The 72,089-nt window shown below is 37.7% G+C and overlaps 1 protein-coding gene and 1 non-coding gene across 2 annotated transcripts; both read left to right on the plus strand.

Annotated features, from left to right (window-relative positions):
* The first annotated feature begins 25,818 nt into the window (after positions 1 to 25,818).
* AMTN (amelotin) lies at positions 25,819 to 38,862 on the plus strand. Its single transcript, XM_063107448.1, has 7 exons — positions 25,819 to 25,872; positions 29,066 to 29,149; positions 30,286 to 30,351; positions 31,295 to 31,384; positions 35,024 to 35,059; positions 36,341 to 36,367; positions 38,533 to 38,862. Exons 1-7 carry the CDS (start codon positions 25,819 to 25,821, stop codon positions 38,860 to 38,862), a joined length of 687 nt encoding a protein of 228 aa, XP_062963518.1.
* Positions 37,731 to 37,833, plus strand: LOC134386724 (small nucleolar RNA U13). The gene has a single exon (XR_010024545.1). It is a non-coding gene; the product is annotated as a small nucleolar RNA U13 (small nucleolar RNA).
* Positions 38,863 to 72,089: the final 33,227 nt, after the last annotated feature.

Raw genomic sequence — 72,089 nt, forward strand, 5'->3', positions numbered from 1 at the left:
AGAACTAGAAAAACAAGAACAATCCAATCCTAAAGTTAGCAGACGGAAAGAAATCATTAAGATCAGAGCAGAACTGAATGAAATTGAAAACCAAAAAACAATTCAAAAGATCAACGAATCAAAAAGTTGGTTTTTTGAAAAGATAAATAAAATTGACAAACCATTAGCATGGCTAACAAAAAAAAGAAGAGAGAAGACTCAAATAACAAAAATTAGAAATGAAAAAGGCGATATTACAACTGATTCATCTGAAATACAAGGAATCATTCGAGACTACTATAAACAACTATACGCCAACAAATTTGAAAATCTGGAGGAAATGGATAAATTTCTGGACACACACAAGCTCCCAAAACTGAACCGTGAAGACGTAGAAAATTTGAACAGACCAATAACAATAAAGGAGATTGAAGCTGTTATCAGAAGGCTCCCAACAAAGAAAAGCCCAGGACCAAATGGATTCACAGCAGAATTTTACCAAACATTCAAAGAGGAATTGACACCGATTCTTTGCAAACTATTCCAAAAGATTGAAACGGACGCAAATCTCCCAAACTCATTCTATGAAGCAAACATCATCCTGATACCAAAACCAGGTAAAGATATAACCAAAAAAGAAAACTACAGGCCGATATCCTTGATGAATATAGATGCAAAAATCCTCACTAAAATACTAGCAAACAGAATACAGCAACACATACGAAAAATTATTCATCACGATCAAGTGGGATTCATCCCAGGGATGCAAGGTTGGTTCAACATACGCAAATCAATAAATGTGATACACCATATTAATAAACTCAAACACAAGGACCATATGATCATCTCTATAGATGCTGAAAAAGCATTTGATAAAGTTCAGCACTCATTCATGACAAAGACCCTCTATAAGTTAGGTATAGAGGGAAAGTATCTCAACATAATTAAAGCCATATATGACAAACCCACTGCCAATATCATCCTGAATGGGGAAAAGCTGAAAGCTTTTCCTTTAAGAACAGGCACTAGACAAGGATGCCCACTCTCACCACTCCTATTCAACATAGTGTTGGAAGTACTAGCCAGAGCAATCAGAGAAGAGAAGGAAATAAAGGGCATCCAGATTGGAAAAGATGAAGTCAAACTGTCCCTGTTTGCAGATGACATGATCCTATATATTGAACAGCCTAAAACCTCTACAAAAAATCTCTTGGAATTGATAAATGATTTCAGCACAGTAGCAGGATACAAAATCAACACACAAAAATCAGTAGCATTTCTTTTCTCCAATAGTGAACATGCAGAAGGAGAAATCAAGAAAGCCTGCCCATTTACAATAGCCACCAAAAAAATAAAATACTTAGGAATTGACTTAACCAAGGAGGTGAAAAATCTCTATAATGAGAACTACAAACCACTGCTGAGAGAAATTAGAGAGGATACAAGAAGATGGAAAGATATCCCATGCTCTTGGATTGGAAGAATCAACATAGTGAAAATGTCCATACTACCCAAAGTGATATACAAATTCAATGCAATCCCCATCAAAATTCCAAAGACATTTTTCTCAGAAATGGAAAAAACTATTCAGACATTTATATGGAACAATAAAAGACCACGAATAGCCAAAGCAATGCTCAGCAAAAAAAATAAAGCTGGAGGCATAACACTACCTGACTTTAAGCTATACTACAAAGCTATAATAACCAAAACAGTATGGTACTGGCATAAAAACAGACACACTGACCAATGGAATAGAATAGAGAATCCAGAAATCAACCCACACACTTACTGCCATCTGATCTTTGACAAAGGCACCAGGCCTATTCACTGGGGAAGGGACTGCCTCTTCAGCAAGTGGTGTTGGGATAACTGGATATCGATATGCAGGAGAATGAAACTAGATCCATACCTCTCACCGTATACTAAAATCAACTCAAAATGGATTAAGGATTTAAATATACACCCTGAGACAATAAAACTTCTTAAAGAAAACATAGGGGAAACACTTCAGGAAATAGGACTGGGCACAGACTTCATGAATACGACCCCAAAAGCACGGGCAACCAAAGGAAAAATAAACAAATGGGATTATATCAAACTAAAAAGCTTCTGCACAGCAAAAGAAACAATTAAAAGAGTTAAAAGACAACCAACAGAGTGGGAGAAAATATTTGCAAAATATACATCTGACAAAGGATTAATATCCAGAATATATAAGGAACTCAAACAACTTTACAAGAAGAAAACAAGCAACCCAATTAAAAAATGGGCAAAAGAGCTAAGTAGGCATTTCTCTAAGGAAGATATCCAAATGGCCAACAGACATATGAAAAAATGCTCAACATCACTCAGCATCCGGGAAATGCAAATCAAAACCACATTGAGATACCATCTAACCCCAGTTAGGATGGCTAAAATCCAAAAGACTATGAACGATAAATGCTGGCGAGGCTGCGGAGAAAAAGGAACTCTCATACATTGTTGGTGGGACTGCAAAATGGTGCAGCCTCTATGGAAAATGGTATGGAGGTTCCTTAAACAATTGCAAATAGATCTACCATACGACCCAGCCATCCCACTGTTGGGAATATACCCAGAGGAATGGAAATCATCAAGTCGAAGGTATACCTGTTCCCCAATGTTCATCGCAGCACTCTTTACAATAGCCAAGAGTTGGAACCAGCCCAAATGCCCATCATCATATGAGTGGATACGGAAAATGTGGTACATCTACACAATGGAATACTACTCAGCTATAAAAACGAATGAAATACTGCCATTTGCAACAACATGGATGGACCTTGAGAGAATTATATTAAGTGAAACAAGTCAGGCACAGAAAGAGAAATACCACATGTTCTCACTTATTGGAGGGAGCTAAACATTAATATATAAATTCACACACACACATACACACACACACACAAATCGGGGGGGGAGGGAAGAAGATATAACAACCACAATTACTTGAAGTTGATACAACAAGCAAACAGAAAGGACATTGTTGGGGGGGAGGGGGGGAGGGAGAAGGGAGGGAGGTTTTGGTGATGGGGAGCATTAATCAGCTACAATGTATATCGACAAAATGAAATTTTAAAAAAAAAAAAAAAAAAAAAAAAACAATTTGCTATAAACTGCTGTTATTTTCAAAAAAAAAATAAATAAATAAATAAATAAATAAATAAATAAATATACACCCTGAAACAATAAAACTTCTTAAAGAAAACATAGGAGAAACACTTCAGGAAATAGGACTGGGCACAGACTTCATGAATACGACCCCAAAAGCACGGGCAACCAAAGGAAATATAAACAAATGGGATTATATCAAACTAAAAAGCTTCTGCACAGCAAAAGAAACGATTAAAAGAGTTAAAAGACAACCAACAGAGTGGGAGAAAATATTTGCAAAATATACATCTGACAAAGGATTAATATCCAGAATATATAAGGAACTCAAACAACTTTACAAGAAGAAAACAAGCAACCCAATTTAAAAATGGGCAAAAGAGCTAAGTAGGCATTTCTCTAAGGAAGATATCCAAATGGACAACAGACATATGAAAAAATGCTCAACATCACTCAGCATCCGGGAAATGCAAATCAAAACCACATTGAGATACCATCTAACCCCAGTTAGGATGGCTAAAATCCAAAAGACTCTGAACGATAAATGCTGGCGAGGCTGCGGAGAAAAAGGAACTCTCATACATTGTTGGTGGGACTGCAAAATGGTGCCGCCTCTATGGAAAATGGTATGGAGGTTCCTTAAACAATTGCAAATAGATCTACCATACGACCCAGCCATCCCACTGTTGGGAATATACCCAGAGGAATGGAAATCATCAAGTCGAAGGTATACCTGTTCCCCAATGTTCATCGCAGCACTCTTTACAATAGCCAAGAGGTGGAACCAGCCCAAATGCCCATCATCAGATGAGTGGATACGGAAAATGTGGTACATCTACACAATGGAATACTACTCAGCTATAAAAACGAATGAAATACTACCATTTGCAACAACATGGATGGACCTTGAGAGAATTATATTAAGTGAAACAAGTCAGGCACAGAAAGAGAAATACCACATGTTCTCACTTATTGGAGGGAGCTAAAAATTAATATATAAATTCACACACACACATACACACACACACACACAAACCGGGGGGGGGGGGGAAGAAGATATAACAACCACAATTATTTGAAGTTGATACAACAAGCAAACAGAAAGGACATTGTTGGGGGGGGACGGGGGGAGGGAGAAGGGAGGGAGGTTTTGGTGATGGGGAGCAATAATCAGCTACAATGTATATCGACAAAATAAAATTTAAAAAGAAAAAAAAAAAAACTTAGAATGATGCTCCTATATTTATCTACTGTAGATTCTGTACCCAAAACTATATCATCTATAATCATAATTGTATAACTGCTTTCCAGAAAGCCAGATACAGTCCCTTGATGGAAGGCAATTGGGCTAAATTTCAAAAATAAAACTTCACTTCTGAGTCATGTCTTAGGAATGTCTGAGTCCACTTAGGAATGTGGGTAAGACCAAGCCAGAGTGGTCTCAGAAGAAACCAAAGCAGATACCAAACCTGCCCACACCTTGATCTTGGACTTCCAGTCTCCAGAACTATAAGACAATAAATCTCTGCTGTTTAAGCCACCAGTCTGTGGCATTTTGTTATGAAAGTTCTAGCAAACTAATACACATGGGACATTGTAAAAATTAGGAAAATGTGAAAATCCTGAGGCACAGAGATAATCACTGATAATATTTTGTTGACTGCGCTTTCAGTGCTTTTTCTGCGTGGACGTAAATATTTTAATAAAAGTGGGATTACAACAGCCTAGTCTGTAATTTGCTTCGTCCATATATCAATATGTAGTCAATAATTTCCCTGGCCATTATATTTTCTTTTACAACGTAATTTGTAATGGTTGCATTTTATTTTATTCATGTATACATTCAATGTATTAACTAGCTTCCTATCTAGAAGGCATCAAGTTGCTTGCTTTCATTTTTTTATACGAAGCAATGCTTCTATGAATATCCTTAATAAATCTTTTAACACATTATTACTGCGACAGGATAAAGTTCCAAAAGTGGAATTGCTGGGTTAAAAGCTTTGACACGTATTGTCAAATATCTCTCCAAGAAAATTGTAAATTTATACCCACACCCACCTGAGTGAGAACACTCCCTACCCCACACTCTCACTAACACCTGTTGTTATATCATCACCACTTTTTTATCTTTAACCATATGACAAAAGTAAATGCTATCATTATAGTTTAATGTGTACTGCTTTGGTTTCCAGTGATATTAAAATGTTTCTATACATTATTTGACTCTTTTTTGATTATAGTGTATAACTTCCAGTTATTTTCCCATTCCAGTATTTTTTTCTTACTGATTTGCAAGAGCTAGTTAAATGTACATTATGCCTTGTGACATACATAATAAATACTTTTCTTCATTTGTAATTTGCCTTTTAGTTTTATTTTAGCAGGTATTTTCTGTATGTTTACTTGCTCGTGTCTGTCTTCACCTGTCTATAACCTCTAAGAGAACAAGGAATGTGATTGTTTTTCTCGCCATAATATCCTCAGTGACTACACAGAGAGCCTGGAGCAACAGAATCTCAACAAAGATTTTGTAGATAGATGAAAGGATGAGGGGATGGACAGACGAATGGATAAATGAATAAAATAGGCTTTGTGGTTAATCCCCCCTTCAAAAAAAGTATTTAAGGTTTGAACTTTGCAATGAAAAATCAGCTTTGAAATGAATACCTACCTAACCTGACCATTCCTCCTTCTTAGTCTTCCCAGGGTAGGATGATTTATAAAATCTTCCATGAGGATACATTGAGACAGGACATTCTAGACCCCAGTGTAGGAAAAGAATGAATGGCACAGTTACTCCTTCTATTCCCCTATCATCTGAATCTCCATTTTCTTTGGTTATTCCCACAAATATTATATTTTCCTGCCTGAAGTCAAGGTTCTCTCTCCTCTAACAATTCTATTTTCTCCATCTCTATGTTATCAACCCAACAACCTGGTAGCTTCTGTGTTCTGGACACAGTGCCAGAACCTACCTCAAATAAGCAAGGCAACAGAGGTAGGTCAGCAACAGACCTACCTCAAATAAGCAAGGCAAAAAACCGAAAGCCTCATATTAAAGACAGACTCTTTGTGTGATCTTGGATCAACAGGCCTCACAGAATCACAGATTCCCAGGATTAAAGAACATTAAAATACGTATTTCAAATTACCCATATTTATTGTTGAATCTAGTTCAATTGCCAGTGTAATATTTGAATCTACTTTACAATTAAGACTGTTGTAAAAGCAAACAGAAAATGAAACATTTAAAGGTTTATATCAAGAATAAAGAAAATAGGATGATATATTCAAAACACTAAAAGAAAAAAACTGCCAGCCATGAATACCATACCCAGCAAGGCTATCCTTCAGAAATGAGGGGAAAATAGTGTATTTTCCAGACAGACAAAAAACTGCAGGAGTTCACTACCACACAACCATCCCTACAAGAAATCCTCAAGTGAGCCCTGCATCTAGAAATTGAAAAAGATAATTACTACCATGAATGCTCAAAAAAGAACAAAACCCACTGGTAAAACAAGAATGCAAATAAGAAAGAAAATAAATCTTACCACCACAAAAAACTATAATGACAATGTAATAATGCCCCTGCTTTATTTCTGATTTTAGTAATTTTAGTCTTCTCTCTTTTTTTGTTGGTCAATCTAGATAAAGATTTGCAAATTTTGTTGATCTTTTTAAAGAAAAAAATTTTTTTAAGTTTTTAAAAAATCAAGAACACGGGTTGCGATCCCCTTACCGGTCAAAAAAAAAAAGATAACTCAACTGCTACAGGCAAGGTCTGAAGAAAAACTGAGCAGCTGCCAGCAGAGTAAACATGCTCAATTTTTAGATGGGAGCCCTCTGCTCACCAGCCTGATTCACAAACTGAAGAACAGACAATAGCAATTAACTAGAAAGATACATGGGTTCACATGGGCACTAACTCCACCCACACAATTTGTTTACAAAGAATTAAAAATGTGCTGCTGGACCCCCAACCAGATCTGAGACCAGGGGACCTAACTAAATTATCCTATTTTCCCCACAATCATGAAATCTATATTTGTATATATCTTTACAGCTTTCAATTTGTAATTTGGGAGATCTGTCGTTAAGACATTTCAGAGAGACATCAGATTACTGTCATCAAATCAAATTAGTAACTGTAAATCTAACCTACACAGGGATTAGCAGCATACCATCTTGAATTTATCCCTTGATTAAGCAACTCGTAATGTCTTTAAATAAAAATGGTCTAAAATTTTTCTGAGTTATTAAATCAAGGCTTTCCTACTTTTAGTAAAGAAGAGTTCTCTTTTAATCCCCAAAGCTTTAACAAGGTGGAAGAAACACTAGTAAAGAAAAAAAAAAAAAAACCCTTAGTGAGTATGCGTAGTGGACCCTATCATCAGCTGTGTTCTCCCCAGTGAGAGTCTAAGCAAGCCATGGGAGGCAACATGATGGGATTTTGCGAAATGATATAGTCTCTAGCCTAGAAAACTTTAAAAGCTTTGAATGGATCATGATTTACTATTTTAAATACCTATTTAAACAAACCATATTTAAAATAAGCACTTAAATACTTAAAATAATACTTAAATACTTAATACTTAAGTTGCATGTATTTTTTATATGGCTATTTCCTTCTAATATTCATGTTTGCATATTAGCTAGCCACACATATTTCATAACAGAAAAATCGAAGTCTTTATGATCCCAAAGATCTGGGCTTGAATTGCCCACTAATTATTTAATTACTTTGACAAATTACTTGATTTCTTTGAACCAGTTTCTTTCTAGCAGAATAAAGGGAAAATAATATCTAAATAGTCTAGAACCGAAAATGTTCACTCAATTTTAGCTCCCTTTAGCTGTATAAAATTAAAGAGGTAATGCTATTATTATTAATGGACTTTAATATAAAATCAAAGAAAAGTCATACACATAAAATAATTTGAAAGTAACTCAGAAAAAATCAGGTACATAGTTATGTATTCAAATTGTCCAAAATGTTAAGTGGGGGAAAAAAAGTTTTAAAATAATATGTGTCCTACAATCTTATATTTTGCTAAAATGTTAATAATAAATGTTATCAAAGAATTTTGAAACATGTAGGAATATATACCACATTGTTAAAAATTATCCTGAGAAAAAGTGAAGTGTTTATAGGGGACTTTAATTTTCTACAACATTATGTACTGCTATAATATCTAGATTGTTTTAAAAATATTAATTATGAGCATGTGCTATTTTTATAATCAAAAAATTAATAATAAAAATGGATTTTAAAATAAAATCATCTGAAGGGGGCTTCTTTTTTGCTCATCTATGACTAAAAGGAATCATACATAGACTCACAAAAGCCAAGTCTCAAGCTTCACTTTTTCCAGAAAATCTATTCAACCTTTTACTTTCACTTTATCCCTCCCATGCAATTTTCTAGATCGTAAGTTCGTAATTAAAATTTGATAAAATGCTGTTTCTTACCTTTAACAAAGATCACTTCTTTCAGGACAAATTGAAAAATCAACTAACTGAGCCAGCCTGAGAGAAGAGACGAACACCTGCCCGAGAGCCACACTCTCAGAAGCTCTAGGATTCCTGTAACTTTTTATCTATCCTGTGCCTGACAGTATGAATTATCAATAAATATTTTTGATGATGAAAAGGAAATTGATAATAATGATAATGATGATTAAAATATCATAAAGAAACCCAGTAAATATTATTATTTATCTTTACTATTTTTACACTTTAACTACTCAATGGGCTTGTTATCGTGACTTTTGGACACATCAGAAAAACCAATCCTTGTTTTGATTCAATAGCAATTAAATTTAGAAATGTACTAGGATGAAGCAGTGTAATCTGAAAAGGATGAGGTGGGAAAATGAGAAGTTTAGTTATTTCTAAAGGTCTATGTATTATATTTTAGCAATCACATTGATTGATGCATATTTTAGAGTATGATGGTCTGTACTTGGTTTAGGTAAGGTGGTCGCCGACATTTATCCCCACTAGCTAAAAGTAGAACTATTCTAACATTATGTATGTGTATAAATCTGGGCCTAGTGAGAGATGATTAAGTTCCCAGAGTGAATATGATTTTCACTCACCAATATATTATCTGTACATTTTGGTCCTGTCATGAAGCTCTGGGTGGTGACCAACATGACCTTAACATATCTCTTCAGTTTGACTAAACATTAAATAGATTTCTTCCTATCAGCCATTGACCTCCCTTTTCTTAGAGCATTTCTTTACTTTAGAATCTTGTAAATCCTTTCTCTGCCCCTTTGAAATGTAAATAAATCTTCTTCCAGCCTCTTGCTAGCCTTACAACTGAAGGAATGTCTTGCTCGAAGGCCCAGGAGCCATCCTTTTGAAATGTAATCATCAAGAAAGATAGCACCCCTATCTCACAGTCTCTGTGCCAGCATAGAAGCCTAATTACCTAAGGAGGCTAACTAATTAGCAGACACAAATGGTCTAATCACATTGACTAAATTCCCCTCACCTCAAGGCTTAAAAACTCTCCTACCTTTTGTTTCTGTGGAGTTGTTCTGAATCTATCTCCCTTATCATGATAGTCTTTCTGGCCTCTTTAACTCTGCCCAGTGCAATTTTTCTTTGACAGTGGCCGGTAAGTTTATACTTTTAGCAAAAGTTGTTGCTCTTTCTGCTGATTATCCTTATGCCTGATAGGATGACTATTATCGAAAAGACAAGAAATATTAAGTGTTGATGAGGATGTGCAGAAAAGGGAAACTATACACTGTTGGTGGGAATGTAAATTAGTGCTGCCATTATGGAAAACAATATGGAGGTTCCTCCAAAAAATTAAAATGGAATTACCATATGATCCAACAATTCCACTTCTGGGTATATATATCCAAAGGAAATAAAATCAGTATGTTGAAGAGATACCTGCACTCCCATGTTCATTGCAGTATTTTTCACAATAGCCAAGAAATGGAATCAACCTAAGTGTCCACCAATGGATGAATGTATAAAGAAAACGTGGTACAGTAGTCACCCCTTATCCATGGAGGATACGTTCCAAGACCCCGAGTGGATGCCTGAAATCACAGATGGTACAAAACCTATATGTACTATGCTTTTTTCTATACATACATATCTATCACAAAGTTTAGTTTATAAATTAGGCACAATAAGAGACTAAGAACAATAAATAATAAAAATAGAACAATTATAACAATATGCTGTAATGAATGTTATGTGAATGTGTTCTCTCTCTCTCTCTCTTTCTCATTTACTCTCTAAAAATATCGTATTGTACTGTGCTCACCCTTCCTCTTCTACTTTTGATCTGGTGATCTGATAAACAAAACAGATACTACGTGTTTAATGGGCCAGATAATAGCAGATTGTAGTGAGTGCTTATAATTTTATGTTGCCTCAGCATCCATTTTTAAACATAAGTTTAACTTTCCCATACCAGAAGCAGGGCTTAGTCACCATGACACAGTTTCCAATACTATGCTCTGGCAGATAAGGAGGGACTACCATATGTATGCAAAATGGAATACTATTCAGCCTTAAAAAGAAGGAAATCCTGTCATTCGCAAAAACATAGATGAAACTGGAGGACATTATGTTACGTGAAATAAGCCAGGCACAGAAAGACAAATACTGAATGATCTCACTTACACACAGAATCTAAAAACTCAAACTCATAGAAGCAGAGAGTACAATGGTTGTTACTAGAGGCTAGGGTAGGGATTGGAGAGATATTGGTCAAAGGTCACAAAAATTCAGTTAGACAAGAGGAATAATTTCAGGAGATCTGTTATACAACATGGTGACCACAGTTAATAAAATGTATTGTATATGAGGAAATTGCTAAGAGAGATTTCAAATATTCTCACTACTTAAAAATGATGTCTGTGAGATAACTGATATGTTAATTAGCTTGATTTACTCATTCCACAATGTATACATATATCAAAACATCATGTGATATACCATAAATATGTACAATTTTTATCAATTTGAGGTAATTTAAAATAAAAATAAAATAAAACCCTCTAAAAGTCAATTTAAGCCCAACACTTATAAAAACATAAATTATAAGTGATGATATGCTTTGTGCTTCCAAATGTATTCCACAGATGAACAGTTGGATGAAAATAAGTTCTCCAATCAAATAAGTTTGAGGTGTGTTTTAGGAAACACATTCATTTATTCTAAGACTTCTATCTAGGAGCCTTGAACATACTCAGAAGCACTGTGAATCTCCAAGAAGCCTTACATTATGCAGCCTCTACCAAACTTGTTTGACTATGAAGCCATTTTTTTAGGTAACATCCCATGGTATTAGTAATTAATGGCTAAAAAGAGAAAGATATTACCATAGATTCATTGCACACTTTCCCATAGACTAGCATTATGATGGGCACCTAAGATGTATTTCCTACCCCCAAGGAGATTTGGCTCTGTATGGAAACTTTTTTTTATTTTTTATTGAACCATAATTGATTATACCTGTCTGTGGGATACAGAGTTGCATATCAGTACCTATGTGCAATATGTGATGCTCAAATCAGGATAATTCGTACATTCAATATTACACAATGTTATTATTTTTTGTGGCCCTTTATCGATTTTTTTGTATCATTTTGGAGATCTTTATCTCATTTAGTTCTGCTCTGATCATAATTATTTCTTTCCATCTACTAATTTTGTTTTGGATTGTTCTTGTTTTTCTAGTTCTTTGAAGTGTAGTGTTAGGTTACTTGAAATCTTTCTATTCTTTTGATGTGAGCATTTGCAATAAAATTCCATCATAGTACTGTTTTTGCATTATCCCACAGGTTTTAGTATGATTGTCTCTATTTTCATTAATTTCAAGAAATTTTCTGATTTCCTATTTAATTTCTTGGACCCAATAATCATTCAGGAGCATGTTGTTTAATTTCCATGTGTTTGTATAGTTTCTAGAGTTTCATTTGTTATTGAATTTGAGTTTTAATCCATTTTGATCTGAAAAGATACATGAAATAATTTCAATATTTTTATTTGTTGAGACTTGATTTGTGACCTAACATGTGATTTATCCTGGAGAATATTCCATGTGTTGATGAGAAGAATGTATATTCTGTGGTAGTTGTATGAAATGTACTGTAGATACCTGCCAACTCTAATTGGTCTAAAGTATAGTTTAAATCCTGTGTTTCTCTATTGATTTGTTACCTAGATGATCTGTCTAATGTTGAGAAAGAGAAGTTCAGTTCCCCAACTATTATCATATTTGGGTCTATCTCTTTCTTTAGGTCTAAGAGTGTTTGTTTTACATATCCGGGTGCTCCAGTGTTGGATGCATATATATTTATAATTGTTGTGTCTTCTTCTCAGATCCCTTTAGCATTATATAATGGCCTTCTTTGTCTCTTTTTATGGTTTTTGGTTTAAAGTCTATTTTATCTGATATAAGAATAGTTACTCCTGTTCGTTTCTCATTTCCATTTGTGTGGTATATCTTTCTCCATCCCTTCACTCTTGGACTGTGTGTCTTTACAGGTGAGATGAGTCTCTTGTAGTCAGCCTATGGTTGGGTCTAGTTTTTAAATCCAATCAGCCAGTGGGGAATTTAATCCATTTACATTTAGGGTTGCTATTGAAAGGTATTGTATTGCTACTGACATTTAATTGCTTTTTGTATGGCTGATTTAAATATCTTTTGTTCCTTTCTTTCTATTTTATTGTTTGTCTTCAGTTTCCATTGTTTTTTTGAGGTGGTGTGGTGTAGTTTCTTTCCCTTTCTCATTTGCATATCTGTTTACCAGTGCTGTTTGTACTTTCTCATGTACTCATAGTGGTGATTATCATTTTTGGGGGGTGCCAGTTGCAGGACTCCCTTAAGGATTTCTTGTAGAACTGGTCATGTGGTGGTGAGCTCCTGCAGTTTTTGTTTGTCTGGGAAATACACTATTTTCCCTTTATTTCTGAAGGATAGTCTTGCCGGGTACGGTATTCTTGGCTGGTAGTTTTTTTTCTTTTAGTACTTTGAATATACCGTCCCATTCTTTTCTGGCCTATAGGGCTTCTGCTGAGAAGTCTGCTGTTAGTCTGATGGGGACACCCAAGGTGACTTGATGCTTTTCTGTTGCTGTTTTCAGGATTCTCTCTTGTCTTCAAGTTGCTAATTTGACTACAGTGTGTCTCAGAGAAGACCTTTTTGGACTGAGTCTTTTTGGGGATCTTTGAGCCTCTTCGATCTGAAAGTACATATCTCTACCAATACCTGGGAAGTTTTCTGCAATTATTTCATTGAATATGTTTTCAATGCCTTCTCCTTTCTTCTCCCTTTCCAAAACACCAATGATTCGAATGTTTCTGTGCTAAAGTAGTCTGCTAGCTCTCTTAGATTTTCTTCTTTTTTTATATTTCTTTCTTTTTTTGTCTGCTTAGATTATTTCAAAAACACTGTCTTCAAGACCAGAAATTCTTTCTTCTGCTTGTTCTAGCCTGCTGCTTATGCTCTCAATTTTAGTTTTTATTTCACTGAATAAGTCAGTTCCAGGAGTTCTGTACATGCTTTTTTAAGGCATTTATCTTTTTGTAAGTTTCTTCCTTCATGTCCTGGATTGATTTTCTCATTTCATCATGTTGTTTAACTGAGTTTTCTTGTATCTCACTGAGTTACTTTTAAGATTGTTACTTGGAATTCCCTTTCAGATATATCAAGGGTTTCCTGTTATATGGAGTCTGGCATTTGAGAATTAGAGTGTTCCGTTAGTGGTGTCATGTTTCCTTGTTTTTTCATATTTCTAGTATCCTTATGTTGATGCCTAGTCATTAGTGGTTGCTTCTTCTATTACTCCGGGTGGCTTTTGAGGAGAAAGACTTTCTGCTGTAGATTTGTTATATATTGCCCATTGGGTGGGGTATTTTAGATTTGGTTCTAGGTAGACTCAGTAGTTTCAGTAGTTCGAGGTAGAATCATTTGTTCTGGGTAGATTCAGCAGTTCTGGATAGACTTAGTATTTCCAGGGTACACTGGCAGCTACATCTGTGGCTGGGGCTGCACAAGAAGCTGGACCCATGCAGATAGGTGGAGGCTGTGGGGGCAGTCAGGGTGGCTGGAACAGTGCAGGCAGCTGGATGGCTGGACCCATGCAAGTGGTCTGATGGTAGAGCCCACACCAGTGGGGCAGTTGGGGTCATGTGGGTGTGTAGAGCCACACGGGCAGCCAGGTGGTTGGGGCTGCAAGGGGGGCCAAATGGATGGTCCCATGAAGTTTGGTGGAGCTGAGCTGATGGTTGGGGTTTTGGGGTCACATGGGTGGCCAAGGCAACACAGGCAGCTGGAAGGCTGGAGCCTCACAGGCACCCAGCACCACGCAGTTAACATGGACTGCTTGGTGGGTGCACTGTGCAGGATGAACTCCTGTGCAAGGAGAAGGGCCATAGTTCTGGGACTAGACAATGGCAGAGGCAACCACAGTGGTGGGGGGGCAGGCTGGGGCAGGAACAGGAGAAGAGGTACCACTGGGAAGTGCTCATGGCCAAGCAGATACTTTCCCATGCAAGGGAGAATTTCTCTTGGCTGATCCTGGTTTGTGAGATGTGGCGGCAGCTGAAGCCATGTGCCTCTTTCTCTTCTACACCACCCTGCTTGGTTTTTGTGCTCCACAGAGTCCTCACCTGGCTCCCCCCCATGCTCTCCCACCAATTCTCTCCCATGTACTTAGCAGTCTTTTCCTTGCTGTGGTCCCTTTCTGTGGGAGGATCCTGTGTTGGGCATCTCTAGTACAACATCTTGTCCTGCTTCTTCCCTGTATGGGACATTGAAAAGTAAAATTAAGCAGGCTGTTCTTGTGGCTTGTAAACTTTCAAAACAAAGAGCCATCTATACTTGAAAGTCCCTAAACAAATAAGGAATCCTAACATATATTTGAGTAATCTACCCTCATATATTTTAGTAAATTGTCTGGTTCAAACTTTTAGGGTCAAGTCTGTTCACTACTAAGATTCATAGGGATGGAGGTCTCAGGGAAAATTTAAAGGAGATGGAAGTGCCATGCCCAGAAGGAGAATAATTCATGCCAAATTCCCCTCTCTTCTTCACTAGGGCTTATCCAGTGGCTAGACAATGCCTGACACATAGCAAGAGCTCAGTAAGTTTATTGTTAGTTAATTAATCTAATTGTCACCATCTACCATCAAGTCTACCTTCTAAATATGTCTCCTATCTGTTTTTCTTCTCCTTCACACCTCCACTTGGTCAAAAAATAAAGTTTCTAATCAAGGAGTTCCAGAAAATTTGATTTAGAGCAAGTCAGAAACCATTACAGAATATTTTTTAAAAGATGACCAAATTGTATCTTCGGCTTCTGTTTAATTTATAAATATGACTATCACTATTGTTTCTGTTTCTATTTTCATAGAGCATTTTATTTCTGACCCTTGGCAAGAAAGGAACAGGTATTAGGACTTCAGAAAAAACACCTCACCATAGTAAGTCTCACAGCCCGGCCTTAACAGAGGTGCCCTCTGGAGGCAGCCTTGCCAAAGTGCAGATTCTGATCTTGGTTGGTAATTACTTTGTTTGGGTGTGTTTGCTTGCGTGCTTGCTTTATTTTATTTGTTTGTTTATTTTGCTTGAGGGGTGAGTTAGTCTCTTTAAAAGGTACAATCTTTAAAAATTTAAAAGTCTGAAGCTTAGAAGCCACACTCCCTCACATTTTATGTTGCTGTAACTCAGGATGTAGTTTAATCTTGTTTCCTAATTTGCTAACTATATTACTAATACATAGTAGCATGTAGAAAGAATACAGAAAAATGTGGACATGCTAAAATAGAAAAACATAGTCATCAGCAAGAGTCTTAAGTAAAATGAAAAGAAATTATCTGGACATGATTTCTGAAGATCAACTACATAAGAAGCAGCAAAGGTCTCTTTTCCAGAGTACAGGCAGCAGGTCACAGACCCCTAATCTTCCAAGGCAAACAGATCAATCCTGGGAACTTCCAGGGGGTAAATAGTCCTTCACCTTAACATGGAACTATGGATAACCAGGAACAGTAAGAAGAATCCTCACACCCGATTTCTCTGAACAAATGCCACAACTTTGTCAGGTACCTTCCAAAATAGTGCTTAAAGAACACTTAGATATTTTACCTAAATTCTTCACTTTATATCAGCGTTGAGCATATACAAGTATTGGGAACAGTACTCCTTATTTGATGATTAATTTTATTTCTCTCATGAACTATACATGCAGAAGGGAAAGATATATTATTTGTATTGCTGGCTGCAGTTTGAACCTTGGAAGGAGTAGCATTCCATTTATGGAAAGAACTACTCCCGCATTTAACTGCTTTGGATTTTGCAAAGACAGAATTAAAGGCTAATCTGGATTGAGTGATGTGAGCAGACAGAGGACAAAATATCCCTGCATATTAATATATCAGAAACATTAGAATTTTCTGCTAATAGCCCAAAAGAGAGAGAGTGTAGGGGCCAAGAGTTAGGCTATGAGTTGCTCCCAACCTCATCTAAACTGTATATATTTTGTAGTGAATTTTTGAGCCCCGAGAATACAGGAGTCCCCTGTGCAATTGACTAACGACACTGACAACCCTTAACTCACAGATGCTTAGAATACATAACTGCAATCAAGAGCTGCGGAACCAAGCAGTGATGGGGTCGAGAAGGAGAAGATCAAGCCACAAGCAAAGTGACTCAATGAACGTGTCCTTCCCACAGACACCAATCTGTTGTCAGCTTAGCTTTGGGTCTCAGACCCCAAACAAAATTAATATTGAGTATCTACTAGGTGCCAAGCATAGCTAGGTGTTTATAGCTATACAAACCCTCTACTCCATAAAGTAAAGACTAAAATGCCTATTTACAGATGAAGAACTTGAAGATTAGCAATGTTCCTTAATTTGCCTGAGAATATCCAGCCAGTAAGTAACAAAGTCAGGATTTAAATGCAAATGTGTCTGATTCTAATGCCAGTGCTCTTTCCACTATGTAAATTATTCATTCAATAAATATTTATCTACTCAACACCTATTATGTGCCAGGCACCAAAATAGCAGTGGAGAAGACATTGTCCCCACTTTCATGAAACTTGCTTTCTAGCCAGGAGAGTCACACAATATGCAAGTAAATAATACATCAATGAGGTAATTAAAGGTGGTGATTAGTATTACAAAGGAAATAAGCAGAGTGATGTAATGGAACGTGAGGGAAAGCACATCCCTGGGCACTGAGTATTCTGGAAAAGGCTGTTTGAGGAGAAGACATTTAAGCCAAGTCCAAAAAGCTGAAAAGAAACCAGCCAGACAAATATCTAGGTGCCAAGGATTTCAGACAGAGAGAAAAGAAAGGGCAAAGGCCCTGGTATGTTTGAGAACAGAAAGGAGTCCTATGTGGCAAGAACACAGTGAGCTACAGGAAGACTGGTACCAGATGAGGTTAATAGAAACCTAATTACTTTAAGATTTTATAGACCACAGTAACAAGTTTGCATTTTACTCAAAATTCAATTAGAGCCACTGAGGATTTTAAGTAGGGCAAGACATTATCTGATTGATATTTTATATAGAAACTGTTTCTTATGTGGAATATGCTGGTATGCTGATGGAAATAATCCAAGAAAAGGAAATGGAAAGATAACTAAAAAAGTGAAGTCCTTAAGAAAGTAAGAAAAGAATGGGACTCTAAGTGGAAAAGTTGTACTTCAGTAAGAGTAATGATATTTCTTCCATTGTAACAAGAAAAAGATGAGTCCAGGAGCAGGTATGTTGAGAAGATAAGAAAGTTCTTTTATAATGGCTTTTATTTTCTCAGTGTTGTTTCAGTTAAGGGAGGTGAGGAAATCAGCTGGAAGGAGTGGGAAAGAGAAAGAGATCTGAGGAGGGACAATCCCAAATAAGGCTCCCTAGATGGTTCCACACTTGCCCTGTAGCTATGACTGTCCTTGGCACCACAGCTCAGTGCATCCCTAGTGTGTTTCCCTAGAAACACAACCACCTGTACCACATCACTGTAACCAACATGCTGAGGGTTGCAGGAGATGATCACACAGAACAACTAGAACTACTGAAAATGCTTGTCCCAGACCATTAGTCTCTTGTTAGCGTTCTCGCTCACACTCCAGAGGATTATATGTTCTTCAGTTTAAAATCTCAATCTCTTTTTCTCTTCTCCCCCTACTCTTAGCAAATGAACTTGCCTAATATTTCTGAGTAAACAGAAGTCATCAAATTGAGTCCTTCAATTCACTGCATATCTACAAATCTACCCACATCCGTTCCCATCTATTTCCTTTACGCTTGTTACAACGGCCCAGTCAAAGGCCAATCCCTCCATTTGCGCTCTAAATCCAAAAACATCCTTCCTTCCCAGGGCCTTTATCCCTGCAGATATTCCCCTGTTTTATATCTTCAGCCACTCCTTGTCTTTGGGAGGCTTCTCATAATTATTTGAATGTGTACTGGGGCCTTATTTTGAAGAAGAAGGAAAAGGAAAAGGGAGAGGGAGGAGAGGAGAAGGAGAGTGGAAGGGAGAGGAAATAAAGAGAAGGAAAAACTACCCTTCAGGTAGCTCCCTGTCTCACCACACCAGCTCACAGCTGAAGTCTGCAAAATGCTGAGCTGTCTACAGACATTATGCCATCCTATATCCAATTCTTTACCTCCCATTCCTACTCTACACACTCTAATCCAGCTTTCATTCCCATGATTCCCATTCTTCAGTTCACCAAGGACCTACTTGTTGCTAATTTAAGTGGGCACACTTCAGTTGTTATTGTACTTGATCTCTCAGCAACATTACATGCTCTGATTACTTCGTTGTTCTTGAAAAACTGTCTGTCTTTGCATCATGCAAAACCACCCTTTCTAAGTTTTTCTCAGTTGCTGCTCCTTCTCAGTCTCTTGTACTGACTTCACCTTCCTCCACACTTCAGAACGTTGGACTTCCTCAGGACTGAACCTTGGGCCCCATCTATTCTCATTTTACATTGAAGATAGCCAACTGACAGCCTCCTAGTTCAATTCACAATGTCTACTGTAGTGTCTGGAAAACAGTAGTCAATACATATTTGTTTAAGTAACTAATTAGTTATAGGACTAGAACTCAATTGGGATTAGGGTAAGGGAAAGAGGACACATTGTGAAACTAGCCACTAAAGCAAGCCCCAAGACAAGCAATTTCTTCCCACCCCACATCAACAAATTCTCAAATCAATTAACATAAACTACCTAGACTGGACAGTTTATCGAGAATTAACTTAACAGTAAAAATTTGAGCACTTCTTTGACATCTGGTTATTTTAAAACACAACTTGGAAATTGTTTGGAGTATTTTAGCCCTTAAACCAGGGATTTGCATTGAATAAAATCATACAACTAAATTATATAGACAAATGAGTGTTAGCTTAGACCTCCCAGAAAAACAAGGGTCAAATAAAGACACTACCATCAGATTTCCCACTTGATTCTCTTCTAACATTCAGTGATGAGTTTTGGTGTTACCCTTCCCTCTTATCAATTCAGTGACAGTCAGCAAAGACAAGACAGCACCAAACAGTATGATCTAATTCACCTGTTGTTAGGCCAATTTTACTTCAGTATAACTCTGGTTAAATTCAACTTTTTTCAAAACCAGCTGATATCAAAGAGCAGCCCCATGCTAAACTCATCCAGAACACTTGTTTAGCCAATATTTGGCTCTATACAAAGTCACCAGAGACCGGTTAATAAACAAAGAACTACCCTATCCAGAACTCATCCCAAAACAGCTGTTATTCAAGATCAAACACTACACAAACTCATCTGAAATCAATTTATCAGAAAAGAGCTTCCTTTTCCAAAGCTCATCCAAAGGCAGCTGTTCAGGCAGAATCTACATCTATATAAATTCATGAAAAACAAGCTGATCTGCAAAGAATTCTCTTGTCCAAAAACGCTATTCAGCAAGGAGTCACCTCTAAACAAACTCAGTGAAACAAGTCAATATACAAAGAGCTATACCATTCAAAACTCATCCAAAAACAGTTCCCTCTAAACAAACTCAGCTAAAACTAACTTATCAGAAAGATGCTTTCCTGCCAAAAGCTGGTCCAAAAATAGATGTTCAATTAAGACCCAAATCAGCACACAGCCACTCAGGAATAACTGATAAGAAAAGAGCCACACCATCTAAAATGCATCCAAAAGCAGTTGTTTCATCAGGTGTTGCCTTTCTGTACAGTCATCCAAGAGCAGCTACTAAGCAAAAAATTGTCCTGTCCAAATCCACTCTTAAAACAGCTATTCAGACAGGAGCTTGCTCTCTAAAATCTCATACAAAACTCTGCAGTCAATCAAAATGTCATCTATCAAAATATTTTCTAAAATCTGCTATTCATTCATAAAAAACTCATAAATCTCAATCTTAACCAAAACCTCCTTAAAAAATATTTGATCACACCAAATTTTGTCCAAATCCACAAATCAGCAAAAGACCTAAACAAACTCAATCTACAAAATGAATTTTTTTCTCCTATGCCCCTTAGACAAACCTACATCCTGATCCAGTACGCTTATTTCCAAGCTCTTACCCTCAAACCCAAATCACTACTATAACTGTCACTGTCCCTGCTACTACTGTTCCTAAAGAGACTTCTACCACCAGCACCACATTTGCAATTCTAGCTTTATCTATAATTCCCATGCTGGCATCTGCTACAACAATAAAACAAACCACAGCATCCTACAACATTCCAGAAGCTGAAATCTACAATGACTTTGAAACAAAAGAATTCCCCTATGATGGCACCAAACTTTACACTGAGTGCAACTTTGAAATCACAGAATTGTCTTAAGACACCCCAGAATCACATACTGACCTTCCACTTGGCTTTGAAACTTCCTATTTTCCTGATTACTTCTATGAAACTGAAAGTAACTGCCCAATTGACAATATTGACTCAAACTACATAAATTCTCAGCACCATTCCAGAAACTCATCCAAAGCGTCATACCATCATCCAAACACTGGAATCATGAATTAATTTCTTACACTAGTACTGCACCTATTACCCTTCCCTTCAGCATCCTCATTTGTGGACCATTTGTAGGATGTTCCTCCCCATTTCGAAAAATCACACCCAAGCTTATTTTTTTAAAACTCATAATATGTGTGTACTTCTAATGTTGAGTTGAAATTTTTCTACACAAACAGAATACAAGTTACAACACCCTGTCAAGCTTAACCCCATTGCATGCAGAAATTTTATACAATATATGCACATTTGTGATGACATTATATAGTAAACTTTATCACTTATGACCAAGGGCCAACTCACTCTGCCAAGAAGTCTGGACATATTTTCTTGATACCCCTTCTAAAGAAAACTTCGAAAGATTAGTAAAAACCTATATGGTTTTATTCTATTTAGTAACATTTTGTGTATACTTAATTCAGTGGCTGTCCTTTGGCATCCACCAAACTACTCCATAGAAAAGTAGCTCTTCATTAGGCCTCCACTCATATGCCCTAGTTTCCTCTGGCATAGTACAAATTGGTCAACAATTTTAAATCCTTTTGTAAATTTAGAAAGACAAACAAATGTTATCTCAATTCAACCCATATTTATTGCTCTGTCACATGCAAGGTACTATGCTGGGAGCTTACAGAGAATGGAAAAGTTGAGCAAGACAGAGAATCTTCCCTGAAATCTAATATCTCAAAAGAATAACACAAATAACAATAGCATCAGCCAACATAGAATAAAATAAATAAGAAAATCATAAATTCCAAAAGGGCTCAGGGAAGGAAAAGACTGACTCCAAATTAGAGGAACAAAAAAATACTTAATGAAGATGGTAGCATAAGGAAGGAGGATCTTGAATAATGAGTAGAACACTGACAGCCAGAGATGAAAAGGAGGATTTTAGGTGGAGAGAATACCATAGACAAACCCAGAAAAACAAGATAAAAATGCACTTGGGCTCTTTTCTGACCTTTTACACATACATCCATTTTACCTGCGCTACATTATATGGTGAGTGGATACTTGCTGTGTTTCCCACAGGAATGTAAGCAGGGACTTTGTCTTATTCTCTTTTGTAACCTAGCACCAAGTACAAATCCTGGCCCAGTGCCACCTAATTATATGTTTAATAAATATCATTGGAATTACAATGCATCAGGAAATGCTGGATGTTGTTTCCAATTATTAATTTATTCAACCAAGCTATCACTATAATTAAGTACAATCATATGTCTCAAATCCTTTTGATGTTGGGATTGAGGTATCAAGAGGAGAAAGGAAAGATGGAAGATTTCCAGTCTGAATTATCCTTTCATGGCCAAACAGATGCCCTTAGACTGGGATTCACAAAGAGTGCCTTGGGTCTGGGTAATTACAGATCATCCTATATCCATTGGGTATGGTTGAGTTGGGGTGAGGGCACATTTCTTGGCTTGAGAAATCCTAGAAATTCAGGATCAATAAATCACTAGATAATTCCACCAAGATTCCTATCAACCGGAAATTCTTATCCTGGATCTTCATAGTTTGGCTCTCAGGAGATTCATGAAACCTCTGAAATTGTCTGATAAATGTTGTATTCATCGGTATATATGCATTTTCTTGAGGAGATGCGTGCATAGATTCAATCAAGTTCTCAAAAGGGTCCATAACCCGAAGAAAATCAAAATTAAAACCAAAAAAAAAAAAAAAAAGATCAAGGAATGCCTAGACCTTCAGGGCTAAGAGATGTCACCTGTAGTTCATAAAACACTTTAATGAATCCTGATACCCTAAGTCATTTCAGAAACATAAATTATCTCGCTGTTTTTGCTGATGCCTCCTTGACTTGAAGTAATTTGGGAATTTTCCCCCTTTTATAGTATTTATGTCTTGATACTCAACTCCATAATTACATTACTGCAAGATATCTGCTTTCAGACATAAAATTTCTTGTCTAAGAAATTACTCAGTCTTCTTAATTTTGCTTGTTTATTGTGGTCTAATCCCACTGACTGTTTGGTTTCCTGGCTAGGGCATGTCCCATTCCAGCTTGGGGTTGGAGACATGTCTGCAACAGGCAATCAACGCACTGTCAGGTCCCTGAATCACCTGATGCCCAGACAGTCACAATGATTCAATTCGAATGAGCTATTCACCAGAACCATACACTAGACTGGCAATAGAACACAGGTCTCCTCACCTAAGCCCAGGAAGAACACTGTGTAAAATTCAACTCTGCCTCTACCAAAAAGAAAAAAATAAAATAAAGGAAGCCCCTCACTCTGCACATTCACTGAAAATAATGCCCAGGGGAAGTAGACTCCCCAGTGTCATGAGCTTCCTTCCATACAATGTGCTTGCTTGAATATTTAATGTCCCCCAAACTAAAACTTGAATGAGGGCAGGAAATCTTTTCAGTTCCATTCACTGTCTTAAGAATGGGACAGAGACTGAAACAATGATAGAGTTCATATGTGTTAAATGACAGAGTGCTATATATTAAATGATGGGTTGGAAAAATAAATTGAATGAATAAAAGAAAGAGCGAATTTGCCTATGAAATCCTGTGAGAACATAAAGTTGCTTCCTCTTGACATCCTTCAGCATTTATGCTCCATTGTTCCTCTCAGTATCACCCCTTTTATCATGGTATTCTCTGTCTCATTAATCATTTATTCTCCAAATCTACTTCAAACCTCCTCTCTTCTCTAAAGTCTTTCCTCAGCTTAACCTTGCTCCAGTTCCTATAGTATATACCTCTACTATGTATTCATCAACATGCAATGACCATCTGGTGCTTTGAAATATTATAAACATAGAAGACTCTAAAGAAATATAAGACAAGGTTTCAGGAACTCCACTTCTAGTTCAAGAGAAACAAAAATTCAAAAATAATACAGGAGCTATATAAAATAGTATCTTACCAAATACTAAAATGAGTAACTGAAACAAACAAAAAAAATGCCATACATAGTTAAAATAGGTATCTCTCTAGCCCTATTTCCACTGCTCACCCTGTGACAGGGAACAATAACGTCACTCCTTCAGATCTAGACCCGTGATCTGGCTGGGAGCTCACTTCACATTCTTTTTTTTTTTTTTTTCTCTCTTTATTTTCATAGCAGTTTTAGTTTTACAGAGAAATTGAGCAGAAAGTACAGATCATTCCCACACCCTCCGCACACATATACACAGTTTCTCCTATTATTGTCATGTTACATTTGTGTGGTACGTGTGTTACAATTATGAACAGTATTGATATATCCTATTAACTTAATTTTATATTAGGGTTTCCTCTTCGTACTGTACAGTACTGTACTGTGCTGGGGTTTAGCAGTACATAATGTGATGTATTCACCATTGTGGTACCATACAGAATAGTTTGCTGCCCTAATACTTGCATTCTGTGTGAGTTTCTTTCTATTCTTCAGACCCCAGCTCAAGGGTGGCCTCCCCTGTTAAGCCTTCCCTGCCCTTTCCGCTGTCCTTCACACCTGTGCTACACTTACCACACATGTGGTTGCTTGTGAACCTTTGTGTTTCCCCTCCTAGGCAGTGTTCCCCATTCCTAACAGAATAGCTGTTAGATATTGAATAGTTAGAGAAAAACTGTAGAGAACGCTTCATCATCTCAGTCAATTTTCCATTTACAGACACTTTACTGTTAAAAAATTAAATAGAAAAGCCGAACTTCAGGTGGCCTTCCGTGTGAAATCCTGGTATGACACAGATTCATCATTGATTTGGTCTCAGAAATTGTTCAACAGATCCTACCTTCCATCTGTCCCTCTGAGGCATATCTCAGAATCTCCAGGTAAAGCCCAGAGCCCTGAAAATAAGCAAAAATAATTCAACATTTCTGGAACATTTGGCCATATTTATTGAAATTTAAATGTATACATCCTTTAATATGGTATATCTAGGAAACATCTACAGAAATACTCCCATATATGTGAGATCATAAACTGAAGCACTTTTATAATTACAAAATGGAAATGGATTTAATGTCTACCAAAAAGAAAAAAGAATGTAACGTAATATAACCATTAAATAAACGAAATAAATCTATGTGTACTAACACATAAAGTTGTCCATTATTTGTGAGGTAAAAAAGGTAAGTTACAGAGTAATACACACAAGAGATTTCTTTTTTGTAACTATACACAGAGTCCTATATTTTGCTGCGTGATTTGTATGTTCATACTTAGATGATAAAACAGATACATCTGGGAAATTATTCAGGAAGAAGATGGAGGTGAAGAAGAATTTTAATTTTGTTATTGTCTGCACTTTTTTTAATTACACAAGGCATGTCTCCCTGAAATACCCTCTATTCAAATGGTAGACATTGGGTAATATAATGTCTGCAGCCAGTAACCCACCTAATGAAGTGTTGGAAAATGAAAGAAAACAAATGATTTCACAGACAGCTAAATCCTGATTGGTCTCTCAGTTGCCAGTCTCCTGGAGCTGAGTTTAAATTCCTTCTACAAACTCATAAGTCATCAAAGGGTAAAATTTTTCTCCAGAGTAAACTGGAAAAATCAACTTCACTTTAAATACTGTTTCATCTATACATTTTGCCTGGTGGACTCAAAGGTAACATTAATTGGCCGTGCTTCAAATAGAGCATCCATTTTTTGTTTAAGTATCTTCTCTCAAAAGAAAAAAAATAGAGTGAAAGACCAACACTGTTTTGTTGTTATAGGTAGCAATTTGAAATATGAAGACTACGATTCTCCTGTTTTGTCTTCTGGGATCAACTCAGTCATTACCAGTAAGTGTTATGTGTTTATTTTCTGTACCACCCAGCCTCAGCAGCATCTCTAGCTGTAGACCTATCTCTCTTCCTGTCCTCCATCAAAATTGCTCTGTTCTGTGACCCATTCTCTTAGTTTCCTGTTTTTATTTTCCAAGGCAAAAGATAACAAACTAATAAGATATTGACACATATTTAAATATATTGCATTTTTAAATGTCTCCACTCTATCATGGTAGAATTTCAATTATTTTGGCAGAGCAATAGGGTAGAAATTAGAGGACAAAGGAATGCCTTAGATTATATCTACTCAAAGTGAATAACTACTTTATTTTCCAAAAAGAATTTAAGATTTTTGTGGTAACTAGTTATGTGATTATGACTGAAAAGGTAAGCTATATTTTTTGGTTTTCCTAATTGAGAATATGAAATGTCTAAGCTGTATAAACTCTAAAAGGCTGCCAAATTGTATGATACCAAAGGCATATTATAAAGTGGTCAGCATTTTTGACTTAGAACATTTCATCACAAAATGTGTTCACATATAACAGGCTTCTGAAAGAAAGGAGCACTAGTACTCCAATGCTTACTCCAATTGTCCACCATTATTTTGTAGACATACAGATGGGTGGTTTGGATCTCTAAGTGGACTTCTCTTTGACTGTTCAAGATGCTTGAGTATAGACATTAAAAATGTAATTACAAGATATTTGCTATGAAATAGCAGAACCAAAAGAAACCATTCTTAATCGATCCTCTAGCTCAATTGATGCTTCAGTAGTCATCCATGCAATCAACAAGTATTTATTGAAAACCCTGTATGCCAGACATTGCACTAGTTGCTGAAGATACAATAAGAGAGAAAAAAAGACATGCTCCCTCATGATGTTCACAAGGACTGTAGATATTAATCAAATAGTTTTTTTAAGTTATTTAAAATGTTAAATTATAAATAACTTGGATTAGTTCTGTGAAGGAAATGAACAGGGTGAGTTTGTAGGGAGATGGAACAAGAATAAATAACCAACCTCCCTCTTTCTTCACTTTGAAGATGTATATGTCCTCCTTGAAAGAAGTTGTCTGTGAAAATTTAATCTTCTAAACAATGTACAGTAGGTAGTTAGTTTTTTTGGTAAAACAAATGGATCTTTCACTTCACCAAATAAATTTACCAAAAGGTTCTTCGACATAGAGTCTCTCTAGTATATTTAAACTACCATGCAATTTGTAAAAGCTCGAGATAAACAAAACTTTCCAGCAGCACAGTTCTCCTGCAAGGTGCACTGAGGAGTAGAGTTAGGCTAATTCAGACTAATAATAGCCGATAATGTGAGAGCAGCTAGACAGTGGTGTGGAAGGTGGGGGAGGTAACACCGATGTCTATTAGGTATAAAAACAGTATTTATCAAATGAAAAATCAGGACACATGGACAAGTTAATTTTTAGTGTTTGTAAACAAATTTATTGAATTACCATAAAGACATAAAAAATAAATCCACCTGCAAATTAGGACACGTAACAACAGCCTAGTGATTATTTTCTGTAGATCAAAATCTGAGTAGAAATACTAACAGTAGAAAGAAGGGAAATAAGACAAAGTCACAGGAAGTGGATGCCCTGGAAGAAAACAAGATTTCATTCTTTCAACAACTGTTTGTTGAGTGTCTACTGTATGCCAGGCACTGATTATCTGTTTGGGATGTATCATTGAGTAAAACACAGTATTTATACGCTTGTGAAGTTTACATTTTAGGAAGGAAACAAACGGTAAATGATGAACATCTTAAATCAGTAGATTACATAACATGTGAGAAGGTGGGGAGTGCTGTGGAAAACAGAGCACAGGGCAAAGAAAGGTGAAGCAGGCTGGAGGCAGAAACTTGGGAGCACACACTGAAAATACTGGAGATGGGGCAGCTTGTCTATTCAAGAGAGTGGTCAAGGTAGGCCTCAATAAGAAGGTCAATTCAAGTAAAGACCTGAAGCAGGTGAGCGAGTGAGCCACTGTCTGGGGGAAGAGCATTGCAGACAGAGAGAACAGGTGGAGGTGAGATCGTGAGTGGGCTTTACCTGTCCCAGAAACAGCAAGGAGCCTGGATGGCCACAGCAGAGTGAGCAAGAGGAAATGAAGTGGTACATAAGGTCAGAGAGGCACTGGGGACCGAGAACATGAGGGTCTTGTAGGCCATTGTACAGTCTCTGGCTTTTACTCTGAGTGAGACTGGCAGTCAGTGCAGGCACTGAGCAGAGGAGTGCCAAGGTTAGACTATTGTTTTCAAAGGGTCACTCTGGCTGTTGTGCTAGCAATAGACTAGGGAATGAAAAGACTTATTTACAAAATTTATATCTATATAATCTTAAAGCTGATAGGGACCTCCAGGGACAGATAATGACAACTTCTCCTCTTACAACTAAGGGGAAGAGTCCAAAGTGAAACCAAGAGTTTGTGGCTGCTCCAAGGTAAACCCAAAGTGACCTGAGGGCTGATGCAGGGCTGGAGAGCCATACGCCACTACTCTCTGGGACACATCCAGAAGCAAAGGCAGACTGAGGTCAACCTGGCCAAGGAAATAGTTTATTTTTTCAGGGACTCGGACTACTTGCAGGGATCCGAGAACTGGCTCTGCCACTCACCATGTCACGTTGGGCAGGTTACTGGGCTTCTGTAATACAACTAGGCCATATGGATAGGAAGGGCATTTTCACCCCAAAATTCATTGATTCTCAATACACTAGGAAAATATCCTGGTGAGGAAAGAAACTGAACTTCCACTAATGAGCAACATGTCAGGCATGAGGCAAAACTGGGAAGATTCATGAAAATTCTGTCAAAATTATACAGCTTTACCTTTAATCGTTGAGAAAAAGCAAATGTGCCCCCAGAGACTATATATTTCATGTCCTGGCAAAAGAGAAAGGCAGTTACAGAAAAAGAATGAGAGCCAGGAACCACCACCAGAAATTCCATGTGCCCTTGACCCCCCTCTCCACCACCCCACCCTCACAACCCTACCCTTTCTGATACATTTTTTTCACTCTGCAATTCCATCTCTTTCCATGCATAAAGTGTTGCAGGGATTAAAACTCCAAAACACACAGAGTTTAAAGACAGACATTTTTGCATTTGGGACAATCTGTTACCTTCTGGACATAAAGGGATACAAGACCTCACACATATTCCTGCCTCATCAAATATTTGTTTTCACAGAAGCAGCTCAATCCTGCTTTGGGACTTCCTCCAACAAAGCTGGCTCTGAATCAGGCAACATCGCTCAACCAACAGCAACCAAATCAAGTAAGAGTTAGGGCCGGCCCGTGGCTCACTCGGGAGAGTGCGGTGCTGATAACACCAAGGCCACAGGTTCGGATCCCTATATAGGGATGGCTGGTTGGCTCACTTGGGAGAGCGTGGTGCTGACAAATCAAGTAAGAGTTATACAACAGGGAAAATGTACAATTCAAGTAAAGACTTGAAAATGTACAAACCAGCAAAGGAAACATGTTAAGAATGATGGATTGAAAATCAATATTTACACAGAGCCTCATGACTAAACAAGAGAGAAAGAGGCTTTCTATTTGAGAGAGGGGAAAAAAGAACCAATACATTTTTTGGAAAAGATTGAATAGGAAAAGCAAATCATCCTCATTCTTTTTCCTTTGGTCTGCATAATAATTTGGTTTAGCAACCACATCTAGCAAACTTTAAAAAGCAATAGCTTTGCTTATTTACAAAGCTTGGTTGTCTATGCCCTTGAGATACTCTGACATATCATGTGTGGGATTTACCAGAGATAGCAGCGCATCAGAGGTGCTCTATAAAAATAACTGCAGATGGTTTTCTTAAGTTTCATTGTTGCTGATGAGCTGATAAGTTACTTTCTTTGAAGCATATTTAAATACTTTTGAAAACTGCATTATGTCTTGGCTATTACCCTTCTTCCCACTCCAACGCTTCCTATGCTATAAAGGACCCTGCCTTATCTACATCTAGACTTTGTGAAATAGTACAGCCAGACGTCTAAAGTCTTCTTTTTAGTCCAGGGACAATATAGAAACTCAAGTCAGGGACAAATCTCACTCCTTAAGGATCGAGAAGCTTATACAATTTAGGGCACTGCTGTAAGAAAAAGAACACAAAATTAGGTATGTAAAATTAGGTACCAAAATGAACATTTATAATGAGATAAGAAATGAGTAAATCACAAATTTTTTAGGCTGATTAATACCATAAATTTAACAGATTGCTAGGGCACCTCCCAAGTTTGTGAAAAAGGGCAATGCTAATGAGAGGCCCTAAAGCTTCACCTTCATTTACCTTCATGATAAATCCACCTCTGACGAGAGTATAGATTAGTTAAGGTTATTCACTTTTGACAGAGTAGTGGAAACAGACAACCTCTTGTCTCACACATCAATTTCAATACCCTGCAGGTCTTGCCTTCCTTAAGTCTGATACCATTAACACAGATGCTCACACTGGGGTCAAGTCTGCAACTGGTAAGTACTCTTTTATATTATTTTAATATTCATTGTTAAATAAATATAATGGCTAGCATTATGCATATATATGTGTATGTGTATACATGCAGATATGGGTGTGTATACCCACAAATGTACACAAATGCATATTCATTGTAGATAAGTTGAAAGAGAGAAGACAGAAAAAAAAGTCAGAGAATTGGACACTCTTCAATACATCATAAAAATCTTTTCTTAGTAATAGAGTCTCTAAACGAATTGGTCTAATTCCCAATTCTTTACTTCTCCAGTTTCTCTCACCTCTTCTCCAAGCTCCTCTCCCTATCCCTCCAACATACCTTCTTTGATGCCCCTATAACTTCCACACACCCTCATAAACACTATGACTGCTATCATCATCCCAACAACAGGAGCAAAGTAGATAGACAGATCTTCAGTCTTCTTATAAAATATCTGTATAATTAACTGTTTGGGGGAGAAAAATAGTGAGGTCCCCTCCTGATTAAAGTGAATTTTTTTCCAGTGGCCAGATTGAAATATAGTATTAGTTCATGTTCCAGGCTAGATATTTTATTCTGACCCTCAAAATTTTCATGGAGATGCCTATAAAGGAATTCATTTCTTCATTAAAAAGCCATCAGAAAAATTCCAGGAACCATTGCTGTTATAGCCGAAAGAGGGGAGCAAATATAAAATCATCAAGAAATTCTCAAAGAAAATGGGCTAAATGCCAAAGAAAAACTTAATATCAGAAAAGTTGGTCCTGGACCTTGTGGTTGTACTAGCAAGCTAAACAAGTCTTTGAATTTCTTCTCTATATCTAATTCCTGAGACAATAGAATTTTATGTGTTTACATAACAAATCTTCCTTTAAACATAATTTACATTTAGTAAATACATTTTAGTTTTGTGAATGTACAAGTTGAAAAAAAAAATGGAAATCTTCTTTGTCACCCCACAGCTACATCCTGCTGCAGGGATGACTCCTGGTGCCCAGACCCTGCCACTGACCCTGGGGGCATTGAATGTACAACACCATCTGCAACCACAAGTAGGTTCAACAAGTTCAGTCTAAATTTGGAGAACACTTTCTCTCAGGTGGAGGACTAAAGGAAAGAAAGAAGTTTTTCAAGCTTCTCGAAAATTTTACCTAGATAATTTGCAGACAGATTTTCTACTGAACACAGAACAGTATTTGGCAATTTGGTTCTTGCTGAAACCATACCCAGAAAACTGAACATGCTGCCCCATAACCTTTCTAGAATACATTTGTAATGGGTAACAGGAAACTGTGAAGAGTCGAGGAAGACTGAAAAGTGAAGGCTGTAAAAAAGGAAAGTGAGAAGTATCAGGATTTTCTCTCCAGCATGTTCTGTTTTCTACTGAAGACTTTCTGGGTGACCAAGATCATCCCAAAGAAAAATTAAGAGGTGGATGAAGTTTATCTTCAGCAAATCTAATCTTCTCCTTTTTGTACCCTTTTTTCATGCTCCCTCAAAAGTCCACAAGGACTATCTAATTATTTCTCACCTCTTACCATCACTTGTTTTCAGGAGAAACCCTGTAAAAACTTCTCACCCGAAGACATAAATGACATACTTAAGGCATCACCCCTTTTGGCAGGGTTTGCATTTTAAAAAGAACAAAATCCAAATGTTTAGCTTCTTGAAACTTCTCTAAATAGCTTAACAGGCTCTGGAGAAAAATACAATAATCCTTGTATGGCTAGACTAAGTTGTTAGTGGATAACATTTTCCCCAACATGTGACCTTAACCCCTATCATCCTCACATAATGTTCTAATTTTTTTGTAGAAGTGTTTATTGCTTATTATCTAAGCAACATATGCTCATCATAAAGAATTTAGAAAATACATATGAGGGTACTACAAAAAGTTCACGGAAAAATAGAATTAAAAGATAATATAAATCTTTTCATGAACTTTTTGAAGTACCTTCATATAAGCAAAAAGGGAAAATACATCTCATCCCTAATCCTGTCATCCAGAATCAAACCCTATCAACATTCTAGGAAATGTCCTTTCAGTCATTTTTCTATACATATGAGTACATTCTTAAAAGAAAATATGTTATTTCTATATTTAGTGTTCTGTAACCTGATTTTCTCTATAAAGCACATTTTGAATTATTTTCAAGTTTTGAAATATTCACTTATAACATTGTTTTTAATGACTGCTTACCATGCCATTATGTACTAAGTTCCCTATTGTGAATATTTGTATGTTTTCCTGAACTTTTTGCCTCTATAAATAATGGTAAACTAATGTATTTGTAAGTAAGTATTTCCTTTGGAGCAATTGCTAGGCATAAAATTTCTGGGTCCTAAGACACATAAAATATCTTCGTAATAAAGATCTGGGTAATAAAAGTGACCCTCTGAAAAAGACTTAAGAAATGTGCAAAAGAAATGAGAATCTCTCTAATACATGATCCTGGTATAACCCACACACTGAGTGCCTAGCTTCAACCTCTATTGTTGCTCTGCTCTAACCTGGAAGCCAACTTAGCACATCTTCATATTCCCCAGCGAGCATCCACTTGAGTCAAAGGTATTAGTGGGCACTGTAACATGTTACAAAAGTTTCAGTAAAGAGGTTTTGACATTGCACAATTTCCAACATGCAATAATATAAACCAATCCCCTTTCTCTGAGGGAATTCTTCAATATCTCTAGGCTATGCTACCACCAAGGATCCCCATACCTGACCTTCTCCTGGTCAGCTCCCATCCCTCCAATCCTGCCTCTCCCTATACAGAGTGGCTTACTTTCTCTACCACAAACCTGGGGACCTATTGGTGACTCCCGTTTAGCAAAGAAAGGCCAATGTTAAGAGTGAACTCTAGAGTCACACAACCTCTGGTCAAATCCCAGCTCTCCACTTACTACCTGTGTAAATTACTTAGACACTCTGTGGCTTACTTTCCTCAAAATTTAAAATGGGCATTAAAGTAGAACCTTCCTTGTACTAGTCTGTTTTTGTTTTCCTATAACAGAATACCTAAGAATGAGTAATTTATAAAGAAAAAAGGTTTATTTGGCTCACAATTCTGGGACAGCTTCATCTGGTGAGGGCCTCAGGCTGCTTCTACTCATGGCAGAAAATGGCAGGGCAGCCCACGGGTACAAGGAGGTCGCAGGTCAAGAGGAAACGAGAGAGAGCTTCCCACACACTCTCCTTATAAAGCCATAAGAACCATGCTGGTGACCACAATTAAACCACCCATGTGGACTAATCTATTCACTAGGGCATGGTTCTCGCAATCTTATCACCTCTTCAAGGCCCCACCTTTCAATTACCATAATAGGATTTCCCACCCTCTTAACAGTTACAGTGGGGATTAATGAGTTTGGTGAGACATTCAATCCACACTATTCCTCTAAAGCTGTTATAAGGATTAAATGAGTAAATATACATAAAACACTTAGAACTATGCCTACCGTATAGTAAACATGCAATGTGTTAGCTATTATTATATCAAATAATTTCTCTACCAATAACTAAGAAAAAATTTTTCTCTTTATTGTTACATTAGTGAACAATTAAGTTGCTTTTCATTACAGTTTTAGACATCTTTAGTTTTCTCTTTGTATCTTTTTATTCCTTCCACCCCAACTTCCCTTTAAAGAAGAAATTTCAGTTTCATTTTCTCCCAAATCCTAAGTGCCCCTTCTCCCCAAACTACTTTCCCATTGCCACCCTGAAAGCTAGTTGGGTTTTTGTTGTAGTTATTGTTATAGTTATTTTCATCATCATCTTTTATTGTCGGTAGACAAGAACCTAATTGAGAGTAAGACTTTTTCATAAATATACATACTTTTTACCTGCTGGTATTGTGGGTATTGCTGTACTAACTGTCTTGGAAAATAATAAGGCTAAGAGTCTATTTCATAGGACTCTCAAATCTTTTGGGTTGGTTATTAAAAGTCTCATTTTGATGACTTTCCTGACCATGAATTTTCTATAGAAATAAAAATAAATTGATAAGACCCTATCTTCCTTTGACAAACTGTAGGCTAGTTCTTAGAGTACTAAAGAGTACTAGAACACACCAACACCTACTCAAATCTTTTTCAGCTATAAATTCATAACATTTAGCTAGGTATCAGTGACCATTGAACTATTTCTCACCTAGTTCTAAGAGCTCTGCTGATGACAGGTGTTATTCAGCAATATCTCCCATAATTTCCCACTAGTGCTCTATTTTAATAGCAAAACATTCAGGCAACTATTAAAAGACTAAATATATATGCTTCATGAAACCTTTGCATGTTATAATACCCATTATACGTTTTAATGTGTCTTCTGAAATGTCATATAAAATAAATCTATGCATTTTTTCATTATTTTTACTTGGAATAATTTTGGTTTGGAGATTTCTAGAGAAAAAAATTATTTTTTGTTCATTGAATTTACTAACTTCTACCTTCTAGATGTAATGCCTTGAAATCATTTCTAAATCTCTCTGGGTCTAGTCTTCCTTTTACAAATTGGATGAATCTTAATTCTCATCCAGCTCTATGAATCTATTATCTATGATTACAGATGATACATTGGTAACAATTATTTGTTCAACAAATACTGTATCCTTTTAGGAGTCTCAAAAGCGATGCCACCTGCCAGAATTTGCCTTTGAATATATTTTTTTATTGAATTTTTCTCTCTTTTTCAGATGTTACCAATTTTTGTAGCACATCTTGGAGCCCAGGTAAGATTATTTTTAATATGATCTTTATTTTAAATCACTTTGATGTGAGATATTTAATCTTGCCTCAATTCATCAGATAGTTGTGAAGTTTCCAACTTACTGTGCACTGTAGGAACACTGATAATAACAAGTGCTAACACTTATTGAGCACTTATCATGTGCTAGACACTATTCTAAGTACTTTACATGCATTATCTCATCCAATCTCAAAGCAACCTTTCAATATTTTTATTTCCAGTTTGAGGATGAATAACGGAATACCTACCATTACTCAGTTACAGTCACACCATTAGTAAATGTCACACACAGATGAAGCAACCAATCAATCCTCTAAACGAAACTGTTAAGAAAAAAAGAAATTAATGAGATTGACCTAATGATTAATGACTTTGGAATTTATTTAATCTCATATTTATTTTTTAACTGTGTATTTTGCCTGAAAATGCTACAAATGCTTTCTCTCCTCTCTCCTTGTTTATCTTTGTGAAAGTAATTCTTGAGATCGCTGATAAAATTACCAAATGCCAAGATCAAATATTAGCATCAGGTGACAGCTTTTACTTCTGAAAACAGAATCAAATATAAAATTCCTATCAAGTCTTAATTCTACATGTAAAACAAATCCCAAGGAAATAATCTGGAATACAGCAAAGTTTTATCTACATATATTCATCAAAATAGCATTTGCAGTAGAGAAAAATATTGGTTGTACCTTAAATTTAAGACCAAAATAATGGTTAAATAAACTGTGCAACATAAGAGAAAATACTGTGTGACCATTCAAAATTACATTTATTAAAATTTGTCAATAATTTAGTTAAATGATTGTTGTGTAATACTAAAAGAAAAGGCAAGACACAAAATCGTACAAATAACATGATTTCTATTGTGTAAAAAAGAAATGTATGAAAAACATCTGGAAGACAATGTCAAATTCTAAATGGTGGGATTATGGTTTGTTTGGTTTTTTTCTTTATTGCTTTCTGCATTCTCCAAGTTTCCATTAATGTGCATCTATTCTTAATAATAAATATATATATATAACTTTTAAAATGCAGGTAACCTCACCTTACTCAATAATGAATGCTAGCAGTCCCATATTATATGCTCACTTGAGTTTTGCCATAAAGATCACAAAGGCAGTTTATCATATTATTGAAAATACAAAATCTTTTTATAATCTTTAAGAGTATTTCAAATGTTTAAATTTATGTTGTACATATCTTTCCTCAAATATATTAAAATTTGTCTAGTAACTCATGTTTATAATTTTGCTTTCAGGGTACTATCCTAAGCTCAGAGGAACTGGTAAAAAAATAAATTTAATTACTAACATTTCAAATTCTTTTCACTTCTACCGTAATGTTTTCTGTCCTCATACAGTCTTTTTTGACCACAAACCCTGCATCTGGTGTACGCTACATTGCTATTGGTTCTTGCATTAGATTATTCTGTCTCTAGCTAGGGATTTCATCATCCTTCTCCAGCTACTTTTCCATTAATTTGGCTTAGCTTTTATTTTCCATATATTGTTGTCAGATTCAGTTATATGCAGAGGGCAAATGCACATTTTTTAAACTTTGTATTGATTAAAACCTAGGATTATAAGCTATTAAAATGCATGAAGATGTAGAATACTGTAAATATTGACACTTACTGCAGGAAAGATTAAATTTCTTGACTTGACTTGGATTTTTTATTTTGGTGGGAAAATATTTTTTTCTAGCATCTGATAGTGATGCATGAACTCTTTCCTATACACATGAAAAACTGGAAAGGTGAATCTAAATGAAGTTCATATTACCACTACCAGACACCTCTATGCATTCCTCCATAGGTCATTTTTTAGAGAAAATGACTTGAATTAATTAAAATGGCTTGATATTTAAACATGACAAAAAAAGTAAGGACTTGAGGCAACATCAGGGAACACCATTTTTAGACAGTTTTTCTGCCATGAAAAAGGTAGAGATTTGCTATACTATCCATAAATAATAAAGTAGTGTGGTTAGTACCTGTTTTGCCAACATTGATACACTAATATCCACATCTACCAGTTATTGAGGCCCTTGTTTATCACAAGAATTCTAGCAAATCCTTTACGTGCATTGTCTTCAACCCTCACCAAATTACAAAGTGGAGATTTTTTTACCCAGATTTACAGATTTAAAAAAAAACAAAACAAAAAACGGAGACTCAGAGAGCTTAAATAAGTAATTTAGGTCCAAAGACAAAAAAAAGAAAAAAAAAAAAAGAGAGAAGATTCAGATCCAAAGCCATTTTTCTATGTGCTGTACTAGTGGTTTTCAAACATTTTTTAGTACAACTCACAGTAACAACTACATTTTTCATGCAGCTCAACACACGCACACACACCCCCACATACACGTTTCATGAAACAATACTCACCCTTACTACATGAAATGCACTTTGGTAACTTGTAGTCTACTCTTATTTTTTAATGATGGTTGCCACCACCTTTTTTATTTCAAAACTGAGGATGTCACAACCCTCAATTTGAAAACTTCTATTCTTTACTCCCATCTCTCATCCAGCAAAAGTCTAATTCTGGTTTCAGTATCTCTTAAATCCAAGACAGTGTTTCCCAAACTTCAGTCCCAGCCCACTAAATCAAGATGACTTCAAGAGCTGGTTAAAACTGCAGATTGTGATCCTTTTGTGATTCATTAGCATGATGACTGGGTTTTCACCTGTTGTGGGTGACGTGCCTCGCTGAAACCTTGTCACCACGCCAGCATGATACCCATCTGACATGAGGAAAAAAATAACAAATACATTGAAAATTAAAAAGTGCAGATCTGGGTCCTACCCCATATCTGTTCAATCAGAATCCTTCTAACAATGGAAAACTCCGATAGAGAGTAGTTCCTTAAGTAACCTCAAGGAACACGCAAGTGGTTGAATTGCCAAAAGAAATATTTCTGACTAAATATTCCAATGCTTTTGAAAAATACATCAAAAGAAATTTGAAAGGATGCAAGCTATGAAATTGTGGATTGATTAATGTACTTGACTCAGTTACTTTTTCATTAAATTTTAGTCTCCTAAATTACTTTTTTGGGGGGGGCAAAAGAAAGATCATATTTTATGTCGGTAACAGAGATATAGCTCATCATAATTGTGTAGATTTTCTGCCCTAGTTCGACCTCCAGATGCACTTAAAAAAAACAAATCACGCATTATTCCTTTTCCCGCGATTGGTTTGTTTCTGCCTTTCCCTTTCTGAGGGAAACGGAGCATAGCCAGGAATCACAATAGTGAAACCAGCACTAGACTTGGCTCCAGGATGGGAGGCACTCCTCTGAGGAATGCCAGATCTTTGCTGTTTTCTCTGCCTTGACCTTCTCCATCCTGTCATTCCTACCCAAACTTGCTACCCTTAAAAAAAAAAAGCTGGCTGACTAACAGTAAAATGTGTTGCTTTTGTTTTCTGTTTGCCTCCCACATTCTAGCCAGTGGCCCCACAAATCTTCACAGGCCTAATCCTCCATCCCTTATACCCGGGAGACCTCCTGCCTTCCAGTCAGGCAGGAGCCAATCCAGATGTCCAGGCTAGAATCCCTTCTGCAGGACAAGCAGGAGCAAATCCTGCCTTCCAGAGAACCCTCCCAACTCCCAGAGGCACAGATGATGACTTTGAAGTTACCACCCCTGCAGGCATTCAAAGGGGCTTGCATACTACAGAGGAAACCACCACAGAATCACCAAATGGTAAATTCTCCCAGGTTGGCCATGAAAGTTATCTGCAGAAAGGAAAAGAAGAGTGCTTTGTCTTGCCTTGACAAATGCAGACCTTAATAAAATCAGGGAGCTCATTTACTAACTCATAGTTGATTCCAGCAACATGAGGGAATATTGTTACTGGGCCACCAACCCTATGGTATTAACACTGAAAGAAGACATTTAATTGCTGGCATAAGGTATCTTCTGTCTTAGGTCAGAGCTGAAAATATTTGGAAGCAGACTGTGCTTCTCTCCGTCCTGTCTTCACACACACACACACACACACACACACACACACACACACACACACACACACACACACACACACACACACACACACACGGCCATAGCAGACATTTCAGTTCATCATGATCCTCTTTCCACTCACTGATGGTGGATGAACTTCAGAACTTTCCTAATGTAATATTGCAAGCAGCCACTAGTAATAGACTGGACTTAGCAGAAAAGATAAACCCGTTTGCCATTCAAACTTGAGTAATGCTGCAAAAATAAGCCTTTCTAGCATCAACAAGCAAAGATTACTATTTAACATGTGGGAATGTCTAGAATCAAATATCCTTAGAAATGAAAAATGATTTGAAATTGATGCTCTTATTCCTGGAAAAGAAATTTTGGTCACAAGTAAGTATGTTTAAAATGTTTTTACTTACATTTCAAAGGTCTTTTATTTTCTTCCAGGAATTCAATAAGCTGTTTCAAACTTGGTGAAACATGAATCTTTTCAATGATCATATTATGAAATAGATTGAGACACATGGGATAGTCTCAGAAGAAATTAATTTTTAGTTTACCTGAAAACTTTCTCCAAATTTCAAAAAATATATTCTACCTAGAGAAGACTGACTTCTGAAAAAGAATGATGAAATGGATAAACTTGTCTTTGAAATATAACAAATGCCACCTCAGACCTAGAAAATATGTATATTAAAATGCATTTTGAAAACTGACTCTTTTTTTTTTTTTTTTAATGGAAGAAAGTTGGACTTTTTCAGAAACTACATGGCCCAGGACACCTACATGATACTCTAGGTCTGGGACTTTCTTGGAATCACTGTGGTTAAGGGAGGGGACACCCAGAAACATGAGGACAAATTCTGATCTCCTCAAAACCACCTCATGACCCCTCTCCCCAAAGCACTGCAAATTTAATTTTCAATAAGCAGATTTTTGGTCATCTAAAACATACAGTGGAATCAAAGAATTATAAATCATACTACTTGTCCTCAAGTGTGTATATTCACAGCTAGCGATTAGGTTTAATTTTGGTATGTCTGAGAGTGGAAAATGACATCGATAAGAGCAATTACTAAAACAGACTGAGGTGATACTCTTGCTCCATTCACCTAAAAGGTAGAATTTAATCTGATTTAAACTTATAACCTAGACCATGGCAGTTCATCCAGAGCGGGAGGGAGTGAAGAGAATTAAAACAAACTATAGTAGAGCCCCCAAAAGGAAAGGCATGGATAGGGTTAATAACATTTCTCACGGTGTTTGGCTCAGCCCCATCAGTATGGAACAAGCCTAAATATACACCCATGAAAAATATTCCATGTCAAGTTTTCCAAGTGGTTAAAGATTCACTAGTGGTTAAAGTTTTTTAGCCAATGTGTTTCAGATTCTGCAAATCTGAATGACATATTCATGAACCATCAAGGTTTTCATGGCCAAGTGAGAGTAAATTAGGATTTGATCTCCCAGAAATATTTTGCCATTTAATTAAATGTGCTATCCAAAGACTTCCTAGATAACTCTCTATCAAAAAAAAATTACCTCTGGGCCTCATTATTTTATCTGTAAAATAGGGGCAGAAATACCTGTCATAGATATCCCACAAAGTTAATATGATGATCAAAGTAGGTCATACATGAAGGTGCTTTGCAAACTCCAAACTACTATGGAAATTTTTTTCATTTTCTTTCAATATCCTTCAAACAAGCTGAGCTTATCTGTCCTTCCAGTCCCACACCTTCCTCGCTAAACTCCTACATACCTATCTCCATGATAGTATTAACATGCTTTATTAGTTTAGGTTTATGATCACCACCTAGACCATCTAAACCAGGAGTCTTCCAACTGGGTTATGCCACTCATAAAGGACCCTGAAGACTTTCCAATGGTTACAGGAGACAGGTAGCTTTAAGGACTCAATTACCATCCTCAACTTCCACAGATATATTCTCCTAAAACATACCTGCCTGAGAACAGTTTTTCTTCTCCCCCTTCGTAGTCATTCTTTTGATACCTGACAAAAGAAAGATCCATTTCTCATCTATCATTGATCTTACTATGGAAAATTGCTCTGTCACAGGTGCCTAATCATTAAAAAGTAGTTTTGATGGTAGAAATTAAAATTTAAAAAGTAAAAATATTTAGTTACGAATTCATTTAAAAATATCAAGAATATATAAATTACATGTGAATATAAATAACATTTTTAAATGAAAAATACAGCTTTTTAAAATTTGGTGAGAAGAAGCTTAGTTTAATTAACAAAATTTGGTGAGGAGAGTGGTTTTATTCTTGAAATCTCTTTTATGTCTGAATTAATAAAAGATAATAGGATTCTCGTGTCTGCTTCTGCATTCACTCTGTATCTGTCACAATATCACATATGTAGGTGCTAGAATATTTCACTATGTACCCTTGAGAGAATAAGAATTAAAAAGGGAAATAAAATCTTGATAATATTATAAAAAATAGTTTTACCTTGCTGACCTACATCTTGCACTAAAATTGACTCAAAATGGTTCACAGACCTTAATGTTAAATGAAAAACTATAAAACTCCTAGAAGATAACATAGGAGAATATCTAGGTAGCCTTGAGTTTGGCAGTGACTTTTTAGATACAATATCAAAAGCACTATCCATGAATTAAAAAATTGATAAGTTGGACTTCCTTAAAATTAAAAACTTCTGTTCTGCCAAAGACGGTGTTAAGATAAGCCATAGACTGCTGGGAGAAAAATCTTCGCAAAGCATTTACCTGATAAAAGACTGATATCCAAAATGTACAAACAACTCAAAAAACTCAATAATTAGGAAACGAATAACCTAATTTAAACACGTGCAAAAGGTTTGAACAGACACCTCACCAAAGAAGATATACAAATGGCAAATAAGCATATGAAAAAATGCTCAATATCATATGTCAGCATGAAATTGCAAATTAAAAAAGCAATGAGATACCATTGCACACCTATTAAATGGCTAAAACCCACAACACTGATAAGTCCAAGTGATTGCAAGGATGTGAAGCAGCAGAAATTCTCATTCATTGCTGATGGGAATGCAAACCGGTGGAGCCACTCTGGAAGACATTTCAGCATTTTCTTACAAAACTTAACATGCTCTTACCATACAACCCAGCAATTTCACTCCTTGGTATTTACTCAAATAAATTGAAAACTTATGTTCACACAAAAATCTACACAGTGAATGGCTTTGTTCATAACTGCCAAAACTTGGAAGCAACCAAGATGTTCTTCAGTAGGCGAATGGATAAACAAACTGTGTTACATCCAGAAAACAGATTATTCAGTGATAAAAAGAAATGAGATATCAAGTACCCTTAAATACACATTGATAACTGAGAAAAGCCGCACTGTATGATTCAGCTGGATGACATTCTGGAAAAGGTGAAAATACGGCGATAGTAAAATGAGGGGATTTTTTTCCTTTTTTTTTTTTTTTTTTTCTTTTTATTTTAACATTTACTTGTATGTATTTCTGGGGTACAATGTGTTGTTTCAATACATGCATATACTGCACAATGATTCACTTAGAGTAGATAGTGTAGTTTTGCGTTTGTTAATCCACCACTTCTCCTCTTTACGCCACCTTCTGCCCCTCCCGGCCTCTGGTAACCATTATACTACTCTCTACTTCTATGAGAGCCACTTTTTCTTAAACCTTAGATGCCACAGATGAGTGAGATCATGCAGTATTTGTCTTTCTGTACATGACTAACTTCACTTAACACGATGGTTTCCAGTTCCAACCATGTCGCTGTAAATCACAGGATATCATTTCTTTTTATAGCTGAATAGTATTCCATTGTGTATGTATACTACAGGTTTTTTATGCATTCATCTGTTGATAGGCATTTAGATTGATCCCATCTCTTAGCTATGGGGAATAGTGCTGCAATGACCATGGAGTGCAGGTGTCTTTTTGATATACTGATTTCATTTCCTTTGGATATATACCCAGTAGTGGGATAGCTGGGTCATAGAGAAGATGTAATTTTAGTTCTCCAAGGAATCTCCATACTGTTTTCCACAATGGCTGTACCAATTTACATTCCCACAACAATGTAGGAGGGTGCCCTTTTCTCCACATCCGCACCAGCGGATTGTTATTTTCTGTCTTGTTGGTAATAGTCATTCTAACTGGGGTGAGATTGATATCTCATTGTGGTTTTAATTTGTATTTCCCTGTTGATTAGTGATGTTGAACATTTTTCATGTGCTTGTTGGCCATTTGTATGTCTTCTTTTGAGAAATGTCTGTTCGGATCCTTTGCCCATTTTTTCCTTAGGTTATTTGTTTTTTCGCTGTTGAGCTGTTTAAGCTCCTTATATATTCCGGATATTGGCCCCTTGTCTGGTATGCATTTTGCAAACATTTTCTCCCATTCTGTAGGTTGTTTCCTTACCTTATGGATAGTGCCCCTTGCTGTGCAGAAGCTTTTCAGTTTGATGTACTCTCATTTGTTTATTTTTGCTTTAGTTGCCTGTGCTTTTGTTGTCTCATTCAAAAGAGTGCTGCCCACTCCCATTTTGTATAGCATTTCTCCTGTATTTTCTTCTAATAGCTTCATTGTTTCAGATCTTAAATTTAGGTCTTTGATCCATTTTGAATTCATTTTTGTGTATGGTGAGAGATAAAGGTCTAGTTTCAGTCTTCTGCATGTGCATATCCAGTTTTCTCAGCACAAGTTAGTTATTGAAGAGACTGTTCTTTCCCTACTGTATATTCTTGGCACCTTTGTCAAAAACCAGTTGTCTGTAATTATATGAGTTTATTTCTGGGTTTTCTATTCTGTTCCATTGGTCTATTTGTATGCCAATATCATGCTGTTTTGGTAACTGTAGCATATTTGAAACCAGGAAGTGTGATGCCTCCAACTTTGTTCTTTTCATTCAAAATTGCTTTAGTATATGCAGTCTTTTGTGGTTCCATAGAAATTTTAAGACCAGTTTTCCTATTTCTGTGAAGAACATTATTATTATTTTATAGGGATTGCACTGAATGTGTAGATTGCTTTGGGTAATATGGACATTTTGATGACGTTAATTCTTCCAACTCAAGAACATGGTATATCTGTCCATTTATTTCTGTTCTATTCAATTTTTTTCACCAATGTTTTATAGTTTTCATTGTAGAGGTTTTTTACCTCCTTTGTTAAGTTTACTCCTAGGTATTCCATTTTTTCCATAGCTACTGTGAATGGGATTACTTTCTTAATTTCTTCTTCAGCTATTTCATCATTGGCATATAAGAAGGTGATTGATTTTTGTGTCAATTTTGGATTCTGCCACTATACTGAATTCATTTATTAGTTCCAGCAATTTTGTGGTGGAATCTTTAAGGTTTTCTATGTACATAATCATGTCATCTGCAAATAGGGATCGTTTGACTTCCTCCTTTCCAATATGGATGAGCTTTTTTGCTTTCTCTTGTCTTATTGTGCTGGCTAGAACTTCTAGTACTATGTTGAGTAAGAGTGGGGGAAGTGTGCATCCTTGTCTTGTTCCAGATCTTCAAGGAAAAACCTCCAATTTCGTCCATTATGCATGATATTAGCTGTGGGTTTGTCATGTATGGCCTTTATTGTGCTGAGGTACATTCCTTTCATACCTAATTTGTTAAGTGTTATTATCATGAAAGGGTGTTGTATTTTATCAAATGCTTTTTCTACATCTCTTAAAATGATCTTTTTTAAAAAAATCTTTCATTCTGTTGATGCAATATATCACACTTATTGATTTCCATATTATTGATCCATCCTTGCATTCCTGGGATGAATCCCACTTGATCATGGTGAATAATCTTTCTAATGTGTTGCTCAATTCTGTTTGTTCGTATTTTGTTGAGGATCTTCACATCTGTGTTCATTATGGATATTGGTCTGTAGTTTTCTTTTCTTGTTATGCCTTTTTCCAGTTTGCATATGAGGTTAATGTTGGCCTCACAGAATTAGTTTGGAAGTATTCTCTCTTCATTTTTTTTTTTTAAGAGTTTGAGAAAATTTGGTTCTGTTCTTCTTTAAATGTTTGGTAGAATTTGTCAGTGAAGCCATCTAGTCCTGGGGTTTTCTCTGTAGGGAGGCTTTTTATTACTGATTCAATCTCATTACTTGTTATTGGTCTGTTTAGGTTTTCTAGTTCTTCATGATTCAACCGTGGTAAGTTGTATGTGTCCAGGAATTTATCCATTCCTTCTAGGTTTTCCTATTTCATTATCGGCATATAGGAATATATATATGTGGCCTATGCTCACATATACTTGATAGAGTTTGGATGTGTTGTCCCCACCGAAACTCATGTGGAAATCTGATCCCCAGTGTGCCAGTACTGGAAGCTGTTTGAGCAAAGGGGGCAGATCCTTCATGAATAGATTAATGCTCTCCCTACGTGGGGGGATTAATGAGTGAGTTCTTGCTGTATTAGTTCCCGTGAGAGCTGGTTGTTTAAAAGACCCTGGCACCTCCCCTCTCTCTCTATCTTGCTTCCTCTTGCCATGGGATCTACTTGTACCCACCAGCTGCCTGCCGCTTTCTGCCATGAGTAGAAGCAGCCTGAGGCCCACACCAGATGCAGCTGTCCCAAAATCGTAAGCAAATAAACCTCTGTTCTTTATAAGTTACTGTTTCAGGTATTCTGTTACAGCAACACAAAACAGACTAAAACACTTGTTCATAGTAGTCTCTAATGATCCCTTGTATTTCTGTGTTATCGGTTGTAATGTCACCTTTTTCAATCTGATTTTATTTATTTGAGTCTTCTCTCTCTTTTTCTTTGTTAGTCTAACTAAAGGTTTATCAATTTTGTTTATCTTTTTGAAAAACCAACTCTTTGTTTCACCAATACCCATCTTTTGTATTTTTTTTAAATCTCTATCTCATTTATTTCTGCTCCGATCTTTGTTTTTTCTCTCCTTCTACTGATTTTTGGATTTAGTTTGTTTTTGTTTTTTGAGCTCCTTAAAGTATAATGTTAGGTTGTTTATTTGAAGACTTTCTTCTTTTTTGATACAGGCTTTATTGCTATAAACTTCTCTTTTAGAACTGCTTTTGCTGTATCCCACAGGCTCTGATATGTTGTGTTTTCATTTTAATTTGTCTCCAAGAATTTTTTAATTTCCTTTTTGATTTCTTTTTTGACCCATTAGTTATTTAGTATCAGGGTATTTAACTTCCATGTACCTGTACAGTTTCTAGTGTCCCTTTTGTTGTTGATTTCTAATTTTATTTCATTGTGATTGGACAAATGTGTTAGTCTGTTTCTGTTGCTTATAACAAAATACCTGAAACTGGGTAATTTGCAAGAAAATGAAATTTATTGCTTGCAGTTTCTGAGGCTGAGAAGTCCACAGTCCAGGGAACACAACTGTTGAAGGCTTTCTTTGGTGGTGACTTCAGTGATGGTAGGGTATTACACTGCAAAAATGGCAGAGCAGAGAGAAAAGCAGGCTCTCCCCCCTCTTCTTTTAAAGCCCTCAGAACCATGTCCCTGACCACCATTTTTAATCTACTCATGACCACATGGTCATCCAATCTAATCACCTCTTTATAACCTCACCTTTCAATTACCATAATAGGACTTCCCACCCTCTTTACACTGTCAGAGTGAGGACTAGGTTTTGGGGGAACATTCAACCAGAGGCAAAAAGGTAATTGATGTAATTTCAATTTTTAAAAATTTGTTGAGGTTTATTTTGGGATTTAACATATAGTCTATGTTAGAGAATGTTCCTGTGCTGCTGAGAAGAATGTGTATTCTGCAGCCATTGGATAAAATGTTCTAAACATGCCCATTAGGTCCAATCAGCCTAGTGTAGAGATTAATTTTGATGTTTCCTGGTTAATTTTCTGTCTGGAAGTTCTGTCCTTTGCTGAAAGTGAGGTGTTAAAATCCTCAGCTATTATTGTGTTGAAGTCTATTTCTCCCATTAAGTCTAATAGTAATTGCTCCATACAATTGGGCGCTCCAGTGTTGGGTATGTTTATATTTAGAATTGTTATATCCTCTTGTTGAATTGAAAACTTCATCATTATATAATGACCTTACTTATCTTTTTTTACTTTCCTTGGCTTGAAGATTATTTTATCTGATATAAATATAACTACTCCTGGTCTTTTTTTGGTTTCCATCTGCGTGAAATATCTTCTTCCATCCCTTCACTTTCAGACAATGCGTGTCTTTATAAGTAAAGCAAGTTTCTTGTTGCCAGCATATTGTTGGTTCTTGTTTTATAATCCACTCAGCCACTCTGTGTTTTAATTGGGGCATTGAATCCATTTATATTTAGAGTTATTGATCTGTAAGGACTTGTTACTGCCATTTTGTTCCTTTTTTTCTGGTTGCTCTATTGTTTCTTTTTTCCTTTTGCCTTCTTTTGTAATAGAGTGGTTTTCTCTAGCCATGTATTTTGATTTCCTGCTATTTACTTTTAGTATGCCTCATAAGTTTTTGTGTTATAGTTACCATGAGGTTTACAGAAAAACGTTATAACAGATTATTTTAGACTAATAACATCTTAACTTTGATATCTAAGAAAAGAGAAAAAAACCAAAGCCAACTCTACTCTTTGGCACCATGCCCCCTCCACACACACACTTTTTGACAATTTGTTGTTTCGAGTTACATCTTTTACTATTGCCTATCTTTGATATGGTTGTTGTATACATTAGTGTCTTGTTAGGTTTGTCCTTTAGTCTTCATACTAAGGATGTAAGAGGTTTATTCACCATGCTTACGACCCTGGAGTATTCTGAGGTTGTCTGTGAACTTCCTTTACTGATGAGTTATGTACCTTCAAATGTTTCCTTGCTGCTCCTCAGCATTGTCTTCTTTCAGACTGAAGAACTCCCTTTAGCACTTCTTGCAATGCAGGTCTAGTGTTGATAAATTCCCTTTGTTTTTGATTGTCTGGGAAAGACTTTATTTCTCCTTCATATTTGAAGTTTAGTTTTTCTGGATAGAGAATTCTTGGCTACAGTCTTTTTCCTTCAAGAATCTGAATATATAAGCCCATTTTCTTCTAGCCTGTAGGGTTTCTACTGAGAAATCTGCTGAGATATGTATTGGGGCTCCATTGAATACTATGTGCTTCTTTTCTCGTACTCCTTTCTGTATTCTTTCTTTGTCTTTGGTTATTGATCATTTCATTATTATGTGCCTTGAGGTGTCCCTCCTTGGACTGAATTTGACTGAGCTTCCTGTACCTGAACGCTGTCTTCTTTCTCCATACTTGGGAAATTTTCAGTCATTATTTTCAGCCATATATTTTGAATGTAATTTCTATGTCTCTTCCTTTTCCTCTCCTTTGGATATGTCAGTGATGCACAGGTTATTTCACTTGAGAGAGTCCAGTATTTGCTGCATTGATATATTTCTGTTTCAGTTTTTCTTGTTCTTTTTTTTTTCCTTTGGTGGCTGGATGGTACATTCTTTTTCTTCTTTCTTTTTGTTCCTCTGATTTGATAATCTCATGTGTTCTATCTTTGAGCTCACTGATTCTTTCCTCTCTTTGGTTAAGTCTGCAGTTGGAGCTTATTGTCAAGTTTTTTAGTTCAGATAATGTATTCTTTATTTCTGGAATTTCTATTTTGTTTTAATTGGTTCAATTCCTTTTTCAAATTTCTCATTCTGTTCCTGGATTGTTTTCCAGATATCATTTAATTATCTATCTGTATTTTCTTGTGACTCCTTGAGCATCCTTAAGAGGGTTATTCTGAATTCTCTGTCAGACATTTCATAAATCCACTGTTCCTTTGGGTCCATTTCTGGTCTTTTGCTTGTTTCCTTTGTTGATGTCATATTTCCCTGTTCTTTCTCAATCTTCATGTCTTGATGCATGGGAGTTTAAGGAGACCACTACCTCTTCTAGGTTTTATAGGTGTCCTTTGGTGGTGTTAGACTTTTGCTGGTTAATATAAGAGCTTTGGCTCTGGTCCTTGGTTTTGGTTAATTCCAAAACTGGAGAACTTCCTGTAGGGACCAGCACTTGAGCTCTGTGGCTGCACTAAATTGCTGCTTTGCTGCTGACTCTCTGGGGAAGGCTTTTTGTGTGGACGGAATTTTAATTGTCCTTTTAATCACAAAAATGTGGAGATAGTAAAATGGGGACTTTTTAGGGCAATGAGATTATTTTGTGTGACCTACTAATGGTGAATACATGCCATTATAAATTTGTTAAAACCCACAGAATATACAACACAAAGATAAAACCCTCTTGTAAACTGTGAAATTTAGTTAATAATAATATATCAATATTGGATCATCAATTTTAACAAATGTACCACACTAATGGAAGGTGTTGATAATAGAATTAACTGTAGGGAGGAGGAGAGGGAGTACATAGAAACTCTCTTCCTCCTCAATTTTTCTGTAAATCTAAAACTTCCAAAAAATAATAAAGTGCATTAATTTGTTAAAAGACACCTTGTTATTATTTTAATATATTACAATATTTTGCAAATTGGTATGGTTTGCTAGAAATGATCTCCCTCTAGTGGTTCTGCAACAGAAAAACTAAGAGTATGAACCAGCTGGAGTCAAGGAAAAGACAGCAATAGTGGGACATGGTACTACTACAAACAAATTACATCTCAAATCTGTTAGCCATTGATGGAGTTTGGATGTGTTGTCCCCTCCAAAACTCATGTGGAAATTTGATCCCCAATGTGGCAGTGTTGGAAACTGATTGAGTCATGGGCACGGATCCCTCATGAATGGATTAATGCTCTCCCTGGGGGAGGAGGGAGTAATGAGTGAGTTCTCGCTCTATTAGTTCCTGGGAGATCTGGTTGTTTAATAGACCCTGGCACCTTCTCTCTCTCTCTTGCTTCCTCTCTCGCCATGTGATCTGCTTGTACCCACTGGCTACCTGTCACTTTCCGCCATGAGTAGAAGCAGCCTGAGGCCTGCACCAGATGCAGCTGTCCCAGAATCATAAGCCAAATAAACCTCTGTTCTTTATAAATTACCCAGACTCAGGTATTTCTGTTATAGCAACACAAAACGGACTAAAACAGCCATCCAGAAACCCAAGTAAGGACTCAAGTAGTCAGGAAGGAGGGTGATTAAGGATGACATCTAGGAAAAAACAGAGAGTAAACACTTAATTTTGTTTATTGGCATTTTCCCTTCTAGAATTTCTACTTGGCTCTTTTTGAAATCTGCTATACCATATTTAATAGTTCCAGTTTTCTGTCAAGCTTTGCATTTATCTCCTTGAACACAGTCTGAGTTTTTAAAAAGCAAACTATAATTCTAATTATCTTGATTCCACATGTGTCTTCTTCTATTTTCTGTTTTTCCTCTCATTCTTCCTCATGGGATCTTACCTTCTATTGAATCAGATTATCCTTAATAGCATGTTTAATGTTGTTTCTAAATATTTTTTGTAGAATCAATTTGGCCCAGAGAGTGTTTCTGTCAAAAGCCATGGGAAACAACAATCTGGATCGTCTTAATCCAGTTTTAGAGTGTGAGATTTTTCTGGGCCACTCATAAGAGAAATCCTGGCTGCAGTCCCTATGACGGTTTATTTACCCCTGGTCAGCCCTAGTCTATAGAAAGCTGTAGTTTTCTAGGGTTCTCACCTCTAGTGGGTCCCGGACTCTGACTTCAATCCCTCTAGCCCAACCAGCAAGCATGCAATTCAGCCACTTTGGGGTATCAGTCAGCTCTAGGGCAAGAACAGCTCCAAAAGCTGAACTCTCTAGATTTGCATCTTCTCCTTGATCTTGTCATAGTAGCTCCTCACTATCTTAATAACTCTTTGATGGTTTTAACATTTTTAAATACATTATTCAGCTTTTTAGTTGTATTGAGAAGGGAGAATTGGTACAGATTACTTAATCTACAATTACTGGAACCAGAAGTCCATTCCTGATCTTTGCTCCTAAACAATTCCAGGGTATCTTTGGCAGGGGGAAGACCTATTACCAATAAAAAGCTGTACAGTGCTCAAGGAGATTGTGGGTCCCAGTACCCGATGGTTCCCTAAAACTAAGAATGTGGAGACTCGGCCCCTGTTCTTCCCACCTGGGGCTCAGTTGCTAATTCTGATAGCAACTAAGTAGTAACTGAAGCAGTAAGAACTCCACATTGTGCCTCAGCCCACCCTATGTAATATGAAAAGTGGTTACTCTTTAAAGATACAATAGATCTGGATTTTTCACAAATTAAACACTAACAGTCCCCTCCTGTCCTGGATGAAGAAAAAATTAACAAGAAACTTATATGGAGTGTATGTGAGTGTGTTGTGTGTGTGTATATACTGGACTCTAAAATATCACTTTGGTCTTTCTACTGACTTTGAATATGTATAAACACTTTCATTTAAAAAGTAAAACATGGACCTGGGGATCAGACCCTCCACTCACAATGAGGCACACTGCCATCACCACCACCAACTAGCAGCTAGCTGCCACAACCACCGTGCAGGATGTTCTGCCAGCCACTGGAGTGCATTGACACAAAAAGAGTCACCAGCAGAGACCAAAGAAAAGGAGAGGCTCATTCCAGAGTGACAGAAGCTCATCCACAAAGCCCATCCAGAGTGACAGAAGAAGCATCTGCTCTATGATAATATTGGGGGACCTGAACACACGTCTCAGCATTGGACAGATCATCTAGGCAACAAATCAGCAGAGTAACCAATACTCTTTCAGAGGGAGAGAAGTCGTCTAGGGTAATTAAAGGGGGGAGGGAAGAGGGAGAAGGGGTGGAGAGGGACTGGACAAGGGGCATAAAGAAAAAGTATGATTTGTAACAATATATATGTAAGTAATATCAATTTGATCAATATATGTCAACGTTAAACCCCAAAAATATGTATAATCAACTATGATTCAATAAAAATTAAAAAATAAAAATAAATAAAAAGTAAAACAAATTATTATGCCAGGATTGTAAAAAGGTCCACTATTTTTTAATATATCTATTTACTTTTAATTGACAAATAAAAATTGTATATATTTATTGTATACAACATGATGTTTTGAAATACATATACATTGTGGAATGGCTAAATTGAGCTTATTATCATGTGCATTATCTCATTTACTTATTTTTTAGTGATGAGAACACTTAAAATCTATCTTTTAGGAATTTCACAAAAATACATTGTTATTGACTATAGTCACCATGTTGTACAATAAATCTCTTGAACATATTCCTCATATATAATTCAAATTTTGTATCCTTTGACCAACACCTCCCCAACTCCCCCATCATATGGTATTTTTTGGAGCTGGTGCAGCATAACAAATGATGACAATTACAGTCACCAACTTATTATGGAGACTTTGTTTTTTAAAGCAGAAGCAGATAGAAAATTTTTTAAATACAGAAAATTATAGGAAAGAAAATTAGTCACCCAAATCCCACCGTTCATACTATCATTAACACTTTCATGAATATTTTTTATTCAGTTTTTTCTGTGTGTGTAATAAGTATTTTCTCACAAAGTTAATTTATTTTTTATTTTTTATTTTTTATTTTTTGGCAGCTGGCCAGTACAGGAATCAAACTCTGGACCCTGGTGTTATCAGCACCAAGCTCTAACCAACTGAGCTAAGCAGCCAGCCCACAAACTTAAATTTATATTGCAGTACTATACACAGTTATATAAATCCTCTTTCTACTTAACTGTATATCATAAAATTTTTCTCGTATCTTTTTTTGCTAAAACATAATTTTAATGCCTAAATTGCTTTCCACTTTATTGACTAACCATAACTTAGGCACCAATTCCCTAATACTCTTAAATTTTGTACAAGAAAATCTTTGTTGATCTATCCTTATAAAAAGTAAAGTTGGAATTGTCTACCACTGTGTGAATTTTTTCCTCCTTTTCTTTACCTGAAAACTGGAAGCAGTGAGATGATTTGGGGTTTTTTTCCCTCTTTCCCTCTCCATTACTATGACATGATGATATGGACCAAGGATAATGGGGGGGGGGGCGGCATTTGGTACACAAAGAAGGAGAAGGGAAGAGAGAGTCTCTAGGAATAGTTTTGAATGGAAGACAGGCTAAGAGGTGGGCCATCCTAGTAGTGTGAAAGGTCCAACTAGCTAATAGGCACACCACCTATGGTGTAAGACCCCTCAATCAGCCCCATCCAGTGAGAAATCAGATGGAAATGACAACTTGCTCTGGAAATCTAGGAGAAAACAATGCAGGGCCCTAGATTCAAGGAATCTAGCAGTCATGGAAAATATTTAAATCCAAAAGAAAGGGTTCCCCTCCGCCTTACAAAGTATAAAGTAATATATAAACTGTTGTTTCCATAAGAGATGGAAGGACTCCTGCCTGTGAGTGGCCAGTGAGGATAAGTGACTGCACCTATGCCCTTGAGGAGTCCATGTGGGTTGGAAGACGTGACTCCAACCAGAAAGACTGTTTTGTACATTTATGTGGGCACCGTGTATATGCTTCATCAGCTGATGTGAGATTGCTTAATAATGTACTGTCTCTCCAGCCCTCTTCCACTCTGAAGGATGTAGTTGTAGGGTTACAGATAGGGAAACCCCACATAGTGTAATATGTACCAACACCTTTTTTTATCACTACTCAGATCAGACTTTGTGTCAGCAAGCTTCTCCTACTTAATTACCAATCACTTACCCACTTTAACACTCTGTCTCCTCCACACACTGTAATTGTGGTCTCATTTGCTTTTCAAAGAAATGTCTCACAGACTAATTGCAGCCAGTTACATTAATGCAATCTTAGAAACTGCTTAGGAAAGCTTTTACACTGTACCAAACAAGTGGATACCAGATGAGTCTGCTGAAACTTATGAGCTTACATTCTCATATCTAATCAAATCTCAGTCTTTGAACCATTGCAATAGTAAGCACATTTAAAAATTTTTTTTAATCCTGACAAATTATTCTAAGTGCTTTAGAGAAGTCATATAGTGAGAATACTGCAGAGTTGATACACATGACATATTCAAAAATGAAATCATCCTCCCTCGGGTTCCTCTTTCTGCACCCTCTGTTTTTGTTAATGGTTCCACCACATTCCACATCACCAAAGCTCATAACCATCATGACCCTTCCCTCTTCTGCCCATCACATCCAATCAGATGCCAATTCTCTTCATGTCTGCTTCAGCACCTTGGTAAAATTGAATTTTTTTGTTAGTTTATTTGTTTAGTATATGTAGTTTTTTTGGTTATTTTTAATCATTACACTATGTGAACATTTTTTGGCACTTTACCAATTTCTCCCTAACCCCCTTCTCCTCCCCCTTTCCTGCCTCTGGTGTCCTCGGTTCCGTTCTCTCCTTCTGAGAGCTCAAGGAATGATTGTGATTGTTTTATCTTTCTTAACTTTCCTTCTTCTTCTTCTCCCTCCCCCCAGCCCCAGCTCCCACTTAATGAGAGAAGACATGCAGTATTTCTCTTTATGTATCTGGCTTATTCAACTTAACATAATTTTCTCTAAATTCATTCATGTTACTGCTAATAGCAGAATTTCATTCCTTTTTATAGCAGAGCAGTATTCTACTGTGTATTATACCACATTTTCCTTATCCAGCCATCCCTGGTAAAATCGTGAAGAACATTTCTCTGATTTATATGGGTATGTTAATAACATGTGTTCCAAAACTGTATAAGTTTCTAAAAAATCTGATGTCTTGGTACAAATGCTATCTGTCATAATTTTGGCTGTTTTAAATTGTTGTGTGCCATAGAAATAACCAAATTTTCTCTTCCATTTTAAGTCTTACTGTCCACAGTTACTTGCTTTTTGCCTTTTCTTAAAGCTCTTTCAAGCAATTATAGTTTCAAGATATTGTGTCATCAAGAAAATTCATGGAAAGAATGAGAAGAATTCTGACAAGGACAGGTTTCTAATAAATTTGAGTTCATACCATTGGACTGAATTTCCAGAACTCTAATGAAGAAACTGATGGGTTTGTGAAACTGCTAACCAAGGTCAAACAGAGCAAAAGTTAGCTACATGGGACTGAATGAACTGATGAAGAATTATGGGTTTTTATGGCTTCTTTATTTTGAAATATAGCTTGTTCTTTTAAGTGTTTTGTTTTCCAGATTTAAGAAAACTTTTTAAGCTATAGCAGTTTGGTAAAATATACTTTTGTAAACAGAAATTGAAACAAGTACTTTTCTCTCTACTTGGTCACTTCAGAATTTGGAAATGATTTGTGAATATTCTTATTTTTATGGCAATATGTTTATTTACATAAGTTCAATAAGAATCTGTTCTCTTTAACAAGATACCATTGGAATCATTGGTTATATTACCAAGGCTTTGACTGGAATGTCATATTTGAAAACGTGCCTAGAACGCTGGGCTTCAAGGGTTCCAAACATAGTGAGTGAGTAAAAAGTTGTCACTTCCTGGCAGGCCCAGGGAACTTAAGATATCAAATACAGCAGGCAAAGTCTAATGGTGGACTCTTTTTGACTTCTTAGCATCACAATTTTTAAAAAGTCCAATTTGATATTCTCTGTCAAAATTTCCAGCAAAACAAATCTAAAAGGAGCCTGTGTGGTTATTCTTACTGCATTTGTGCAAATAACTAAGCAAATTGGTCTCACCATGATTATCTTCGTAGAAGGTGAGGTGGAAAAAAATGTATGTTTCAAAAGAAAACTGTAGCATACTTATTATTATATTGTAGCCCTGTTTACTGTTTTTGAGATTTATTGGCTGCCTCTAGACTGGACTGAATTCTGAATTCTTTTAGTTTTCTCTAATATCTGGCTACAACTGTTTAAGACCAAGAACCGCTCTGTTCCTGAAGACCTGTAAGTGAAAGCTGAACAACTTGATGTAGATTTTAAGGGACAAATCTTATGCCTGATGCCATAATAGTGACATTTAAAGTGAACCAGGATGAGAAGCTGCCAACTTCATGCTGTGGGCAGCTTCTCTTTTTTTGCCCAATATCATCAGAGCAAGACTTTTTACCATAATGAGACTCTTACCCCTCCTAATTTTTTCTCACTTATGCCTTCCTCTTTCACTTCATAGGATGCTATAGTTAAGAGCAACTAAAAATTGTCACTCCCTGCTTCAACCCAGTCATGGGATGCTAGATTGCCTACTAACCAAACAGGAATAAGTCTGTGCAGTTGCTAACACTTCTCACTGCACATGGATAAATACATCAGGCTTTGTGGAGACTCAATTACAAAAAAGATTAATAAATAGGCTTCTTAGTAATCAATAGGAACAAAGTTAAAATGGGTAGACTCCTCATCTGTCTGTTCAGTTCTGGTTGGCTTGGTTCATGGGGACCCTGGCTAAGGAGCATTCTCCATACTCTGGAGGTATTATCCTCCAGATAGTAATAATAGAAACCTCCCTGGTGCACTGTATTCTCTCAAAAATTTTCAGTGTTTTTTTGCAGCTATCCGTTGAACATCAAATGGTCTTATATCAAATGGTCAAATAGTTGGAACAACCAAAACTCAAAGAAATGCTTGATAATGAGGACACCTTAACCTATGAATGGCATGCTGAGACCTGGAACCTAGAATGAGAGTGGCACTAATGCCTTAAGTTTTGGTCGTGCTCTTCACTTAGGTGAGAGCCTGACCAAAAGGGGGGAATAGTTAAATAAAAATTATGTGAGGCCATTGTTTTTGACAAAGTTTCTGCACTAGGCCCCAAAACACCAGACTAAGTATCAAAATGGAGTCACCCCTCCTGAGTTCCACATCACTAAAGTTGTGGTCTGAGCTTCCTCTGAGGAGAAGTCAGGAGAAAGAGATAACAGCCAGTTATAATTTCTCAAACGGGCCAGTTTAAATTTTAATAGGAATGATAATGAAGTTCCCTTTGCTTTAATCCTTACAGAAAAGAGATAGCCTGAAGTAACCTGATGTAAATTTATTGTTAAAAATAACTGAACGGTCAGTTATGCTTCTATTGTTCTGTGTTCCTGTCCCCACTGTACAAGAAAAGTAGCTTTGAAATAATCAATCCACTTTCTGTTCTTTGTTTCTGCTTTCTTCAGCCTTTTTCTGTCTATAAAATCAACCATCTCCTCTGGGCTCGTTGGAACATTTATTCTATTTTATGGGAATAACAGGTTGCCCAATTCTAGAATTGCAGTAAAGTCAATTGAGATCTTTAACTAAAAAAAAAGAAAAAGAAATCCATAAAGAACATTGAGTGAGATTCTCTATTTAGAAAACATTTGACAAACTCTCTAGCATAGTTTAAGAATGGAATAAAGGCTGGCTATTATTATTATTGAAAGTAAGCCAAGACACTGGGTACCATTCAAGTTTTATTAAAGGAAAAGAATCTGCCAGGCTGCACTCAAAGTGGGGGACAGCACAAGATGTGGGGGTGGTAGAGCTTATATAGGGCACAAAGGGCTGGCTGATACCATCAAGGAGGGGCATTACGCTAATGTAGAAACGATGCGACCAGGATGGAGAACTGCGCCATTGCAGAAGCAAAACAGTTTCTGTTTAAGTCATGAGGCTTCTCATAAAGGGAAGAGGGGAGGAGTTTGGGGCTGGAGCGGAAGACAAGGCCAGTGGCTATTTTGTGCTTATTTTGTACACAATGGCACTGGTCACATCCAACATCCATCACTCCCACCTTTCAAGTATAAGGAGAAGGGAAAAGAGGCAAAGGTCTCATTCTTCTGAAGCTACTTCCTGCTGGAGATGGGCAAAGATATGGAAAAAATACAAGATTTATGTTCGCAGGTAAAACAATTAGGTGGCTGGGTATTGGTTTCATATGAGGAGGCTGTATTCTTCTGGGGAAGGGTCGCTGATTCTGAGGAGCTAATATCTTCCTCACAGGAACAATTGGGCGACATTTTGGTTGGTGAAAGCCTGCATACATTCCTGCAAGAAATTAGAGAAACACCAAAAGAGACAGGGACCAGAAAGTAGGATGAGGCACAGTTAGGGGTCCTAGCAGAGGCATAAGCCAGGGTATCCAAGGGTTCAGTGACTGGGGCCACCCTCCAGGTGTGTTTGTGTTTTGTAACCCTTTGCATCAGTGATCAATGCTTGCCTTTAAATGGTTTAAGTTGTTTTGGATCACCCTAAACTCATTTATGTAATAACAGCATTCCACCCCCAAGAAGAGGCAGGTGATTTCCTTCTCTGCTGTAAGGAAGTCAAGGCCCCGACAGTTCTGTAAAGTGACTGCAGCGAGTGAGGTGACCTGTCACCGGGGGAGAGGAGATGCTATCTATACTTAGTTCTTCTGAGAGTTTTTGATAGAATTGAGAGGCAGTAGCAAGGCCTACTATGCCAGTCCCAGTTGCAGGAAGGATCCCTGCCCTGATTAAAAGGTACAATTAGTGCCCTATAGGAGTAGGGGGAACTTCCTGAGAGGGGGGACCAAAGTTATTCCCAGTCCCATCTCCATCCCTCCATCTGTCTGGACTGTGATGTCAGAAGGAGCCAAACAAATATGCAAGAAGTTGTGTTGGGGCAGGCAACAGGATAACATAGTTTTACAAAGGAAATATATTTTGGTTTTAGGGCATGGATAATGAGGGGGTAAGTGAGTGGGGTAAGGTTGGCCTATTCCCTAAAAAGATCCCTAATGAGTGAAAGACTAGGGAGATATTGGCCTAAAGGCAATGAGCTGGAAGGAAGAGGTGTGAGGGTGAAGGACCTACCATACACAAATTCAAGGGGGCTGAGGCCTGTAGTCTTGTGGGGGCAGCCCGTAGATGAGTGAATGACTGGTGAGGAGGACAAAATGAGGGATAATTACTGAGGTGAGACCATGCATTACTGCTGTAGCATCCCCTGAAGTGCAGGGAAAAGCCTCAATCCAACCTGAAAAGGTATCTACTAGGGTAAGAAGATAACGTATCCTTTTCTGGGGAGAGTAATATAAGGGCTGGAGAAGGCATAGTAGGAGTTCATAGCCTATATGAACTGAATTATGGAAATCTAAAAGGCTTTGCTCAGCCAGTGCGGTAGGGAGGACATAGCAACCTGAGAGAGTACACCAGTTGTCCTTTCTTTGTGTTCCCAACTGTTGGAGGTGTTGTATTTCTTGAGATGTGTATTGGGGTATGGGTATAGGGGCCATGAGAAGGACCTGAGCAGGAGAGGAAGAGTGGGGGCCTGGTGATTGAGCAGCCTGTGTTGTAGTTAGATCTGCCAGTTTGTTTCCCTGGGATATGGGGTCATTGGAGGTTTGGTGTCCTCTGCAGTGTATAACCCCAACCTCCTTTGGGAGTTGTGCAGCCTCAAGAAGTATCTTGATAAGATGTCCATTTTTTATGGGCCCTCCCTGAGTGGTCATGTATCCTCTCTCCTTCCATACAGCTGGGCATGGAAATGGTGCTCCCATCTATGAACCGCATAATGGGATGCAGGGAGATGTGTGGAAAGGGATTGAGAAAGAGGTCTAAAGCCTCCATGCAATTGTGTTCTAAGGGTCGTGAGTGTTTTGGGATGAGAGTGGTTGGATTTTTAAGGGAGGGCAAGGTATAAAGGAGAACTGGGAGTTTTCAATGGAAGTAAGGTGAATAAGTTGTAGGCAGGAAGGGGAGAGAATTGACTTGGCCTTATGGCTGAGAAGGGCTTGACTGTTTATTGTTCAAAAGTTGGTTTAGAGCTTTCTTGTGTTAAAACGGTGGCTGTCACCAAGGCCCGTAAACAGGGGGGCCCATCCTCAAGCTGTTGTGTCTAGTTGTTTAAAGAGGTATGCAACAGGGGAGAAAATATCTCCTGCCTCTTGTCCCAAAACCCCTACTGCCAATCCTTGGGTTTCAGTGATGTATAGGATAAAAGGATGAGATAGGTTTGGGAGAGATAGAGCTGGGGCTGCAAGGAGAGCAGCTTTTAATCACTGGAAGGGAGCATGAATGGGCTTTGTGGGATCTAAAGGGATGGCAGGATCTCCTTTGGCTGTCTCATAAAGTGGTTTTGCTAACATGCCAAAGTTGGAGATCCACACAAGTAGATATCCTGCAAGCCCCAGGAAAGAGAGAATTTCACTCTTTGTGGTGGGGGTTGGTAGTTCAGAAACTATACTCTTGTAATCCACTGTTATTTCTCTGGTATTGGGGGTGAGGTGGACTCCCAAGTAGGTGACTGAAGGAGAGGAAATTTGGGCCTTGCTGGGGACACTCAATATCCCCTGGAGGCCAGCAGGAAAGTAAGGAGAGCAACACTGTGGGCCTGTGAATCCTCATAGGAGGGGCTACAAAGGAGGAGGTCATCCATATATTGTATTAAAGTGCTAGAGGTTGGGAGAAGTTCATATAAGTCTTAAGCTAAGGCCTGGCCAGAAAGTGGGGGGCTATCCCAAAACCCCTGAGGTAGTACTGTCCAAGTAAATTGTTGGGAATGGCGCATGTCAGGATCAGTCCTGTACTAAATGGTATGAGCTGTGAGGCTTTATAACCAGAAGGATGGGTGTATTGAAAAGCGCATGGGTAGGCCATAGAAGATGAGAAGAAAGGGGCTAGTGTATGATGGGTTTTAAGCCTATTAGGTGTTTGTTAGCAATGGGGTACTGTGGGACATTAGGGACCAAAGAGGTGTTCCACAACTTAACAAGGATAGGGGAATGGTGCATAGCAATGGAGGGAGAAGTGTCCCATACTAGGGATTAACCTTGTCCGAGGGGGAGGGGAAGGTGGAAGTCTCAGGAGTCAGGTCTGGGTACAGCCTGTAACAGGAGTATTGTAGCTGGAGTTAAAGTGTTTAGGGTAAGAGTGGCTTTGAGTTTGAAAAGAATGTCCCGTCCCAGTAAGGGCACTGAGTTATTATTAAAAATTTTTATGTGAATTGGGTATGATGTAGGGTGCAGGAAAGAAATTGAGTGATCCATGGATGGTATTCTGATCCTGTGACCCCTACTATTGTGATAGAGGATGGGGTTGTTGGTCCTGCATATTTAGGAAGGGTAAAGTAAGTGACCCCTGTATTAATGACAAAAGAGATCATCAGCTTACCTGCTATGAGGCGAGTTATGCTGGGCTCACGTGTGGTGATCTTCATTGGGGCCTCGGGCCTTGGGCATCATCAGTCCTCCTCCTGGGCAAAGCAAGAAGCTCTGGTAGAAATGGCTGTGAAGCCAAAGGCTGTGGGTTGGGGACTGGGCCATGCCCTCTCTGGCGAGTGGAACACTCAACCGTCCAGTAATTTGGCTGTTTGTACTGAGGACAGGGCCAAATAGGAGGCTTGGTGTTAGAACGGGCCCATGCCGAGTGGCCCAGTTGACCTCATTTAAAGCAGTTCTTGGGTGGCTTGTCCCTAGAGGCAGCTGGCTATGGAGTATGTGAGCCTCAGATGGCATTAGCCAGGAGTTGGTATTTGGCCTGATCTCTTTTTTAAAATGGTTCTTTTTCTCCTCCTCCTCCTTATTGTTAAACACTTTGAAAGCTGGGCTTTTCAAGATGGCGGTGGCTGCTGCGGCTGGCGTGGAGTAGCTGAGGTAGAAAAGGCGGCCACTGGGCCTCAGGCAGCCGGGAAACTTGTGGACCTTCCTCTTGCCATCTCTTAAGGGAGGACTGCTGCTGCTGGCCGGTCGTGGGGGGTGATCACCACTTTGCTCCCAGCAAGAGAGGCTGCCTCATTTACAGGCAACAGCTTTGAAGTGTGGAGCAGGAAAAGAACTGTTTCTTAGCTGCAAAAGCAAGTCTCGAAACAGGGAACACGGTGCCAGGGCTGCAGTGGATGCAGACAGGATCCCAGAGGCCGGGGCCGCGCTGAAGGCGGCCAGCTGCCCTATTCAGGATTCGAGGTTTCAGGCCGGCATTGAAGAAGATTCCTGGGAGCGCCCGAGCTGCGCCGTGACTGAACAGCCCGAGGCGGCAGCGGCCGAGAACGGGGAAGGCGGCAAACCAGAGGCAGAAAGTGAGCGCCTGACCTGGCACAGCCCTGTGAGTGACCCCTGGACCAGCCCTGTTCGGGGGGGCTGACGCCCACCCGGCTCCCGCCTGCATCACCGCCCCGGGGCTGCCTCCATTTTCCCAGGTGCTGGCAGCTCCGCCCGGCTCGGCCATCACTGAGCCTTCCCACCTGTTTGACCCGGTACGGGGCTTTCCGGAGCCTGCGGGCCAGCGTCCCCTCCCACTCCCTCCACGGTTCTCTGGTGGGTTGGTGGCGTGGGGCGTCCCCGGCCAGTGTCGGGAGGGCAAGGAAGTATGGGTGGGCCGACTGTCACTCCACCACACCCTGGACTCCGGCCCCGGTAAACTTCCTGTTACTGGGAGGCAGATACCATCTCTGCGGCCACCAGTTCGGAAAAAAGCATAACGAATTTCTGGTTGGGAATAGTGTGGTAGGAGAGTTCCCAGGTCTGCTTGAACCTGCCGGAGAGCAGGCTGCAGGTGGGTGCTAGATTCGGTCTATGCTGGGGGGATACAAAGGTGAACAAGACCCGAGAAAGATCTACACAGTGCTACAAAGGCACCCAGAGCGACCGGTCATCTGTGCCTAGCAGAAACCTGGTAGACTTCCTGGGCGAGGCGGTGCCGAGCAGGGTCTTGAAGGCCCAGCTGATAGACAAGGGGTGCAGAAGACATGCCCCAGCCCAGCACAGTGCGCACAGAGTGGGGAGATGTGCGGCCAGGGAGGCGGAGACTCGACAGAAACCACACACCCGGTGGGGTCGCCACTGCACGATCCAACAGCCTGGACCAGAGCACACGGAACAGGGAGAAGTCCAGCATGGGAAGTGAAAGCTCAACAGAGATCACACACCCTGAGTTACGTGATCCACCAGCCCAGCAGAGTCCAAGCTGACCAGAAAGGTGGCTCCCCGTAGAAGCCCAAGATCCAAGGCAACCACACACACAAGGCACTAGAGGCCAACTGAGCAGTCACGGAGGGAGCCATACCAAATTGGCAACCACAGCAACATCCTAGTTAGTCATTAGTCTCAAACTGGTGGACTGTGAAACCCCCTGCCACAATGAATAAACACCAAAAAAAAGATACCAGAAATACAAAAAATCAACAAAGTACACCACCAAAAGTTAATAAATCTCAAACTCTAGATCCTATAGAACAAGAAGCCCTTGAAATAACTGACAAGGAATTTCGAGTGATAATTCTAAGGAAACTGAATGAGATACAAGAAAACTGAGCTAGACATCATGATGAAATGAGGAAAAGCATACAGGATCTTAAAGAGGAAATGTACAAGGAAATCAATGTCCTGAAAAAAAATGTAGCAGAACTTGCTGAACTGAAGAAGTTATTCAACGAAATAAAAAACACAACGGAGAGTTTAACCAGCAGGCTTGTCGAAGTTGAAGAGAGAACCTCTGAACTTGAAGGTGGGCTGTTTGAAATAACACAAGCAGACAAAAAGAAAGAAAAAAGAATCAAGGATATTGAAGAAAATCTGAGAGAGATATCAGACAACCTTAAGCGCTGAAATATCCAAGTCATGGGTATTCCAGAAGGGGAGGAAAATGGAGATTCCATCGAAAACATATTCAACAAAATAGTGGCAGAAAACTTCCCAGGTATAGGAAAAATCACAGATCTTCAGATCCAGGAAACTCAACGATCTCCAAATGTATTCAACCCAAAAAGATCTTCTCCAAGACATGTCATAGTCAAATTGGCAAAACTCAGAGACAAAGAGAGAATCTTAAAAGCTGCAAGAGAGAAGCGTCAAATCACCTATAAGGGAGCCCCAATCGGGCTAACATCAGACTTTTCATCACAAACCCTAAAAGCTAGAAAGGAATGGGATGATATATTCAAAATACTAAAAGACAAAGATTGCCAGCCAAGAATTCTCTACCCTGCAAGGCTATCCTTCCGAAATGAAGGGCAGATAGTATATTTCTCCGACAAACAAAAACTGCGGGAGTTCACTACCACACGACCACCCTTACAAGAAATCCTCAAGGGAGTACTGGGTTTGGTTCCTGAAAAATAACTACCACTGACTTAAAAACCCAAGAAAACTCAAAACCCTCTAGTATAATAAAAAAGGCGTTCATGAAGAGAAAACAAGCAAACAAAAATGCTATCTACAACCTTAGGAACCAACAAACACAGAAACCAAACAGTAAATCAGAAAGCAAGGAACAAAAGACAACTAAGACAACCAAACAACCAACAAAATGCTAGGAATAAATCAACACCTTTCAATAACAACTCTTAATGTAAAAGGCTTAAATTCCCCAATGAAAAGACACAGACTGGCTGACTGGATCAAAAAGAGGACCCAACTATATGCTGCCTACAAGAGACCCACCTCACCCGTAAAGATTCAAACAGACTAAGAGTGAAAGGATGGAAAAAGATTTACCATGCAAACAGAAAAGAAAAACGAGCTGGGGTAGCTATTCTTATATCTGACAAAATAGACTTTAAATTAAAAACCATAAAAAGAGACAATGAGGGACACTACTTAATGATAAAAGGACTGATCCATCAAGAAGACATAACAATCATAAGTATGTACGCACCCAATGTTGGAGCAGCCAGATATATAAAACAAACTCTATTAGACCTAAAGAAGGAAATAGACACTAATACCATAATAGCAGGGGACCTGAACACCCCACTGTCAGTATTAGACAGATCATCTAGGCAAAGAATCAGTAGAGAAACACAAGATCTAAACAAGTCTCTAGAGCAATTGGAATTGGCAGATATCTACAGAACATTCCACCCAACAACTTCAGAATATTCATTCTTCTCATCAGCACATGGATCATTCTCCAGGATAGATCACATAGTAGGACACAAATCAAGTCTCAATAAATTCAAAATATTGGAATTATCCCATGTATCTTCTCAGACCACAGTGGATTAAAACTAGAAATTAATAACAAACGAAACTCTGGAAACTATACAAACACATGGAAATTAAACAGCATTCTACTTAATGACATATGGGTACAAGAAGAAATCAAGCAGGAAATCAAAAAATTTATTGAAACTAATGAAAACAATGATACATCATACCAAAACCTGTGGGATATTGCAAAAGCAGTATTGAGGGGAAAATTTATTGCATTAAACGCTCACTTCAGAAGAATGGAAAGATGGCAAGTGAACAACCTAACACTTCACCTTAAAGAACTAGAAAAACAAGAACAATCCAAACCTAAAGTTAGCAGATGGAAAGAAATCATTAAGATCAGAGCAGAACTGAATGAAATTGAAAACCAAAAAACAATTCAAAAGATCAACGAATCAAAAAGTTGGTTTTTTGAAAAGATAAATAAAATTGACAAACTATTAGCATGGCTAACAAAAAAAAGAAGAGAGAAGACTCAAATAACAAAAATTAGAAATGAAAAAGGCGATATTACAACTGATTCATCTGAAATACAAGGAATCATTCGAGACTACTATAAACAACTATACGCAAACAAATTTGAAAATCTGGAGGAAATGGATAAATTTCTGGACACACACAAGCTCCCAAAACTGAACCGTGAAGACGTAGAAAATTTGAGCAGACCAATAACAATAAAGGAGATTGAAGCTGTTATCAGAAGGCTCCCAACAAAGAAAAGCCCAGGACCAGATGGATTCACAGCAGAATTTTACCAAACATTCAAAGAGGAATTGACACGGTATCTTTACAAACTATTCCAAAAGATTGAAACAGACGCAAATCTCCCAAACTCATTCTATGAAGCAAACATCATCCTGATACCAAAACCAGGTAAAGATATAACCAAAAAAGAAAACTACAGGCCGATATCCTTGATGAATATAGATGCAAAAATCCTCACTAAAATACTAGCAAACAGAATACAGCAACACATACGCTAAATTATTCACCACGATCAAGTGGGATTCATCCCAGGGATGCAAGGTTGGTTCAACACACGCAAATCAATAAATGTGATACACCATATTAATAAACTCAAACACAAGGACCATATGATCATCTCTATAGATGCTGAAAAAGCATTTGATAAAGTTCAGCACTCATTCATGACAAAGACCCTCTATAAGTTAGGTATAGAGGGAAAGTATCTTAACATAATTAAAGCCATATATGCCAAACCCACTGCCAATATCATCCTGAATGGGAAAAAGCTGAAAGCTTTTCTTTTAAGAACAGGAACTAGACAAGGATGCCCACTCTATGCAACATAGTGTTGGAAGTACTAGCCAGAGCAATCAGAGAAGAGAAGGAAATAAAAGGCATCCAGATTGGAAAAGATGAAGTCAAACTGTCCCTGTTTACAGATGACATGATCCTATATATCGAACAGCCTAAAACCTCTACAAAAAAACTCTTGGAATTGATAAGTGATTTCAGCACAGTAGCAGGATACAAAATCAACACACAAAAATCAGTAGCATTTCTTTTTTCCAATAGTGAACATGCCGAACGAGAAATCAAGAAAGCCTGCCCATTTACAATAGCCACCAAAAAAATAAAATACTTAGGAATTGAGTTAACCAAGGAGGTGAAAAATCTCTATAATGAGAACTACAAACCACTGCTGAGAGAAATTAGAGAGGATACAAGAAGATGGAAAGATATCCCATGCTCTTGGATTGGAAGAATCAACATAGTGAAAATGTCCATACTACCCAAAGTGATATACAAATTCAATGCAATCCCCATCAAAATTCCAAAGACATTTTTCTCAGAAATGGAAAAAACTATCCAGACATTTATAAGGAACAATAAAAGACCACACATAGCCAAAGCAATGCTGAGCAAAAAAAATAAAGCTGGAGGCATAACACTACCTGACTTTAAGCTATACTACAAAGCTATAATAACCAAAACAGTATGGTACTGGCATAAAAACAGACACACTGATCAATGGAATAGAATAGAGAACCCAGAAATCAACCCACACACTTACTTCCATCTGATCTTTGACAAAGGCACCAAGCCTATTCAGTGGCGAAGGGACTGCCTCTTCAGCAAATGGTGCTGGGATAACTGGATATCCATATGCAGGAGAATGAAACTAGATCCATACCTCTCACCGTATACTAAAATCAACTCAAAACGGATTAAGGATTTAAATATACACCCTGAAACAATAAAACTTCTTAAAGAAAACATAGGAGAAACACTTCAGGAAATAGGACTGGGCACAAACTTCATGAATACGACCCCAAAAGCATGGGCAACCAAAGGAAAAATAAACAAATGGGATTATATCAAACTAAAAAGCTTCTGCACAGCAAAAGGAACAATTAACAGAGTTAAAAGACAACCAACAGAGTGGGAGAAAATATTTGCAAAATATACATCGGACAAAGCATTAATATCCAGAATATATAAGGAACTCAAACAACTTTACAAGAAGAAAACAAGCAACCCAATTAAAAAATGGGCAAAAGAGCTAAGTAGGCATTTCTCTAAGGAAGATATACAAATGGCCAACAGACATATGAAAAAATGCTCAACATCACTCAGCATCCGGGAAATGCAAATCAAAACCACATTGAGATACCATCTAACCCTAGTTAGGATGGCTAAAATCCAAAAGACCCTGAACGATAAATGCTGGCGAGGTTGCGGAGAAAAAGGAACTCTCATACATTGTTGGTGGGACTGCAAAATGGTGCAGCCTCTATGGAAAATGGTATGGAGGTTCCTCAAACAATTGAAGATAGATCTACCATACCACTCAGCTATCCCACTGTTGGGAATATACCCAGAGGAATGGAAATCATCAAGTCGAAGGTATACCTGTTCCCCAATGTTTATCGCAGCACTCTTTACAATAGCCAAGAGTTGGAACCAGCCTAAATGTCCATCATCAGATGAGTGGATACGGAAAATGTGGTACACCTACACAATGGAATACTACTCAGCTATAAAAATGAATGAAATACTTCCATTTGCAACAACATGCATGGACCTTGAGAGAATTATATTAAGTGAAACAAGTCAGGCACAGAAAGAGAAATACCACATGTTCTCACTTATTGGTGGGAGCTAAAAATTAATATATAAATTCACACACACACACACACACAAAAACAGGAGGCGGGGAAGAAGATATCACAACCACAATTACTTGATGATGATACAACAAGCAAACAGAAAGGACATTGTTGGGGGGGAGGGGGAGGGAGAAGGGAGGGAGGTTTTGGTGATGGGGAGCAATAATCAGCCACAATGTATATCGACAAAATAAAATTAAAAAAAAAAATAATAACCTTGAAAACTGTGCAGAGGAGGTAGTGTAAAATCACCATGCCTGCAGGGGAGTTTAGATCTATTCATGTATATTTATATAGGGCCTCAGAGAGGTGGGCTAGGAACTTGCTGGGATTTTTGGTGGATCTCTGTGTGATCTCTCTAAGCTTGCAATAATTGACTGACTTGTGAGTAGCCTTTTGGAGGCCATGAAGTATGTATGCAATCATGTTATCCCAGAGATCCCAATACCCATGGCCGGCCTGGTAGTCCCAATTTGGGTCTGTGCAATGAACAGCAATGGCTCCCCCAGGCCACCTATGATTTTGAGCATGTACCTCGTCTTCCTGTTGGGCCACTATCCAGACCTGCTCCCTGTCTTCAGGGGACAGATATGCATCTGGGTTGGACTGGAAGGATCCCAGCTGTTTTTTGAGTTGGGAAAGGTCTGAAAGAGAAAAGGGGACATGAACTCAGACAATCCCTCCCTCCCAGCCACTTCACAGAGGGGGGTATAAAGGAGCCAGGGCTGAAGACAAAGAGAGGGAAAATGTGGAAGGGCTGGTGAAGGATCTGGAGTGTAAGGATGTAGTCGAGGTTGCCCATATGGGGAACAGAGTAGGCTGACAGATTAAAACATTAATCTGAGTCCAGAAGGGGAGGTCGGGCATGAGCTAGGAGTATTTGAGACATAGGACAGTTTTGACAGAGAGAGAAAGCATTCAGAGATAGAAGAAGGCTTGAACATAAAGGAATCTCTCCAGCTTGCCATTTCAGTGAGTATCTAAATCAGGAGTGCCATCTTGTGGCCACTGGGATCGATTGTAACAAGGCATTAGAGTTTTAATGTCTCCCTGGAGGCCAATAAATTGGCCAGGAGACAGCCCAAGGGCATAGAGCATGGAGGTTTTGGATCGTGAGGATCACATGTAGAGGGTGAGAAAGGGAACAGACCTGGTAGAAGAAGCATGCCAACAAAAAGCATCCTCTTTGGTGTCCACCTTCTTTTTCAAGAGGAAAGCCATGACCAGCAAATGAAACGTCCTGCAATAGCTGGGGGGCACAAGAAAAGTTCACTCGACCAGGTGCCTGGGCTTCATAGAGACTGGAGTCATAGAGAGTAGTCGGGGGAACTTGTAAAGGCAGGACAGACCCACTGACTCAGCCTGAATTGAGGCCGATGTTGGATGTGTTGGTCTGGAGCAGCAAAAGGAGAGAGTCCAGAGTGTACTGGGTTTGGCAGGTCCAGGAGCCAATCAGCCCAAGAGAGGGGATCATCCGACGGTCTGGCCAAGACCCTTTCTGGGTTTCAGCACCATAATGAAAGAAAGTGACCTGAGACACTGGGTATCATTCAAGCTTTATTAAATGAAAAGGATCTGCCAGGCTGCACTCAAAGTGACAGGCAGCCCGGAGCTGCCCTCAAAATGGAGGACTGCACCAGGTGTGGGGGTGGTAGAGCTTATATAGGGCACCAAGGGCTGGCTGATACCATCAAGGAGGGGCATTATGCTAATGCGGAAGCTATGCCACCAGGGTGGAGAACTGTACCCTTGCAGAAGCAAAAGGATTCCTGTTTCTCAGAAATCATGAGGTTTTCCATAAAAGGAAGGGGGGAAGGGTTGGGGCCATTTTGTGCTTGACCTTGCCTTAAATGGTGCCAGTTATGTTCAGAACCTATCAAAATTTTTGTAAAATTATTTGTGAAGAAAAGTTTCAGAAATGCCTATGATTGTGAACAAAATTTCAGAAATGCCTATGTCAAGAAACATTCTGTAGAACACGAAATTTTCATCTCACAGGAAGAATGCTTTGCAGACCTTCTGACAGTGAATGTGTAGCGTTATACAGCCAAGGCTGCTTCTGCATTTTGTAATGAAATGATTATTCTTTACAAAAAGAAATCCTAATTATGTTTATATTTATTATTCTTTGCCATGAATATGGGTTAGGGTTGTAGTCATATGCTAAGGACTAAATCAAGATGAAAAGACACAGATAAACTTTTTATTGTTTGTGTGTGTTTTAACTTTTTATTTGGAAATAATTTTAGACTTACAGAAGCACTGGAAAGATTGTACAGTGAGTTTCTATATATAGTCCACCCTCTGTTATCTGTAGGTTCTGTATCCATAGATTCAACCAAACACAAGTCAAAAATATTCAAAAAAAGTTGGATCTGTACTAAACATGTACAGACTTTTTTCCTTGTCATTATTCCCTAAACAATACAGTATAACAACTGTTTACACAGCATTTACATTGTATTGGGAATTATAACTAATCTAGAGATGATTTAAAGTATATGAATGTGCACAGATTATATGCAAATACTGTGCCATTTTATATAAGGGACTTGTGCATCCATGGACTTTGGTGTCTGCAGGAGGTCTTGGAACCAATCCCGTACAGATACCAAGGGATGACTTTATTCTTCATCTTGTTTCCATAATGTTACATAATCTTACATAACAGTCGTACAATTACTAAAACTAAGAAATTAACATTTACAAAATACTGTTAACTAAACTACAGACTTTATTTAGGTTTCACCAGTTTTTCCACCGCTGTTCTTTTTCTGTTCTAGAATCCCACATTTTATTTAGTTGTCATGTTTCCTTAGTCTCCTCCAATTGGTGATCTTTTCTGGGTCTTTGTCTGCAATAACCCTGACACTTTTTAAGAGTATTGGTCTTTGGAAGAGTATTGGTCAGGCATTTTGTAGACTATCCCTCAGTTTAGTTTTTTCTAATGTTTTCTCATGATTAGATTGAGGTTATAGATTTTGAGGAAAATACCACAGAAGCGATGTGCCCATCTCATTGCATTATTTGGGAGTAAATTTGGGTATCAATATGTTCTTATTACCTATGATGTTAAAGTGGTGTCTGCTAGGTTTCTCCCCTGTAAATTTACTATTTTTCTCCTTAGAAGGAAAAAATAATTAGGGGAGATCATTTTAGGCTATGCAAATATCCTGTTTCTTCTTAAAATTTTAACCAATAATTGTCATTCATCCATGGATCTTGCCTGCAGCAATGATTACTGTGAGATTCTAATGGTGATTTTCTATTTCCCTCATTCCTTCTACATTTATTAATTGGAATTCTGTAAGGAAAAGTTGTCCATTTTCCCCAAAAAAACAACTTTATTTGTCTCCAGTAACAATCACTCTTCAATTCTTGTTATGGTTTATGATCTAAATATCCTGACTACCTTACGGGGTTATCATGGCAATTAAATAAGATAAAACATATACATGGTAAGCACTCAACGGATGTGAGTTCCATTCCTTCCACTGTCTGTTGCCTGATGCTTAGGTGACTCCAATAACTGAGTCATGAAGTTAGCACTCAATCAACCATAATCAATAAAACTTTTTATCAGTTAAATTCCAATGCATGTAACCATATCAAATAAATTGTAAGTTCTCACAATGAGCAAATAGACTTCTTTATGGCCATATAGACTCACAGGACTAGTACAGTAATTTATACAGAGACAACTAGAAAATGTATCGAATGAATGGATGACTGGGTAATTTGATTAATGCTAAGAGGAGAGATATAAATGCTAAAAGTCCTAAATAAGGATTGGCCTAAATATTCTTTCTTTGTTCAAGACTTTCTTCTTTATCTCTCTTTTATATCATTTGCTTCTAGATGTATTTAAATTTCAGTGTCAATAAATCTCTGTTTCATAGTTCACTCATGTCCCTTCTCAACCACATCAGTTTGTTCATCTCTTTAAACATCTGAGAAAATAGCTTTCATTTTAAAAGAAGCAAAGATGGAAATGGACAATTTAAAAGAACAGCTAGAAATGAACAATAAATATATGGAAAGGAAAATTTAACCTTAAAAACTGAACTTTTGCAAGTTCAAATAAAAACAAGATACTGTTTTTGCCTTATCAAATTAAGAAAAGGTATTTTACATCAATGC

This window comes from Cynocephalus volans, chromosome 9 (assembly GCF_027409185.1).
Source record: "Cynocephalus volans isolate mCynVol1 chromosome 9, mCynVol1.pri, whole genome shotgun sequence".
Lineage (NCBI taxonomy): Eukaryota > Metazoa > Chordata > Mammalia > Dermoptera > Cynocephalidae > Cynocephalus > Cynocephalus volans.

Excerpts from the sequence above, each read along its gene's own strand:
- AMTN (XM_063107448.1), top strand. The coding sequence starts at position 25,819 with ATGAAGACTACGATTCTCCTGTTTTGTCTTCTGGGATCAACTCAGTCA. Across the intron at positions 25,873-29,065 it reads GATCAACTCAGTCATTACCA|CAGCTCAATCCTGCTTTGGG; the intron begins GTAAGTGTTATG and ends TTTTCACAGAAG. Across the intron at positions 30,352-31,294 it reads TGGGGTCAAGTCTGCAACTG|CTACATCCTGCTGCAGGGAT; the intron begins GTAAGTACTCTT and ends GTCACCCCACAG.